Source organism: Podarcis filfolensis, assembly GCF_964270895.1.
Source record: "Podarcis filfolensis genome assembly, chromosome: 2".
In the NCBI taxonomy this organism is placed as follows: domain Eukaryota; kingdom Metazoa; phylum Chordata; class Lepidosauria; order Squamata; family Lacertidae; genus Podarcis; species Podarcis filfolensis.
In genome coordinates this window covers 122,364,060-122,435,077 of record NC_139605.1, presented here as the reverse complement: position 1 = coordinate 122,435,077, position 71,018 = coordinate 122,364,060, and the positions used below count along the sequence as shown (strand labels likewise).

Below are 71,018 nucleotides of genomic sequence, written 5' to 3'. Positions count from 1 at the left end.
AGAAGGTAAAGACCACTCCTCTGGATTGTGCTTTTTAGTGGTATTGGATGCTGCCCTTAAATTTTTCTCATTTTGTTGTTCTCTAGCGCTGGACAATTTTGTATGTTTTGATGCTGTTGTGATTATTATTCTTGCTCTGTTTTCTTGATTGGCTGGGCTTTATTTTTGTGCATTACTAGGGGTTGTTGCCCCTGCTTGCTCTGTTTGCCAACTCTGACAACCCCTCCCCACTCCTCCCCCCCCCCCAGCCACCCACTCCGACTGGAGTGCAAGTCCACACCCAGGCACACACAAAATTAAGGCCCCATTCACAAACCCTCGTTTCAGCTCTAGTCCCTTTCTATGGGGCACACCCTCAAGGTGAGTTCTCCCATCTAGTATGTCATAACTGATAAGCTTATCAGCTTCTGCTTCCTGTGCTGGTTCTCATGGTTGAGCACCTTATGCAATATAGAGCCGTGCTGTGCTCACTCTCTAAAAGGAGAGGCAAAGGTCTAAAATGTGGAGGCAAGGAAGGGGTAGTTCACTATTGGCCCTCCAAATGATGTTGGACAAAAAATTCCATCGACTCCAGCCAGGGAAGACTGGGGCTGTGCCTCAGCCTAAACTACCTTGCAAGGTTGTTGTGAGGAGAAGATGGGGAGGAGGAGAAGCATGTACACTAAGGTTACCAGATTTTATTCAATGAATCCGGGGACATTTTTCAACTTCAATGGATTTTGTATGGGGACTGGTTTGTAAATCCGGGGACTGTCCCCGGGAAACAGGGACTTCTGGTAACCTTAATGTACACCACCTTGAACTCCTTAGAGGAAAGGTGGGATTCAAATGCAATAATAAATGAAGATAAGTAAATAAATGTATGAAAACGTCTCTGATGACTTGATGGTGAGGGGAAAGCATTCTGCACACACTCAGGTGTTAACTTTTCTTCCTTATTGCTTCATGTGTCTGAGTTCTTGCGTCCCAAAGCAGAAAACCAGTTCTACCCCAGCCAGGTCACCTTGCACAGGGCTTAGCAAATCCGAGGGGTTTTTGTTTGCTTGCTTGCTTGCTTATTATCGTTGTCAAGTGAGCTCAGTGCAGATTACAACAATAAATACTCAAAAAGAATCAGAAAATTGTGAAACTACAATATCGTCAGTCAGTTGCCTATCACAGGGCAATCTCTGAGTGACTTGCAACCCAGTCAAAAAACTTCCAAAAAACTTACAACCAATAAAAATGAGAACAATCAAATCTATACATAAAACACCAGCCTCCACATTACAACAATGGTTTTGCTGCCAATTCCTGTCCTTCTCCTGAGTAGCACATCCTCACCCCAGCCCAAGACATTTTGGCACCCAAACTGAGAAATCTAATGCCTGCCCACTTTGTGTTAAGAAGATGAAGATAATGATACTGTTACAAGCAAGCTAATATCTAACGGGACCTCAGGAGTTCCAATGCATATCCTGGGTTGGTTCCCTTTGAATGCGATCACTGGTGACTTATGGCATTTGAGTGATATGCTAATTAAATTTATACTCCACCCTTCCTCCCAAAGGAGCCCAGGGTGTTCCCCACCTCTGGTGTATATACACCAGGGGTGGGGAACCTGTCAGCCTTCAGATGTTGCTGGACTTCATCTCCCATCATCGCTAACCATTGGCCAAGCTGGCCAAGGCTAATGGGAGCTGGGGTCCACCAAGACCTGAAGGACCACAGATGCCTCACTCCTGATTTACACATATATACAGGCTGAGCATAAGATGGGGGTCCACAGTATTCACTCCAAAAGATATTGCTCCCCTGGTTGCCTTCCCTGCTAATCTGACATTCAACTGCCCATGGCTCCTAGAGGGCAATGAGCTAATTTGGTTTCATTTTTTCTTCCTTTTCTTTTAATTAAAAGTCCATATTCCACACATGCCTTGGGAGTCCCTCGATTATGCAAGAAAAAACCCTACTTTGCCTGGGAGTCGCCCTGTTTGAAGGCTCAGCATAAGGCCTCAAGGTTTGCTGTTTATGGGAGGACATGGTAAATAAATACTGCTGCAAAAGCTGGAGGTGATGCTTCTGCCTGTCATTTTGAACTGATGGACCTAATACCTCCTCCACAGAAGAGATCAAAGAGACAGCTAAGGAGGTAACCAACCCCTGGAGCAGGAATGGGCTGGAGTTTGCAATCAGCCCAGAAGTGCCTTGTAAAGTGACCTCTCCGTGCACCCACAATGATCCCTGAAGATGAGACCTGAGTGGCTCACCCCTGCATGCAAGGACCTGGGTGTATTGGCCTGTGACCTTTTGTACTCCAGGGACAATTGGCAGTGTTGTCCCTACAAAAGGTGAACAGAGCACTGTGTGGGTGGGCGGGGGGGGGGAGATGTGGGTGTCTTGGTGTAGGGCCATGCCTCTCCATCTGATGCCTTTGTGATAAACCAGGAATGTGGTGGGCCCCATGGCAGACAAAAGGTGTGGGCTTCCTGCTGAACTGGAGGGCCAGCAGGATTGTACGTGCGCACAGCACAGCCTCCTGCTTATCAGCATGTTGCTCCTCAGGGCAGGACAGAGGGTGGGACCACACCGCTTGGAGCGCTTCCTTCCTTCAAACAGCTACATTCCGCAGGTGGGGTGTGGCAGCCCACAGAAGTCAGGAAAAAGATGCGCCAAGTGAGCAAGGCTCCCTCGACAGCAGGGATGGGGAACATCTGTGGCCCCGCAGGTGCCGCTGGACCCCAACGCCCATTGCCCCTGACCATTGACCATGCTCTGTGGGGCTGATAGGAGTTGGAGCCCAACAACTTCTAGAGGGCCACAGATCTCCATCCCTGCTCTAGAGAAAGATACTTGGGACTCACTCTCTCACTGACACCTGACAGCAAAACTGCAAAGGCATTAGTGGTACCTCAGGGGAACCTGCAACTCAGAGTCTGTGTGTGGCCCTTAGCTTAATTTCATGTGGCCCTCAAATTTATTTTCAAGGGGGTGGAGGGAGCCAGAGGGAGAGGCCAAAGGCACAGGGGAAAGAAAGGGAGAACCTGGGGGGGAGCCAAAACATATGGAAGGCTAGCAGGAGGAAGAAGCCCCCTGCGAGCAATCAGATGAGATTTCTTAGAAGAATGATCTGTCCATCCCCCAGCAACATAGGGAGGCAAGAGGGGAGACAGAAAAAAAGTGGGAGAAAGCAAGAAAAAGACCCGCTATTGGCTCTGGTTCCACCCAATGATGTTATATATCACCATTTTGATACACATGAAATTTAACACAGGGTTGGCCTACATTATGCAGATCCAACATACACACCGAACATTTAACAGGCTTGGCTTTCCCCAAAGAATCCTGGGAACTGTAGTTTACTCCTTCTCACAGAACTTCAGTTCCCAGCACCCTTAACAAACTACTGTTCCCAGGATTCTTGAGGGAAAGTCATGCGCTTTAAATGTATGGCGGCTGCTCCATGCAGTAGGCAAGGTGGGCAAGGAGCAACTGTGAGGTGTTGGAAGGCAGAGCTGTGTCTGCCCCATGGCCTGCCCTCTGTCCCTCAAGCTTGCCAGATACCCTCAGGTGTGGTGGAGGATGCTATTCCATCACCAGCATTGAAGGAAGATTTTACTGCTGTCCCAGTCAGATTTTATTCATGGATTGGGAGGGGGCAGGGCTTTGTGTTTGGCTTCAGGCCCCTGTAAATACTAGAAACATCCAAAAATGTGCCTCTTGCTAGGAGCTTTGAGAGAAGTTGTACCTGCCTGATACTGACTCAGGCCCATGTTCTCTCCAGCCCAGCCCTGAAGTCTTAGATCTTTTGTCTGAAGATGCCAGAGATTAAACCAAGGATGTAAAAAGGTGTGCTCTGTCCCTGAGCTGTGGGGCACAGTTCTTGAGAAAAGTTAAGTATTGGCCACAGCATTGCTCAACAGGTCTCCTTTTCACAAAGGTAGATTCAGCTAAACAGGCAAGTTGGTGAAGGCTCCACATATACTTTGGCAGGACTAGGGATTTTGTTTACATTTTAATGAGCAACCATCTAAATTGCACTTCACGAAGTGAAACAGGTATCTTTTGAAATTCACACTTCTCCAAATTTTACAATGTAGTTCTCAGTCCAAATGCTATGTACAAAATGCATACATATGAGGTGGGGAAACATGCCTAAAAACACAAATATATTCATGAAAATAACATACAAAAAAGTATTCTATTAGGGGAAACTAATGTATCTGTTGGACAAAGCTGCATATGACTACATGCTTATTAGGAGGAATCTGCACTAAAATGCTGATGAAAAATCATGAGGATTTTTGGAGAACTGAATTTAATAATGGGGGGAAATGAGAAAGACAGAGAACTGGAATGGACAGATTGGCCCATTCTCCGTGACAACTAATCCACATGCCACCACTTGGGGGGGGGTAGCCTTGAGAAGCCAGCTACAGGGGTCCTCGTTGCCAACATCTGACACAATCAGTTAACTTCCCTGCTGTTAACCAATTTTATGGCTATGGCCTTTATTTAATGACGGTATGGGGTTCCCCAGATTAAAAGACACCAGTAGAGTTATCTATTGTTTGGGGAATCCTCTTAAACACACTGAATCAACTATTCACTACAATGTTATCAGAAGAGGATACATTTCCACTAGGGATCAGCTGGTAAGTGGATCCCCCCCCCTCCCATCTCAATCTTTGACTAATGAATTTTCTACATTGTTTAAAACTCTCAGGCCTCATTTGTAGGGAAATTATTTCCCCACTGTGGAGCCACATCACTGATTTAGAATGGATTTGCTGAGAGCTTGGCTGAGGTCAGCACTGAAATGACAACCTTATCTGTATGTCAAGTAAATCTCACAATGGGTTACAAGAACATTAAGAGCTGCAGCAAACGGAAGGTTAATAATCCATCCTGTTTCTACCCTTCTCAGAATGAGGACAGGGTTTCGTGTTTCTCCATCTTCAAGGTTTGTGCTCAACCACTTTCTTCTTTTTGGATATACCTTGCTGTCTTCCAGAGGGGTGATCAGAGAGGTCAGATAGCATGTGGAACATTTTCCTCATGAAGCAAGACTTGCAAGGTTGCAACTAGTAGTTTTGAGTAGGCATGATAAAGGTTTGTAAAATTACTAGTCACCTGCACTTAACAAGTTGGCTAGTAAAAAATATACAATGGTACCTCGGGTTAAGAACTTAATTCGTTCCGGAGGTCTGTTCTTAACCTGAAACTGTTCTTAACCTGAGGTACCACTTTAGCTAATGGGGCCTCCTGCTGCTGCCACGCCACCGGAGCACGATTTCTGTTCTCATCCTGAAGCGTCTGTAACCCGAGGTACCACTGTACCTCTCACATACCTCTCACAATATCCTGCCCACTTATGCCTAGCTACCTATTTGGCACACCTTGTGAGAATCTTCCTTCCCAATTTCTCTTCCAATTGCACAACAAAAATGGCCAGCAAGTGTTGAAGCCAAGAGGCAGGATCAACCACCCTCCTATTGGTCACCCATAGTCATCATTGGCCTAACATTTGGGTCAGCTATTAAGACCTACTAATAGTTAAACTTGTCTTGTCTACCCTAGTAGCTTCCCAGGGATAGAGAACTAGTGGCGCTGATGTTATCAGACTACAGTTCCCATGATCCTGGACCACATGCTGGCTTGGGCTTTAGGGAGTTGGAGTCCAAGGACATCTCGAGAGACTCAGGTTGCCAATGGGTAGTAGTGACCAATGCATAGTAGTAAAGTAGTTCTTTATTAAGGGACTGCAAACCAACATTGCTTCTGGCCTCTCCGTTAATACTGATACCATTCGAAAAAGAGACTTGCGCGTATGATGCTGCTTAAACAGAGTCAGGCCACTGAGTCATCTGCTCTCCTCCAAGAGCTTAGGTAAGGGTCTTTCCTTATTTTGTTGTTGTTGTTTAGTCGTTTAGTCGTGTCCGACTCTTCGTGACCCCATGGACCAGAGCATGCCAGGCACTTCTGTCTTCCACTGCCTCCCGTAGTTTGGTCAGACTCATGCTGGTAGCTTCGAGAAACTATCCAACCATCTTCCTTATTTTAACTTTACTTAAATATTCCTTATTTTAAATATTCCTTATTTTAACTTTACTTAAATAAATATTCAAAGCTTTAAATAATTTAAATTCCCTTGGCGCCTTCAATCCCTCCTTTCCGCTGGTTGCACAGAACCTTCTTTTCTTACAATGCCCAAAGAATAACATTTTTTTCCTATTTGATAAGGAATCAGCAACAGCAGTCCTTGGGGCAAATCTGGTCCACAGGTTCTTTACCTCTCTCCACCCACATCCCAATTACCAAGAGTAGGATGTGGGGGAGGAATTACATTTATATGAATGGGACCTGACAGCAGGCCATTTTAAAGAAGCATATGATTGGAGTCTTTTCTCAAATACGGTTGCCAACTGACCAGGAAAAAAGATGGACTACCCTGCTCCTGTGCCTTTAAGAACAGCCTGAGCTACAGTAATTGGCAGCTGAAGCTTTTTGCAACATGGAGATACATCTATTGCCTGCAGGTGAAGCTGTTTGTTAATGCACAGGTGTAGAAGGGACAGTTAAAAATAGCCCATGGCAAAAAGAATTCCTATCCAGAGCATTAGGTGCACCCAGTGGCGTAGCGTGGGGGGTGCAGGGGGGCCGGCCGCACCGGGCGCAACATCTGGGGGTTAGGGTTAGGGGGCACAAATCCACGGGTTAGGGGGCGCAAATTACTTGCCTTGCCCCGGGTGCTGACAACCCACGCTACGCCACTGGGTGCACCCACAGGTTGACATGCATTAAGAACTAGAAGCAAAACACACACACAAAAAAACCTAGAGGACACAGACAATATAATCCTGTGTGATGCTGAGTATATGTAATGGTTCTGGTAGGTAACAAGAGCATTTCATAGCCAAAAGCATGAAAACAGGTTTGTTACACAAGAAAATACTGAACTGGGTACGAAGCAGAAAATTAAGACAATTCACTGGCTTAACAAAGACAGGTATGTTGTCAATGGCCCATTTAAGATCATTAGTTGTGATGTGTTATGGCTTTGTGCAGTGCCATAAATTCAGGAGCAATTATAAGGCCTCTCTCAATCTGTACATTCAGTCCTCATTGGAATCTATAAACAGTGGGCAGCTGAAGTTTCCAGTCAGAGAAACTCCCCATTCAGGTTCTCATAGGCTGACATGCCACAATGGAAGAGCCAATGAGAAAGTTCCACAAGGCAAAAAGAGTCAGGGAGTTTAGGGGGGGGTAGGGAGAAAATGGCAACCTACCATCAAAATGGCACTCAGCTGTCTCCTCTTTCTGGGACAGTGCTTGCCCCAGTGGCTGCCCATGTATGCAGATATCTGGCTATAGGCACCTCCAGATTATCAGCATTTTGCAGAAGGGATTCAATCACATACCGGGAAATTTAATTAGTGCAATTAAAGTGGATTAAAGTGCTCTGCCACCCTAGCATGACAAGTGCACTTTCTTGGAAAAAGGGACTCCCAACATAGTCTCCCAACAAACGGACCGGAAGAAATGCTCGACAAAGGCCAGATATAATCTAACCTCCACGTAAACTTTGTACAAGCAAGTGGGGAAGAATGCACAATAAATCTGTCCTCTGGACGGGCCCCTTGACTGCTGGATGGAATCCCCACATTCAGAGGCAGCACACCTTTGAACATCCGGTGATGGGGACAATGATGGGGCAGCGAGATGCTCTCCTACTGCGCTCACAGGCTTCCCAGAAGCATTTGGCTAGCTGCCACTGGACCAGAAACAAGTAAACTTGAACCAACCAATCCATAGCTTAAAAAGGAGGTGGAAAGAACCACCGGGAGAGCATTGTAGAAGACCAGTTTGTTGTTGGGGGCGGGGGAGAATGACCTTAAGTCCTTTGAACTGTATAGTTCCTTCTTAAGGGTACTATAATAGAAGCAAACAACTGTACACATTATAAATAATAATAATACTGGCATCTCCTAATCATAGGCAGTGCTAAGGGATAGTACTTCTCCACGCGCATATCGTTAAACTATGGAACTCCCTCCCACAGGAGGCAGTGAGGGCCACCAACTTAGAGGGCTTTAAAAGAAGACTAGACAAATTCATGGCTCCCAGCCACGATGGCTCTGCTCTGCCCCCACAGCTGGAGGCAGCAATTCTTCTGAGTACCAGTCACTGGAAACCACAGGAGGGGGGAGGGCTCTGGTGCTCGGATCCTGCTTGTAGGTTTCCCACTGGCATCTGGTTGGCCAGGGTGAGAGCAGGATGCTGGCCTGGAGGGGCCACTGGCCTGATCCAGCAGGCTCCTCTCATGTCTTTGTTCTTAGCTTTGCCAGCCCAGCATTCTCCAGCTGCTTCAGATTACAACTCGCATCAGCCCCAAGTACGCTGCCTGGAGTACCCCCTGCTGCCCCGTCCATCTCCTCCTCTCCCTCTGCCCTAAGCTACCATGAGCTTAGGTGGCCTTGGGCTCCTTCTGGAGAAAGGGCAGTATTGAAAATGTAATAAATGGGAATAATGCTTTACATATGGCAGTGTTTGAAGGGCAATCTGATCCAAGACCGGTTCAAAAATAAAGAAACCTGTAAAGATCAAGGGAAAGATCAGATGTGTGGCATTTGCACTTGCCCATCAACAGCTAGCATTGCACCTGGAGAGAAGGCTGAGCAGGCCTATAATAATAATAATAATAATAATAATAATAATAATAATAATAATAATAATTTATTTATACCCCATCCATCTAGCTGGGTTTCCCCAGCCACTCTGGGCGGCTTCCAACAAAAGATTAAAAATACAATTAAAGTGTCTTCTAAACATCAGATAGTTGTTTATTTCCTTGACATCTGCTGGGAGGGCATTCCACAGGGCGGGCGCCACCACCGAGAAGGCCCTCTGCCTGGTTCCCTGTAATTTCACTTCTTGCAGTGAGGGAACCACCAGAAGACCCCCGGAGCTGGACCTCAGTGTCCGGGCTGAATGATGGGGGTGGAGACGCTCCTTCAGGAATACTGGGCTGAGGCTGTTTAGGGCTTTAAAGGTCAGCACCAACACTTTGAATTGTGCTCGGAAACGGCCTACACATCATCTAGCCACAGTCTTCCCAATGATAATTTTACTTAATTATAGTAATTGTTCCTAAAAAAGTTTCATCAATCTGTACCTTCTTTGGTCCTCCTTTTTGGAGATACCCAGGTGAAAGTCCCACCATGGGTGGGCAGAGTGAATGCGGGCTTGAGGGGTCTACTTACGGTATCCTGCTCACAGGTCCACAAAAGCCTGAAGCCCTCCTTGGGAAAAGCACTCTGCGTGTGCTCAAAGGAATTAGTTCACATTCTTTTTCTGTATTAACTGAGCTGCAGTATAGAATGCAGGATTTGTCCTCAAAATTAGGTGCTGGGAGATGTTTCTGAGTGATCCAGTGAATCTGGAGATGAGAGTTGAATCAAAATGGGAAATACAGTGGTACCTCTACTTACGAGCAACTCTGGTTATGTATCCTTCAGGATACGCACGCGGCAAACCTGGTAGTATTTTCCTGGGTTTCGTCGTGCACGCATGCGCAGAAGTGCTCTACCGCACCGTGCGCATGTGCAGAACAAGCACCTCTGGTTGCAAAAACCTCAGGATCCGACTGGAGCTCCAGAACGGATCCCGTCTGCAACCGGAGGCACCACTGTAACTGTTTTGAGTTACATAAACTCTATGGAGAGATTTGGAGGAGGCTTGAAGATGTGTGACCTCAGCCTTCACAACTGAATTTGCTGTACTAACAAGAGGGGGGAAATCTTGCTTCACCACCAATCAGGTCTGCTGATGGAGAATCTACAACAGCTTCCTCCAACCTGGTGCCCTCCAGAGGTTCTGGGCAGCAACTACCTTCCATCACAGCCAGCATGGTCCATGGTTGGGGATGATGGGAGATGTCATAATAATAATAATAATAATACTTTTTATTTATACCCCGCCCTCCCCAGCCAAGGCCGGGCTCAGGGCGGCTAACAAGCAATAATAAAAACAAGTTGAATGAATGCAACTTAAAAACAAGATTAAAATACAACAATTAAAATATTGAAACATTAAAATATTAAAATGCAGCCTCATTGCAGGAGGAGAAAGGAAAAGAAAAAAGAAAGGTGGGGGGAATCAAATTGGCTCCAAGCCAAAGGCCAGGCAGAACAACTCTGTCTTACAGGCCCTGCGGAAAGAAATCAGATCCTGCAGAGCCCTGGTCTCATGAGGCAGAGCGTTCCACCAGGCCGGAGCTAGAGTTGAAAAGGCCCTGGCTCTGGTTGAGGCCAATCTAACTTCCTTAGGGCCCGGGACCACTAGGGTGTTGCTATTTATGGACCTTGAGGCTCTCCGTGGGGCATACCGGGAGAGGCAGTCCCGTAGGTACGAGGGTCCTAGGCCGTGAAGGGCTTTAAAGGTCAAAAGCAGCACCTTAAATCTGACCCTGTACTCCACCGGGAGCACTGGGTGAATATGCTCCCATGGCAGAGACCCCATGAGGAGCCTCGCTGCAGCATTTTGCACCCACTGGAGTTTCTGGGACAGCTTCAAGGGCAGCCCCGCGTAGAGCGAATTACAGTAGTCAAGCCTGGAGGTGACCGTTGCATGGATCACTGTTGTAGAACAAACAGCTGAAGACCACTCAGTGAGAAAGCCTTTGGGAGGACACCAGGTGGCAGGTCTGGTGGTTTAATGCTAAAGAAACCAACACAAGAGAGCACAGGGTGTTTCTGGGCAGAAACGCCCTTACAAAGTCCAACGTAGCTTTAGGGTTATGAAATCCGTGCTGCCTCGTGGGGCTCTGATAACGCTGGAGGAAGGAGCCAGATCTAGCCCCACCCTCACCTGCAGCAAAGGCTTTTACAGGATTGTGAAATGTTGCCACAATGTACCAACACAGATCCTTCCAAACAGCAATTCCTCCCTTTAAGGGTCATGGATCAGCAGTAGAGCACCTGTCTTGTGTGCAGAAGGCCCCTGGTTCAAGCCCCAGGTGGGGCTGGGGGTGACCTGGGGGTGAAACCCTGGAGAGCTGCTGCCTGTCAGTGCAGATAGTACTAAGCTAGATAGACCAATGGTCTAATAAGCTATAAAGGAGCTTTTTTTTTGTATGGCTTAGTTGAGATTCCTGCCTTGCAGGGGGTTGGACTAGATGACCCTCAGGGTCCCTTCCCATTGTATGATCCTATGTTCCTTCCATCCTTCTTTCCTTCCATGCCCACCCTGATGTGGCCCAAAGGAAAGCAGAGCGAGATGTTTGGCACCAGCTTGGCAGAAGGAGCTGCTGGAAAGAGGTGGACAAGGTGCCTTCCAACCGCCTTAGGGACTCCACTCTGGATTCGGGTAGGGTTTACTCCTTAGCTGCAGATACCTAACCAGGTCTACTCAGAAGCATGTCCTACTGCATTTAGTGAGGCTTACTCCCCGGTAAGCAAGGCTAAACCAGGCGCTGAATCTGAGGAGACACATTCGGACCACCAAATAAATGCAGCTCCATTAACTATGAACCCTGAACTTTGGGACCCCCTCCAAACCTTTTCTAGGGCAAATCCCATGTTTTGTGGGGCTCCCCATATGGGTAATTGACACTCAGACTGGGGGTCATAGGTATCCCCCAGAAACCCAACATTGTCCTATTCACTCCAAACTTGTGTCAAAGTTTTGTAGCAAAAACCCTGCACTCTGCAGATCGGAGCCAACTTCTGGGGCTGAGGGGTCTTCAGTCCCCCAGTAAAACATTTGAGGGGGCACTGGCCCCAAAAGTTGATGGGCATTACCATTCAAATGGTGTGCGTGCAGCGTGTCACGCGATATGCCCCCCTCCAATATTTTATTCAGGTTGGCACCCGTTGTAGATCCTCCCCCCCAAAAAACCCCTGAGTAATTGATACTACGACCCCCGGTGTGATGTATCAATTATTCAGTTGGTGGTCCTACAAAACGCGGGGTTCGCCCCACAAAAGGTTTGGAGGGTGTCCCAAATTTCGGGGTTCGTAAGTTTTGGAGAGGGAGTAAGGAGGCGGAGGAGTAAGGGGCGCTTCTTAACACCTTGCAAAACGCATTCGGCTTGCGGCGAGAAGCCCTTGGATGCGATGGCCGAAGCCTTTCGAAGGCGCGGACACGCCTCGGTTCCTTCCTGCGAAAACCGGAGTGGACGCGCCGTCGCTCCTTCTTGGAAGCGAATTGGGGGCGTCGGTTCCCGGCCGCCCCTTCCGCGCAGCGCCCGGCGGAGGTGGGGCGTGTGGGCGCCGGCCAGGCCCGCCCTCGCGCCCGCCGGCACTATAAAGCGCGAGGGGAGGCGGGCGCCGCCGTTCGCCCCTCGCAGCCCGCAGCGCAGTCGGCCTCCTCTTGCCCCGTCGCCGCCATGAGTTACTCCAAGTCCAGCGTCTACTCCAGCTCGTACCGGCCCGTCGGGGGCTCGGTGCGATTCGGGCCGGTGGCCAGCGCGGCCAGCGTCTACGCCGGGGCCGGCGGCTCGGGCTCGAGGATCTCCGTCTCGCGGTCGTCCAGCCTGGGCTCCAGCTACGTCGGGGGCGGCGGCGGCGGCGGCTATGGAGGCAGCGGCTTCTCGCTCTCCCTCTCGGGCTCCGGCGCGGTCCACAACGAGAAGGAGACCATGCAGGACCTGAACGACCGCCTGGCCAGCTACCTGGAGAAGGTGCGCAGCCTGGAGGCCGAGAACCGCCGGCTGGAGATCCAGATCCGAGAGCACCTGGAGAAGAAAGGGCCCAGCACCCGCGACTGGAGCCGCTACTTCGAGCTCATCGAGGACCTGAAGAATCAGGTGAGCGGGGGGGGGGGCGCCGAGAGCAGCCTGCCTCCGCTACCGGAGAGGCCGGGGGCGCCGAGTACATGCAGGCTGAGAACCCCTCGCCGCCCTTAATCCCCGCCAAGGCCGCAGCCCGTGAGCCAAGTTTACGGCGAGGAGGTTTGCAAAACTAAAAGATGCAAGCTTAGTAGCTCAGTAGAAAACAACAATCAAGGAGTAGTTAAAAGTAGCTGGAACTGTTCCGGGGGTGAAAGGCACCTGGCACATGCCCCGATGCACTTTCTTCTCCGTACATAACATAACTTTATATGTTCCAGAGCTGAGCTCCAACCTTGAAAAGAATGTAGGGTTTAAACCCAGTCGGTGTCAGGTTCAGAGAAGGTAAAGGAGACTAAGTCAGTGCCTCTCCAGAAGTGACATGGTTTGATCCCCATTAGAATTTGCCCTTTGCACATGCATCTTCCCGGCGGCCGGTACAAGAATGGATCTTTGCTCCATGCAATATAGAAGCCCAGCTTTGTCTGATGTGGCCAGAGGCCATTAGCTTTCAGCTTCAGCTTCCTCCCACTAGCTTACTGTGTTTTCTTTAGACAGCCACTAAGAGGCCGCCTAGTGTTAACCACAAACTGTGTTGCCAGATTTTCAAACCATCCCTGAAACTCAGCTTTTAACAGTGGTTTGAATATACCGAGAGAGAGCAAACCATAGAGGGAAACCATATCCGCTGCTAATTCGTGCATATCAAGCCACTGTTAAAGGCATAGCTACAGAAACTATTTGAAAGGTTGGCAACCCAAACTGCAAAAAACCCCCCCACATTGGCACAAATTGATGGTGGAGAAGAGAGAATGCCTGGAACTTAGCCGATAGTTTTGAAATGATAATCACTAATTTTCTTCCATTCATGAGGTCAGCAGTGCTATTCAGGATTTCATAAGCATCCACCAAAGTATTTATTTTCTGCTAATTCAGCTGGTAGCTTCCCTTCAAACGTCTCTGTAACCCAAGCCCCCCCTTCTTGTTCATATGCCAGGTATGCTAGGTGCAAAAACAGTTAACCATTTTGGGTTTTTTCTTTAAAAAAAAATTGAGGATATTATTGTATGGAATGTATAGGGAAACTATTGTATGTATCAGTCTTGATATGAACCGGAGCTCAGCAGCCCTTGAAACCAGGCTTTCATAAAAGCGGAAAGGGTGCTTTGGGGCATGTGAGGATTGCCCTTCTCGCCCCCAAGTATGCTCAGTCAATACGTGTAGGTCTTTGGATAGGATTTAAGATCCCAATAACTTAAGAGTGTGGTACCATGGAAGTGTGAGTTCCAGTGATTTTAATTTTTGAAATTAATCCTTGGATAGGAGAACACACCTCTACATCAGGAGAGCACTCCATTCCCAGTGGTATCCTGTTACGGGTCTAGATTTGCTGCTCTTGTATTCTGTTTAACTGCTTCCTGACAGTTCAACAGGTGAAGTGTTTCCAATAATGTAGCTTCACGTTTTGAATTTCTGCACAGGACCCATGTGGAAGCAGGAGGTCGGGGGAAGGTAGCAGACAACCCATACAAAGAGGCAGAAAACCACTCCACTTGCTCCTATCATAAACCTAGCTCTTGTTCCTTCCTAAGAGTTTCATGACCAGGAGTGATTCCTGGTTCAGTAGCTGCATGTGCACACACAGGTCAATCATGAACCAGACTATGGGCTAATCATTGCCACGTTAGCAATTGCAGGCAGCTGCAGCGCGTCCTTTCCAAAAAGGTTGTGTGTGCGGGATTCACTCTCGCCCCCCTAATTCATTCCTGTAAACCCCATTGTCTTTCTGTCTGTGGGGCTAGAGTTATCCACTTCTTTTCCTCTGCCTATACTCCCTTGCACTGAGATCAGTTGTGCACTACATAGAAAGCAACTGAAGCTTTTCTTCTAACATGGATAAGCAAGAACAGAGGGACAGGGGAAGTCTGCAAAAATCCAGGCAGTTGTGCATCTGTAAAGGCACAAAAAGCTTATTAAGGAGGGACGAAAGAAGCAGGTAACCAATAGTAAGAGTCAGTCTGGCTTACTCAGTAGGGAGGAAAAGACACTCTAACCTCCCACCCACCCCAATACAAGTCAAATAATTTATATTTAGTCATAGGTCATAACAAGGAAGCACTATGCTGCCAGAGAAGATGGCTCAACAAAAAATACCAGGGGAGGGGAACTTGTGACCCTCCAGCTGTGGCCAGAATACAGATCCCATCATCGCTTGCCATTGGCCATGCTGGCTGGGAGTCCAGCAACAGCATCCGGAGGAGACAGTGCTGTACAAAGTGAACAAGTAATTAATATCTCATGTTTTACTGCCACTGCGAGAAAAGGCATCGAATCATAGAATGGTAGAGTTGGAAAGGGACCATGAGGGTCATCTAGTCCAACCTCCTGCAATGCAGGAACCTTTTTGCCCAACCTGGGGCTGGAACCCACAACCCTGAAATTAAGAGTCTCATGCTTGACTGACTAAGCTACCAAGGTCGATATTTTTCAAACACAAAACAGGTTTAGGGTCTAAGGCTCTAGTTAAAACTGCCCTGGTTCTAGTTAAAACTGAGAGTTGAGGCTCCACTCCAAAACTGAGAACTTGAATGTGACACGGACAAGAAGCCACCTCCGTCGGTTTCTGTGCCTTTTACAGGGGTGGCCAAATGCAATAGAGGACAGAGCTCCTGTGCCTTTTAAAACACCAGTTAGAAGAAGGAATGTAAGACTACCTATGCCCCATATAGTTAAAGCATGTTGTTTCCCCCAGAGAATCCTTCACAGAGTTACGATTCCCAGCCCCCTTAAGCTACAATTCCCAGGATTTTTTTGGGGGGGGAGCTTTAAATGCATGGTGTATACACAGCCTTAGTAGGTGTAGTTTGTCATGCAAGCAATACAACATCTGAAATTCCCATTTTAAACTACAGTTTGGGAGCAGTTTACTTGCCCACCCTCCCCATATGCCTGCCTTGCCTCTTCAGTGTGCAAAGCATGCCCTCCTGCAAGTACCACGCATACGATATACACTCCAAATCTGTGGGGAGTGGCACTTTCAGTGTGGCGGCACCTGTTTGTGCTGTGTTGTCTAGCACTTGGGGATCCTTTGAATAAGCAGTTTATAGATAAGGGGAGCACTGAAATGTACAGATCTTGTTCTGGTCCCCACTGCCGCATGAACATGCAAAATCCACATGCAAAGCTTCATCCTAACATGCACACATAGCAGTGGGTGAAAAGGCTTCTGAACCTTCCATTTCCATCATGCCCTGTGACTTCTGGGACACTGGAACCTTGTGAGGCGGGAAACCAACACCCAGAGGCTATAGCAGTTGGGTTCAAAGGACAATTGTGTGCTGGGAAGAATGACTGAGGGTAGATTAATTATAAAAAAGTATGTTTGTTCTCGTGAGTCATGTATAGTCAATCAGCAAACAAAGTGTGCACACAAAAGGATAACAGTGGAAACGACTTTAGCACCTGGTGAGAGCAGGTGAATGGAACAAAAGGGAAAGGGGCTGGGTTAGAGGCCACAGCTGCAGGTGCAGAAGATGAAAGAGGTGCAGGGAAGGTCTCCTGGGAACGCGCATGGGGGAGGGATGCATTTCCAGAAGCAATGCCCCTTCCCCAAAACACAAGGAGAGAGAAAGTTCCCTTAAAAAAACAAACTCAAAACCAGGCTTCTATGCCAGGCATGGTCCGCATTTGCTTTTGTGAGGCCACCATGGGACACTTGCAGCCTTACATGTTCTCCAGGCAGCTGCCGACAGGATGGTGGTGAAACCAGAGCACATTTAAGTCCCTCATAGTTTACACCTCAAGGTTGTAAACCTTGCCTGGAGCACACCCAATGGCCAGAGAGCTTATCCTCACAACCTTCCCTGTTACCTGTTCCTGCTAAGAACAAAGGGCTTCTTTAAACAAGCAGGATTTCCTACAGAGAAGAAGCAGGGCCATTTTCACATGAGAGGCAGAGAGGGAAAGGCCAAGAGTCACTGAATTTAAAGAATCAGTCACAGAACTGCAGTGAAGTAGAATCTATGCTTTGGGGATGCATCAACATCCGAGATTACAGGTGGGCTAGGATGCATCATGTTGGGAAGGCAAGGAAACCATTTTGTCCTTGTGCTTCTACTTGCAAAGGAAAGAAGGTGGTTGTCTCACCCACTTTCTTAAATGGAGAGGTGTCCCTTTAAGAATCTCTCCTCCTCTTGTTGCCTTGGGAACTGGGAAGGTGAATTGCACCTGTGTTGGCTTAAGCAAACAATGGGATTTGTGTAGGCTGGCAGGAAATCAGTAGATTCAGGTTGCATTAGCCTTCACTAGACCAGAAACAAAGAGGAAGTTGGCAGTCCTTGGCATAAGGCTGGGAAAATAATTTTTGAGTGACACCAACTTACTCCAAGATCAGTTGGCTTAAGGATGAGGGTTGCCAACTTTTATTTCAGTCCCTGCTCCTCTTCCTTTGAACAGCACCCCAGTTTGCAGATGTTAGCAGGTGATGTTTGCCTTGATGATGAAACTTGAAAGTTTATTCGGCTCAAGCTGCTGTTGGAGAAGCAATGACTGGTTGTGCCCTTTTTTCCGGACAGTTGACAACTCTTCTAAAGGCTGGTATATGTCTTTCACACACTACATTAATTACTAAGTTTTGTGCTTCCTTTCTGTCCTCAGATCTTTGACCAGACAGTGGATAACGCTCGCATTGTTCTGCAGATTGACAATGCCAGGTTGGCTGCTGATGACTTCCGTGTAAAGTGAGTGGATTTTCTTCTTGTTGGTCCTGTTTGGTCCTGGGATCCCTCCAGAGGCCCGTCTCTGGAGAACATGAGACTCGGGGTTATGGGTTCGAGTCCCACATTGGGCAAAATATTGCTGCATTGCAGGGAGTTGGACTAAATGACCCCCATGTTCCCTTCCAACTCTGATTCTATTATTTTATCGCTTTGGGACCTTAGAGCAGTCTTTCCCAACACCTTTCCCCAGATGTTGTTGGTCTACAACTTTCATCATCCAAATTCAGTAAGGTCAATGGTCAGGGAAAAGGTGAATTGTGGTCCCTCATCTGGGGACACAAGGTTGAGAAAGACTGCCTTGGGGTGTAAAGTATCACTATCTCTATATGTGTGTCATTTCATATTTTTATGTTGTAAACTGCCCTGTGATCTTTGGATGAAGGGCAGTATATTAATTTAATTAATGATGATGATATCTGTAGTTAGAGCAAAAGCAGCAGCCACCTCTAACTCTTCTTTTTCCATGGGGCGGTAGGCATGTATAAAGCCTACAGATATCAGAAAGGGAGGAACACAAAGGCCAGTGGGTCTCCTCCATCCCTGCCTATGTGATGTTGTGCAGGACTCTGGTTTGCTTCCAGAGCACCTTGCATTCAATCTCAATGAGTCCCGGTTCCAGTGGTAATTTCTGTCTCCAGTGGAATGAGGCCATTTGAGTAGCGAGCAATATCAGGCAGATGGGGGTCACCTGCTAGGCCCTTTCTATGCATTCCCTCTTAACAGTCCATAGCTGCCAAAAAACAGAGTGGAGGGCATTTAAGTGGGGAAATCATTGGATGACACTGGGGTTTTAATGGATAGCCATGCATCTGTCCAGACAAAGGAAGGCATAGACTCATTCACTGGGCTGAGAAGACTTTGGGTAATCCTGTAAAGTCCGGGTTTAAAGGAACCAGGCACTGAGTGAGTGGGAGAACTGTTGTTGGACTCCCAGCCCACCAGCCCCCAAAAGCATGACCAATGTTCTCGATGGGCGCTGTAATCCAGCAATATCTGGAAGGCCCCACTCCTGACCACAAGTATTCCAGAGTGCTTTTTAAAAAAAAATCTGTAAATTTTGTGCCAAGAAAAGATTAATCCCCCAACCTGCATAGATTATGCATATTCAACAAATTTGCACAATTTCTCTGAATTCTGCAAAATTTGTACACTATTTTATTTAGCATTTTGCATGCATGAATTTATTCTGGTTTTGCTAATCCCAGAAGAGGGACAAGGAGCGGTATAAAGCACCAAATATCCACCCTTAACCAGTGGAGATCTTACCCAGCAACCTCTTTGGCCTCTAAACTGTCAGCAGGCATTACATGTTTTCAAGCATATATTTAGAGTCAATAAGGGCTAGAAACTTCAAAATAAAAATCAAGAAGCCGAATTCTTCATTCACCTGCACTTTTTGTGCATTTACCTAGGATCATTCACGGCATGTGCACACCCCTGCTTCTTACACTCTGAATTAATCCCCCCATCACCAGTGTGCACATCTGTTTGCAAACTGATTATTGTGAAGACCTCATTCCTTCTTCCCTGTCACCCAGGTTTGAGGCTGAGCTGGCCATTCGTCAGTCTGTGGAGAGTGACATTAATGGCCTCCGCAAAGTCATTGATGATACCAATATGAGCCGCCTTCAGCTGGAAGGTGACATTGAGGCCCTCAAAGAAGAACTGATCTTCCTGAAGAAGAACCACCAAGATGTAAGTCTCTACTGTGGTCACTGGGCAAAGACAAGATGGAGGTGGCAATAGTTTGATGGGAGATACTGACTGGGGCCTGTCATGAATGGAATCAATGGCTTTGCACATTTGGGACACACAGCAGCTTCAGAGTCTGTGCTCATTTTATGCCTCCTCTTCCCTTGCTAGGAAGTCAATGCGCTACAGTCCCAGATTGCCAACTCAGGACTGACAGTAGAAGTAGATGCTCCCAAGTCACAGGATCTGGGCAAGATAATGGCTGAAATCCGGGCACAGTATGACACCTTGGCTCAGAAGAACCTTGAGGATTTGGACAAGTACTGGAGCCAGCAGGTGAGCAGAATAACTTTTGCAGCTTGATCCTGACATGCCCCCATAGCATTTCAGGGTTTTTACAACAAGAGAGAGGTTACTGTCCCCAGAACTATAACCCTGACTGTCCTCATGAAGAATAATATTTCTTCCCACCTTTCCATTAGATCACTGAGAGCACCGTCATGATCACCCAGAATACCAAGGAGATTGAGACCGGCCGTGCTACTGTCACTGAGTTGCGCCGCAACGTCCAAACACTGGAAATTGAGCTGGAGTCTCTGCGCAACCTGGTACGATCTTCACCTATCATTCCAAATATTGCAGGGGTGGGGAGCCTCAGTCCAGGGAGCTATGTGGCCCTTTGGAGCTCTCTGCCTGGCTCTTGGGAATCTGCCCAGACCAAGCCCCCTCACCTTGCCCTCCTCTAGGGATATTTACCAGGCTGGAATGTGTGATAATAGCTGTTCCTTGCCTGGATGGCAGTGGGGGTGGGTGTCTGGCCAAACCCCCAGATGTGACCACCTTGGAAGGTTGCCCAGAAAGGAATAGGGCCTTTGGGCTGAAAGGGGCCCCCGTTCCTGAGCATAGTAATATAGTAATGTAGCGCTTGCTTGTTTGTGGTGCCTTGTTAGTGTTTTAAGTTCTGTATTGAGAGAGAGGCACTCTGCATGGAATTATTTCGTAAAGCAAAGGTGCCGCCTGTTCCTGAAACGGAGGCAATATATGGAGTGTATGGGATGGAAATACCACCTAAGAACAATCAAAGTGTTGTTGGCTTAGCAAGCAATGACCCTGATCCCCAATCCTGTCCCCTTTTTTATTCTCTCTACAGAAAGCCAATCTGGAAGGAAACCTTCTTGAAGTGGAGAGCCGCTACGGCATGCAGATGGAGCACCTCAATGGGCTATTGCTGCGGACCGAGGCCGAACTGGCACAGATGCGGAGCGATGTCCAGCGCCAGGCAGAGGAATATCAGGCTCTGCTGAACATCAAAGACAAGCTGGAGGCTGAGATCAATACCTACAGAACCCTGCTGGAGGGCGGAGATGAGTTCAAGTGAGCTTTTCATTCTTTCATCTTTCTGGGGCAAAAACACAGGACTGGTCATCTGGGCTCTCCCAAGCTAGACACAGATGTTCTATAGATCACCATAGCTCTGGTGTATGTGGCCCTTTCCCTGCTCTTTCTCTGTAAGCTCTGGAACATCATTTCCCAATCTTGGAGGGGAAACTGCTTCTAGTCACAATGGCTATATGCTACCTTCGGGATCAGAAACACACACCCCTCGATGCCTCCAGCTGCCAAGCATGGGGGAACAATGGCAGGAGAGGGCTATTGTACTGTCTTGCTTTTGGGCTTCCTGTAGGTACCTGGTTGGCCAATGAGGATGAGAAAGGATGCTGGACTTGATAAGCCTTGGGTCTGCTTCAGCAGGGCTCTTAATGTTCTTTTAAAGTGTGTGTCTTGACTGAATTAGGATAGAAGGTGTGATGCTCACTAATGCCAGAGGAGATTTACTTTTACAGTACTTAAGAGTAGACCTGTTAAGTGGAAGCCACAGGTCAGTCTTAGCAACTTGAGATGAACCTTGTGCACAGTTCTATTCTTAAGTTCTAGGACATCCTTTCATGATAGACAAATTCTAGACTCCCAAGTACACTTGCCAAAATGGATTGTCACTGGTCCTGGCCTTGCGACCCCTAGGCCCATGAGGCTTCAGGTTGGGCTGCTTAAACCACCTTAAATTGGCTTAAGATGACTGGATTTCCCCAGGAGGTAACAAGGAAGTGGCAGCAGTGTCTCATGTTCATTGTCGGTGTCTTCTGTCTCTCTTCAGCCTGAAAGATGCATTACTGGAAAGCACCATGCAAACTACTCAGAAGATCCACACCACCAAGATCATCGATGGCAAAGTGGTGTCGGAGACGAGCGAAAGCAAAGTGATGAAGCGTTGATCCCACCTGCTGTGTGGCAAGGATTGCCACCCGGTGCAGCTAACGTTGCGCACCTTTTGTTCCAGAGCTGGAGGGTTCCGGGGAGGGACTGGGGTGGGTCTTAATGGAATTCAATAAAGAAATGTTATTAAAAGAAGTGGTGTGGTTTGTATGCCTATTCGTCTATTTTGCAGAGCCCCCTCCCTCCCTCGGTCCTGACCCTGGGAATCCTCCTGCAAGTGGTTTCCGTATTCAGTGGCTTTGCACATTGTGTGCCTTGGAACAGGACACCCCTGTGCCTTGCAGTGGATACTGAGGCATGTTCTAAGATGCTCACTCTGGTGCCTGTTGGGCTTTTTGCCACTTGTGAGACAGAAAATGCATCTTCACACAAATGGATTTTCTAGAATAAGGGGAAATCTGGTTTAAATGTTTAAAGAATGACCATGACAATGCATGGATGCACGCCATGAGTTTCTGCAGCCCATAAAAGCTTATGCTGTAATAAGCAATCTACGGCAGCCGCATTAAGTGACCCTTGGTTGCCAGCACGCCCAGGAAGGCAGCGTCAGGCCCTCTGATGAATGGAATATCAGTTTACTTACTGGGAGAAAAACACTCCTTTGCAAATATTTGTTTGCAGGGAGAGGGCCATTTCCAGGAAAGGGATCCAGCCATAAAAGATTGCACAACTTGCCTGCCAAGCCCCTACCATGAATGACCTTTGAGGCTGGCTATGTATGTTGCCACACCCAAGGAAGCTGAAGTGTTACCCACCCCTGCTCATTACTAGGGGATTTCTATAGCAAGAGAGACGGGGTCCCAAGTCCTGGGTCTTGTGCTGAACCTTGGCTCTCCTGTCCTTCATCCCTTAAAAAAAACCCAACCACTATATAGTGAAGTGTTGTGAAGTGAAGTGTTGAGACTCCAGACAACCACCATTTTAATTTATTCCCAAACCTATGTTTTAAGAAACTCTTTCATGTCACAGGCCTGTGTCCCAAGTGCTTTAAGTACTGTTAGGAATTTGTGGGCTGGGGGGGGGAGTCCTGGGCACCAGAGACCACTTAGCAGTGTAAAAATGCAGGCTGAATTGGCTCCCTGGCAAGGAACTGCTTGGGGAGAAGAACCACCATGTAGTACAAAGGAAGGTAATGGCCCATTGGCACAAACAGTACCTCCTCCAATGAGGGGATGGTGAGCAGAGACAAAGGCCAGGTTTAGGCTTTCTGTGTTCCATAATGGAAGCTGGGAGGAGGAGGGTGCCCAGGTTACAGGGGGTGTGATGTCACACAGGAAAAAGGTGTCCTTTTAAAACTGAAGTTTGGAGGAAAGTGCAGAGCTGCCTGGGAGAGGCTGCATGCAGAGACCGGGGAGCATGGCTGGCTTCTGGTCTGGACCCAAGCTTGCTGAAGTTCAGGGAGAAGCAACAAGAGACACTCTGGGTGTAATGTTCTGCACTTCCACCATCAAAAATCAGATGTAAATCAACCATATTTCTTAAAGACACTGCAGACTCTGCCATGCCTCATTCCAAAGGAATACAAACCCAGCTGGTAGCACCCTTATTTCTTTATTCTATGTATTATGACATTATATCCCACTTTTCCTCCAAGGAGCTCAAGGAGGCATACATGGATTCTCCCTCCCCCCATTTTATCCCCACAACAACCCTGTGAGGTAGGTTAGGGATGAGAGATAGTGACTGGCCCAAGGGCACCCAGTGAGCTTCATGGCTGAGTGGAGTTTTGAACCCTGGTCTCCCAGATAATCCTTCAACACGCAAACCACTATACCAACACTGGCTCCTGGGTGTGTCATCTTCAGTCTTGGAAGAAATGGTACTTCACAAGTTCTCAGGTATTGGATTCTTACAGAAATCTATAATCTATAGGCAATCAATACCCCAAGGCATAGAGCTGAATCATTTGCTAGGAATGGACAATATTGCTGTTAGTCAGCCCCTCTGACATTACCCTTGTATTCCTCAGCATCAAGGGCAATAGCTTTTCCTGCATGAGTTCACTGTATGGAATGTTTTTGAAACAAGGTGGACTTTAAATTTTATTGTCGGGAATGGAGGGACTATCTGGAGAAATGTGTATGTTGGCAGAGTGTCCGATTACTGCGAAATGTGCAAGGCTCAGGCAGACTCTTGCCAAATAGGGAATTGGGTGCCCCAAGCTTCCAAGGTAGAGGGAGGAGCTTGGAGCCAGTTGGACAGAACAGAGATCACCCTACAGCTATGTGTGTGTGACAACAAAAGAAAATCACCTGGGAGATAGCCTTGAGTAGAGAAGATTAGTAACTCAGATTACCATGGAAAATGCATATATAAGCAAAAGCCCCTTGTTGCTGCCTTATCTTTAAATACAAGCCTGGGGCTGTTTGCAACCCAGACACAGATAAGAGGAAGTCTGTGTGGAGAAATGAATTAACTCCCACCCCTTGGATGTCTTTGGGTAACTTGTTAGTTCATCTCACTACAAAAAACAGCCCAACCCAGAGATCTGAACCTGCAGCAGTGAAGCACATTGTGCAACTGTGCTTGCTTGGAGACCCAACAGATGGCTAGCACTATCAGTGTGGCTTCACAAGTCACCTATTTTGTGACATGTTCTCCCTCTGCCCTCCAAGAGGTGACTGATGCTTACAGCATCTCACTGGTGCTGCATGTCCAGTCCTGATTCAGTGATAAAAAGCTCAAAAAAAACCTCATATAGTTTTGGCAAGTTAGGGAAACAAAGTGAAGTTAGTTCAGGAAAGCTAATAATAATAATAATAATAATAATAATAATAATAATAATAATAATAATAATAATTCATACCCCGCCCTCCCCCGCCAGGGCTGGGGAGCCTGTGGCCCTCCAGATACTGTTGGACTCTCATCAGCCCAACCAGCATGGCCAGTGGTTAGGGATGGTGGGAGTTGGACTCTGGCAACTGCTAGAGGGCCACAGCTTCCCCACAACTGGCTTTCGCCATAATAAATGTGTTCCATAGCACTCTAATCATTTTATCTTGTTCTGTAACAGACTAGGGGCTCACCCACACTTCCACTTGCCTTATGCTTTCTAGGTGTGGGTCCAAAAAGTTTTGCCTTTGCTCCACTGCTTTCTCCTAGAAAAGCAACTTTTTAGCACTAAATTGGAGCAAACATCAATCCAAAGAAAATGCAATTGACGTTTGCTCCAACTCAGGCATAAAGGTCGGGTTCTCTGGGGGAAAGCAACGGGACAAACGGAAGTGAGGAACAGACCTAATATTGCCCACCCTACACTGAAAAATAATATTTGTTTGACTTAATGGCTTCTCCATGCTACAAAAGACATAAAGATCATTGCATCTGAGTGTGGGGGAAAATTATTGCCCTGGGAGCCCCCTAAATAATTTAACCCGGCTCTCTTGATGCCTTCCTTCTGAGTTCTGCATTTTTGGGAGGATAAATTTTGTAGAAGGGGCTGCTACCAGGCATACACATGCCAAGGGCCAAAGGATTACTTAAACAAAGCAATCTTTGTGGAGATACAACTAATATCCCTTAGATAAAGTTTCACTGCTCTTCACTGGCTCCAGGAACCTTTAGCAGTGCACATTCTGGACACTATTTGGAGATTAGAATGACCCTGGAGGATAATGACACAACCCTTTAACAACCAACTCATACTTGGGGCCCATTCAGACTCTGGCTTTGTGCAGACCCAGGGCCAGCCCAGGGGCTTCGGGGAGCTAAGTAGTAGACCCTGGAAGCTTCAACAACTCATACCCACATGCTTCTTTTTCTCTGAAAAAATATGTCAATATTTAAAAGGACGGGTCTACCATTATCACATATAACAGGGATGGGGAACCTGTGGCACTTCAGATGTTGTTGGACTACAACTACCATCATCCAGTGCCAGATTTAGGGTGGTGCAGGCACTAACCCCACACAGGGCACTGAACCAAGGAGGCAGAAAACTGAGAAGATCCATAATTGAGAAGATCCATTTGGAAGTGCCAAATTTTGGCCTCGCACAGGTGCCATGGTCATCCCTGGCCACTTGCCATGCTGGCTGCAGCTGATGGGAATGGAATTCAACAACATGTGGTGCCATATACCTTGGGCCCAAGCCTTTCTTATGAGCTATCTGACACATACATGAATGGCTGCAATACAGATTTAACAAGGCGGAAAATTAAGGCCCATGGAGGAAGATAGATTTGCAATTCTACTTCAATGGACATGCACTTTTTCTGTCACCTGTGTGTTCTGTTTAAAGAACAACATTGTTTGGTTCTGCGTTGCCACAGGGTCTTGTATTCCTTACATTTGGCACACTGGAAAAAGTACAGTTGGTACCTCCCTGAGCAGTAGCTTTAGAAGGGGTCGCTGCACTATTGGGTCAGGTTAGTAAGCCCAACCCGATAGCCCAGCAACACCCTCCTGAAATTAATCTCTGCCACATCACCTGGAGAGGAGCAACCAACTCTCAATTCTATGACTCTTCCTGACCTTCACAGCAGCATAAGCCTCACTTTTGGAGAGAGTTAATGCTAATCAGCTGAGCCAGATGACTGTCACAAATATGCCGAATGTAATTAACACAATTTCCAAGGGATGCCTGTGTGCCCTTGGGCTGGCCGAGAGGGAAGGGGAGAGCGCTGCTGCCACCCCCACCCCATCAGCCTTTCCGTTGGGCTCAGGAGAACAAGGGAGCTGCAGAGGCAGCTTTCTTGGCAGCAACCCAGCACCGCGCTGCCGGAGCTTCACTCCTGAGCCAAGCCTGACCTGGGGTGGGAGAGGAGAAGTGGCGGCAGCATCGCCCTACCAATCAGCCCAATGGGACTGAACGGAAGGGCGTTTGCCTGCCCTGCTGCATCTTGCTCACGTCGCCTTCTGTGCCTGCCCACCTGCGGCGCCAGGGAGACACACTCCACTGCTGTTGCCAGCACAGCTGAGAGTGCCGGAGAGAGCATGCTTGTTTGTTTTTTAAGGGAAACCTGGGGCAGGTGTCATTTGCAGGCTCTGCTATAGTGCTGGTGCCCTAACAGCACTATAGCACCACATGAGCAGCTTGCAAATGAACACTGCTATGCCTCTGTATATGGTTATATATGGTTATAGGATCTGGGTGCCAGAGAACCCAAAATTCTTGGATTTAGTAAGTTAGAATTAATCACGATTGGACTAAACTGGGCCAGACATGGAAACCCCTGCATTTAGTTTATGGATAGGGGTCATGGAAGAACAAAGGTGACCCACCATTAACCTTTTAAGTACCGTATTTTTTGCACCATAACACTCACTTTTTTCCTCCTAGAAAGTAAGGGGAAAAGTCTGTGCGTGTTATGGAGCGAATGCCTGTGGGTGGCGGCGGGGGGGGATCTGCTGCAGTCATGAGCAGAGGATCCATGGTTCCCCTTCCTTCCCTCCTCCGTGGTTACAAAGCATGGATCCACATGGATCCTCAGGATTTTTGCATTGGGCTACTCCAAACTCACTGTCAGATCACATGTCTGTGGCCACAGCATGAACCACAAAAATCATATATCCACTATTTCGTTTAGAATATTTTTTTTCTTGTTTTCCTCCTCTAAAACTTATGTGCGTGTTATGGTCTGGTGCGTGTTATGGAGCAAAAAATACAGTAGGCCATTGACAGAGACTTTTTGGGCTCACAGAAAATGGGAAGAGCCCCACCCTGTGGTGGGAGATCGTGGAGACACAAGGCCAGAATTTAATTTCAGGAGGGACAGAATGGAAGTGGCTGATGTGGTAAGCAAGCAGGAAAAAAGTGTCACTTTTGCAAGCTGGAGAGGGGGGCCCAGAGGAGGAGGCAGGCAGTCTGTTTTATGCTGCAGAGAGGATCAGACATATTTGGGTTTTCTTGGAATCTAAGGCTGCAGCAATGGGAGACACAGGACACTCTTGGGATCTGAATGCCCTCTCCACCCAGACACAGGTTGTATATACAGTATGTGTAAGTAAATCATATAGGGACACGGGTGGCACTGTGGTATAAACCACTGAGCCTAGGGCTTGCCGATCAGAAGGTTGGCGGTTTGAATCCCTGCGACGGGGTGAGCTCCCGTTGTTTGGTCCCAGCTCCTGCCCACCTAGCAGTTTGAAAGCATGTCAAGTGCAAGTAGATAAATAGGTACCGCTCCGGGGGGAAGGTAAACGGTGTTTCCGTGCGCTGCTCTGGTTCGCCAGAGGCGGCTTAGTCATGTTGGTCACATGACCCAGAAGCTGTCTGCAGACAAACGCCGGCTCCCTCGGCCTATAGAGTGAGATGAGCGCCGCAACCCCAGAGTCATCCGTGACTGGACCAAATGGTCAGGGGTACCTTTACCTTTTAAGCAAATCATATACCATAAAGACAACACGGACTCCGCTGTGTTTCATTGTCCCAAAAGAGAACACACCTGGAAAGCATGCCTACAACTCATGGAATCTTGCACTGCCTGTGGAGATTGGGGTGGCGTGTAACAATATGGTGATAAGGATCTCACCCCTCTGCTCAGGGAAGGGCACAGTGGTGGCGTATGTGCTTTGCACACAGAAGGTCCCAGGTTCAATCCCTGGCATCTGCAGGAAGGTCTCTGTCTGAAACCCTGGAGGGTCATAACCAGTCAATGTAGACTTTGCTGAGCTAGATGGACCAATGGTCTAGTTTAGTATAAGGCATCTTCCTATGTTCCTAAAGATGCTTGACATTTGCAGAAGCTACAGAGTGTGTATGTAGATGGGAGTTCTTAAAAATGGGAGCGAGAACTGCAAATGTAATCCAACAGGGCAAAACTGGCAAAGGCAACCAGACAGGAACAGCAATATCTGCCCTCTTGTGTCAGATTAAGATCAAGCACTGCAGTGGCCATTTCAGAACCAGGTGAGCACACAGACTTCTCTATAGTCACTTTCTCCAGTTAGGAAAAGAGACCTGTCTGTGTCTCCTCTTAGTGCTAAAAGTACTGCTAGATTCAGCAGGGCTAGCACTATATTCTGCGCTAGACAATTGCCTAGGGTGGGGAGAAGGAAGCTTTGGCACAGGAGCAGAAGCAGGGCCAACCGACCCATAGGGCAAAGTGAGGCAACTGCCTCAGACGGCAGGATCTGCAGGGGCAGAAGATCTCAATGTAGATTTTCCCTGGTGCCATTTTGGGGTCCGCCTGAGGTGTCAAAATGTCTTGGGCCAGCCCTGTGCAGGAGGATCTCTTTGCCATCGTGCCTTCTCCACCATGACAGCTATTGTGTACTCCTGTGTTGCAACGTTCTGGAAGAGAGAATGCAATCCTCTCCTTTGCTTCAGCTTTGTCACTGTCACCCCCTGATGCATGGCATTGTGGACAGGTCCAGAGTGACTCAGTAGGAAATGCCCAAACTGTGGAACAGCTCAGGATTAATCTGAAGTGAAATTCCAAGCAGCTGCAAGACCCACTGCAGGTTCTAAACTTCAGTGGGTAGACAGAGCATGACCAAATCTAACACTCTGTTTGTTTGACCAATACATCTTCCTGACCCGTAAAGAACCATTTCACAATAGTCTGGAGACTGAAGCACCGAGAGTTCCTATTGTTTTACACTGCTTCAATGTCAAAGTGACAGGATGACCTCAGATTGCAAAGCTATAAGCAGCCTCTGGGTGCAGCAGCTGGATCATGAAGTATGTGCTCTATTTATTTATTATTTTCCAGCATAGTGCCCCACTCCCCATCTCATAAAAACACTAACAATCTAAAAGCAGCGGCACAGATATGTAAAAGCACAATCCACTTTAAATAAATGAAACAAATTAGAAATGCTGTCCACTCAGGAATAAGGGCTGTATCCAATGCTACTCCTACTCAGAGTAGGACCCACTGAAAGTCCAGAAAACAAACAAAGTGAGTTTCCCTGGGAATATAATTCAACAACAGTATTAAATATAAATATAATATCTAAATAAGACAATACACAATGGAGGCCAAACATAAACAGGATATTTTTCAATGCTACTGTTTCCTAATTTGTTAGATAGATAATAATATGCTCACAATAAAATTAAAAACAGGCATAATATTTTCTGTATTACTTTCCAGGTATTCAACACATTATTATATACATGGTTTTCAAATGCAATGCTAGACAGAGCTACAGAGTTCACAGCTTTATTTGGGTCCAGAAAACTGCCTTCAACAAGTTGGGTTTGTGTCTCTAACTTGTATTACACTGCTTATTCCTCAAGTATTTCAGAGCTGTAGGATGATGGACCCCTGCCTTCTTTTCCTGTTTGAACACAAAATGAATTTGTGCCATGTGACCAAGGTGCTGTTTCTACATTGTCCTTTTATTAATTAATTTATTGCATCTATTCTCATGAAAATCCCGAAGCGGCTTAACAACAGAGACATATATAAAAATCAACTTCAAATCCAATACAGTTACAGATTGGGATAAAACTCTCCACTTAAAAGGCTTGTTGAAAAAGGAAGGTCTTCAATAGGCACTGAAAAGACAATTGAGACAGTACCTGTCTTCAAAGAATAGGTACCACCACACAAACAGCCCAACTGGTATCTTCAGTAAACTGTCTCCGGCAGAGTAGTGTGACCTGTAGAGTATATAAGAAGTGAGAGGATCTTTTCTGTGTGATCTTTTAGGTTAGCTCCTTTTAAACCCAGTTATGGTAATTGTTTAGATATAGGAATTTTGGTATGAACCCTATTAGCTCTTTACTTTTAAGTTCTTAGTTTTGTTTTTTGTATTAATTTGGCATCGTATTTTTCTACTTCTTGAAAATTGCTTCTCAAAATAAAATTACTGTTGGATATGTCCATCCTATAAACCACTGAGCCTTTGGGGCTTGCCGATCAGAAGTTCGGCGGTTCAAATCCCCGCGATGGGGTGAGCTCCCATTGCTCTGTCCCAACTCTTGCCAACCTAGCAGTTCGAAAGCATGCCAGTGCAAGTAGCTAAATAGGTACTGCTACGACGGGAAGGTAAACAGTGTTTCTGTGCACTCTGGCTTCCATCACGGTGTCCTGTTGCACCAAAAGCGGTTTAGTCATGCTGGCCACATGACCCCATAGTCGCCTTAACTGTTCAGGGGTCCTTTACCTTTACCTTACTAAGCACCTTTATCGGTGCAGCTTCTCCAGAAGAAAGGGGGTTGAGTTCCATTTATATAGGGTAAGTTAACTGCTGTGTTATATCATCAGCAAACAAATTTTATTGAATTATTTCCACCTGTAGGAGGTTTTTCATACTTCATGTGATATTGCATGTATTCATATCAATGTTCACATTTAAGATCAGAATCTCATACATTTTTGTTGTGCCCACCTCCTAATCTATATTTCATGTAATTTTGATGTTTCTCCTTCATATGTATTTGTTTCTTCTGTTATTATTTGCTGAAATAATGTCAGCTGCCTATTTGCCTGAACTCTGCTTTCTAAGCCCATGTACCAATTTTTTTCTCTAAGGGCAGACAATCACATCAGAAGGCAATGATTTCTATGGATGTATCACTTTCAGAAGCGTATGTCCATTTCATTCATGCATTGATTAAACTATGATTTTTCTCCCCTCCACATGTATAATAATTTCCTAAAGAATAAGAAAGACTCCCATCAGACATGCATAGCTTTGCCAGCTGCCCCGTAAGTGGAGTATAGGATTGCTCTACCCATTTAGGGACAATTGGCTTGTATTATGCTCAGCTCCAATTTAGAGGCTTTTCTGGAAGGCTGAACAGACTTCTATAGTTGTTGGCTTGTGATGAAGATAGTTGTGCTAGTTATGAATTTTATGCCTAGTGTTACATTGTTAGTACATAAACCCTGCTCCAAGAACTGTGGGTGTCATTGCTGACACAGTTCCTGATTGGTGGGCTATGGCAGTGCTTCCAAAGGCACAGAGCAGGGTGTATGTGCCATTTTCACAGCATATTTTTATTTTCTGACTGTTTCCCCCCGCCCTTCCCAGGCTGAGCACTTACTGAATTCAGCATCCGTTCAGTGGCGTATCTCTAGCCCCAGTATAATGTCAATATTGGATTGCTTTTATCCTTGATCTGTTTTCTTATCACCTTGTTTTATATAGGATTGTTTTATGTTGTATTTCATCTTTCTGTTGTGTTTTATATTGTATTTTAACCACTTTAAATACCACTGTATAGAAAGATGGCATAAAAATTAAATAATGCAACATTTTCCAGGAAGGGTTCATGTTTTCTAGCTAGCACCTGTAAAACATTGTCCCATTACTGCTTTTGGGGGAGATTTTATGTTTCTAGAAGTGATCTTAAGACTTTGCTGGCAGAGAGCTGGAGCAGATCTTGATGAGGCAGAGGTGAAGCACAGTCGCCTCTTGCAGGGGGAAAGAGGCTGACATGCTGACTATTTATCTGGGTGGACCCTAATAATACATGAGTATTATCCCTTGCCTTTGGACACCAACCTTAAGATCATTCAAATTCATTATTTCCAACCTAGTGCCTTTCAAGTATTCTATACTACAATTCTCATTGGCCCCAGTCCATACATTGCTTGAGAGAAGGTTCCTCTTCCCCTCCAGGTCTGTGGAGGCTGCTCTGTTTTTTTATCACTGGTAACACAGGAACGACCATCTTTTCCCCACCACATAGCTAATCTATTTAGCAGTTTTCATGCTGTTGATTAAAGCTGAAAGAACTGAGATAGTTGTGGTTCCTGCATTGCAGGGGGTTGGACTAGATGACCGTTGATGTCCCTTCCAACCCTACAATCGTAGGATTCTATGCAATTTATGTGGCACAAAATATGAAGTGGACAACACAGATTACATAAAACAACATAAAATTCAACATTTCCTCCACTTTTAAAAATAACTTTTCCAAATATGGCAGGGGAGGCTTGAGTTTTCAGCAAGAGCCCTGAAACTTAACAGAGAACTTTACAGAACATTTAAAACAAATTAAAAACCTCCCACTGGCACTGAATACAAAATCAGCACATCATCAGCGAGAAAGTCCCCCCCCCCCGCCTGCTAGCTTTCTCCTTGCAGGGTGCCACTGCTACTTCCCTCATCTTGAATGTGGAAATTGCGAGGGTCTGGGGGGTCACCAGCTCCAACGAAGCATATCCTTTGAAATGTGTTTGTGGGAGGGGAGGGCTGTTATGTACTTTGTTGTTTGTATGTTGTGAGCTGCTCTGAGATCTTTCGGTGAAAGGTGCTATACAAATTTAACAATAATAACAATAATAATAATTCAACAAGTAAAACAAACTAGATACTGGGATCCCAGAGGACCCCGAGGGTCGAGTCCGACCCCCTGCCATGGTCGGGAGGCGTAGAAGGGAAGGTCCGCCGGTGTGACTCAGCGGGCCAGTGAAGCCAATCTGAAACTGGCCGAACTCGGGCCGCCCCCCGCCCCCTGCTGCGCGACAGCCCCCCCCCAACTCAAGGCGCCGCCTCGCCTCCGCTCGACGGGACTCCGCTTTCCCTCGCGCTTGCGCCCGACCGCGCCGCCTCTCCGGCCTGAGAACCGCGGCGCCAACCCGCCCCCCCCCCCGCCGGCTTCCCGCTCCCTCCGCTTCCCTTTTTCGGACCCGCCCCCCTCGGAAGGAGGAGGCGCCTCTCTCGCTATAATCACGTGACGGCCGCATCCGGGCCCTTTCGCCTTCTCTCCCTCTTCCCAACATGGCGGCCTCAGGTGAGCGGCGGTCGCGGGGCGCGTGGGCCTCCGGGTCCAGGCAGGCCGGTCGGCCGGCGGCGCCGGGCTCGGCCTCCCTCCAGAGCCGGGAGCGGGGCGGCGGGAGCCGGGAGCGCGTCCCCCCACAAGGCGGCTCTCGCCCTCCAGCACCCCAAGACCTGAGCGGGCGCGCGGCTTCGAACCAGGCGGCCTGGCGCGGCTCCCGCTCCGGCCTGTGGGGGGGCGAGGGGGCGCGGGCGGCACTCGGCGCTCCGTCAGGGCGGGGGCGGGGGGCGGCAGATGGCACCTTCTTGGGCCGCGTCCCAGTGCGCAGGCGCGGGCGAGGTGGGGCCGGGCGGACCTGGGCGGCGCCCACGTGGGTGCTGCTTGGCTGACTCGCCGCCGCCCGGGCTGGCTGGCGGGGCGGGGCGGGGCGGGCGGAGGCTGCGGGGAGCTCGTCGGCCGGCGCTTGCCCGCCCCGCTCCGCCTCCCTCGCCGCCGCCCCCCCCCCCGGCCGCGGGCGGCGTTCAGGGACCCACCTTCCCCACGCACCCGCCGCCTGCCTGCCTTCTCCCCCACCCCGGGAAGGAATGAGCAAAGCCGAGAGGTCAATCCGGAAGCCCTCCTGGACCCCGAGCTCGCAGGATGGCCTGGGCGGGTGGGGGAAGGACTGTCGTCTCCCTCTCGGCCCTGCTTTGTAATACGGGGAGGGGGCTGAGAAAACCAGCCCACCTCGGAGGGCTGCTGGAGCGGTTGCTGAGACTCCTGTGTACGTGCAAAGGGCTGCGCTCTCTCCACGAGGGAGAGAAGTTTCCATGCACGTTCACGGCCCCTGATCTTACTTGCCTAGTATGGTTGCCTTCTGGCCTCCTACTTTTCTGTTATCTGGCTTCTCTGGAGGCTGTGTTCTTGCTCTGTCCCAAGATGGCCTTCCTATTTACGCCATTGCAGGATACTAGGGAAGTGTCCAGGCTGTTCTTTGTTATATCTCTTATAACACCTGGTGTATTGGGCTGTGTACGTTTTGTGTGGGTTTGGGCCAGTCATTTTGCCACTTGGTTTCCTAGTTCCCTTCCTTCACACACCACCAGTCTTGAAAAGATTGACTTTGTCTATAGGTGCAGCAGGATGAGGTGGTAGAATGACCTTCATAATGGAAAGGGGATCATATAAAATTCCCCTCTATAAACAACACCCCCATGAAAATGAGCACAGTGCAAAATCAGGCTGGACTAGAAACACCGACTGATATGCTAGTATCTTCCTTACATGGGGGGAAGATTCAGAAATGGCTTTCCTTGCCTGCAGTCTGGAGTGTTGCAGCCCAGTCTACCATTTAATTCTCCTGCATGTATGCTGTGAGTTGCAGGCTATTTCTCAAATATAAAATTTACCCATCAAATGTCTGGAATGCTGGGTCTGTTGCGGCCTGACTCCTGCTGCTTGCATAGCTTTGTCTTTGCTGGAAGAAACATAGGAAGAGTTGGGTCTACAGGGTACTACTTACCATGCTTTCTGTATGCATTTCTGCTTTAACATAAAATGAGGCTTCTCTTGTTCTTTGCACACTACTTCCCTATTTTGATGGGGACATAGCACATTGCCATCTGTGTAGAAGATGCTTGTGTCTTCCTGTTGGAGAGTTAATTTTATTTCTGTGTGTTGATAGCACAATAGTCTGCCAAGCTCTAGTGTAACACTTCCATTTGTGTCTTGGATAATGGAAAATACATCTGCCTAAGATCAACCTCAGGATGAAGTTGATGGGCTTTGGATAGGTTATTTATTTGACTCTGAAAGGCACCTCTTTGTTCCCTCCATTGCCAGGTAACAGGATTGCTGTTTGTGCTTTTCATAAGGTCCAACTCTTCCATCTAAGGGATATGTGGTGACACTGATAGCTGTGTTCCATGGAACTGTGTTCTGCAGGCAAATCTCTCACCTGTACTATATTCCCTACATTTGCACATTAAAAAAGATTGTTTTCGGTTACATTTAGTAAGTCCTTACAAGATGACAATGAAGCTGATTTTTAAATATATAATTTTATTTCTAAATTTCAAAGTTTACAAATTGATACATACTTTCCAAATATTATTGAGAATATTAGATTGTTCTGCCCCCAGACTGGAATTTGAAAAACAGAGTAGCTCTCAGTAATACAGAAACTGGGCATCATTCATTCCGCAGTATCCTGTCCCAAGAGTTCCCTAGCAGACAACATCCAGAGGGCAACAGGTTCCCCATCCTTGGTGTTTAGGTTCTCATTACATGTTGAGCTTACCTCCCACACTACACTTTTTGCAGCCCAGTTGCTTGGCTTTGGCGGGGGGGGGGGGCATAGAGTATCCCTTGTTTACTTTATTCCAACATTCCACTTTCTTAGCTCCTGGAGTGGTTTCCGCTGCTGAAAATGGAAGCTCGAGGACTGCTCAAGGTGAGGAGGATTTTAGTATTTCATGCTTTTCTTCTGACCTGCCAAGATAATGTGGCATATTTTTAATCTCTGAATATGGTTCACAATAACAGTACAAGGGATCCCTAAGAATTAGGGAGGAGCACTGCAGCATCTTCCATACAAAACAAAGTGTGAATGTTTCTTGTGTAAGTGTTCTTTGTGTCTGTCTGCTTGGGTGATAAGTTCTTTGTGTCTGTTTAGGTGTTGTGGGTCGATCTCTGCCAGGCATGACTTTTTCCCAGTGGTTTAGTATGGTGGCTGACTTCCATATGCCTTTGAAATGCACCAGACTGCACCAAATAGCTGCACTAAAAATACTAAAGTGAAAAATGGGAGGGCACACCTTCTGTATCTTGTTAGCTGGATACTATAGTATTGCAGTTAACCAGACATAATTCCATTACAATTCTACAGTTTACTTTGAGATATTTGCTGCCAGAAATGAAACACCTCTGTCATAATGGATGGTCTTTGCAGAGATCAGGCATTCTGCTGTTTGACTCCTAATGGTAGGACAAACCATTGCAAATGCTTTGAGAAGCACATCTTAAATACTTGAGGGGTTTTTTCCCGTGGGCCGGATTCAGCAAACCTGGTGCACTTGTGAAAGCCAGCACTAGTGTAATGAGCTTGCCCCCCACCCTGCTTGCCCCAAATCTGCTGGAGGGTTGGGAGAACTCCCAGAACAGCATGCAATGGGAAAGGAGGGGAGATCGTTCAGCCTGGCAAGCAAAAATGCTTGTATGAGCACGGCATTGAATTCTATTCTCTCCAGAAGTCTGAGTCCACTGTAAAACTGATTGGGGATTTTAGCACCTAGGGGACTTAAAAGGGGTTGAACCACATACACAAATTTTTTAAGTCTTAGTTGGAATGATGGCTTTAAATAATTTACCTTCTTGCCAAAGTTTTGAAACTACTGTTTACACAACTGTGAATCTTTTGCATCTTGCGTAGACACAGTGGGCTGTGCAAGAAAACACAGCAGAGCTTGAAACCTGGTTGCATTTCTTTTTCATAGGTCAGTGCAGTGTATATTATTCAATCTAGTAAGTTTGGCAAGCTTCCTTCACTTGCAGTCTTAATTGAAAAGAGAGCTAACCCATTTCCTCTTTTTTTAAAAAAGGTAGATATTCTTTTGTCATACTGCATTGGCATAGTGCATTTATTCATTAGATTTTTTAAAGTTTATATTTATTGTCAGGCCTTTGTATTAGGGTTGATTATATATCCTTGTGTTAGCCTTTGAACAAACCTGCAAATTGGGTTAGGCTGAGAAATGGTGACTTGCTCAAAGAATCCTTATGAGCATATATTTTGTGCCTCAGATGATAAACTTGATAAGCAGTTCCATAAAGCTGTGTTATGATAGGACAGGAAGATTGTATTTCAACAGCAGTTTCTCTGTGGCTGCTGCTGCCGCCTCAGCTAAGTTACAGGAATTGTATGTATTCTTGACAGTAGCTTTTAGGTCTTAATTTCTGACCCAGTTCTTTAGAACAAGAGATGCCATGAAAACAGCCTTGCAGGTTTGAAGAATATGGGCATAATGGGGTCTGTTTGGCAAAATGGGGGGGCTGTAATATAGGCAGGGACTGGTGTTGGGTTATGGATACCCTATACCAGCAAGAAGAACTGTTTTCAGCCATGTGGGGGTTATTCAGTATTTTTCTTGATCTTTGACAGGGTTGGTGATGTAAGATCAAGCAACACTGTGTATCTTTGCAGTGTGACTTTGCTGTACTGCTTGCTCTCTCTGAGTTGTCAGCCATTTGATGCAAACTGAGCCTTCAGGTTTTGAGTCCAGTGCTTGCTTGTTAGCATTGCATTTGTTGTCACTGAGAAAGTGATACAGATAGCCACTTTTAAGAGTGCCATGCCATGGGGGACAAAAGAAAGTGGAAATGGCTGCATGTGAAGGACCTAGTTTGTTAAAAATGCAGTTAGTAGGTTGCCTGCTTCTGACCAACTAAATTTTTAAATAATTCCTAAGCTGATTGATAGTTCAGTACTCTCTCTGTGTGTTTGTCCTTACCAGCCTGAACTTCAACCCTCCAAAAGGGCTTACTCTAATATTTTGTTAAGGAAACTGGTGGGTTGTTGGGTTTTTTAAATGGCATTTTCATTGCATTCAGTTTTGTAAGTGACTGAGCATCTAAGGCTGCTAATTTTATATTTGAAATAGTCATACCAAAAAAATACAACGCTAAAAGGTTTGCAGCCTCATCATCTGTCCTCTGAGTTGCAAAGCAAGGAGTCACCTTAAACCAGAATATGTGCAACATGGATTGTTAACCGATAGTATTAACTGGAACCACACCACAGTTTGAAACATTATGAACTGGGCAAGTGTCTTAGTTGTATTTTGGATGTGCAAGAGTCAAAGTGAGCTGCTGACACAGATGGTAGTGACATTTATCTAGGACAAAGGCTTCATATCTTATGCCCAGTAAACTTTATATGTTTGATCTTTGTAAGAACGTAATCATTACACTTCAATTTATGTTTTTAAATTATTGTACTGATATCATTAAGCTGCTGCAGGAGCCTGTGGGCATTGTTGGATAGAAATTTGAGTCAATAAAAACAAGCTGCTACTGATGCCCCATGACAGTTTACAGCAGGCATAGGCAAACTCGGCCCTCCAGATGTTTTGGGACTACAACTCCCATCATCCCCGACCACTGGTCCTGTTAGCTAGGGGTGATGGGAGTTGTACAGTAGGCGCTCGGGTTGTGAACGTGATCCGTGCGGGATGCATATCTGCAACCCACAGCGGCACTTCTGCGCACACGCAACTGCCAAAACCCAGTAGTAACCCTTTCCGGTACTTCCGGGTTTCGGAAGTCCACAATCCGAAAAAACGCAACATGAAGCGTCTGTAACCCAAGGTATGACTGTAGTCCCAAAACATCTGGAGGGCCGAGTTTGCATATGCCTGGTTTACAGGTTGGGCTTTGAGATTATTACTGTGCAGTATGATGAGCAAAGCACAGTGGAAGGTCTTTCCTGCCTTTCACTGAAATAGATCTTGTCTGATCACATCATTTGGGGAGTGCCCCTAGGGCCCATGCAGCAGTTCTGTATCCTATTTAAACTTGATTTATCTGCAGTGGATATGACAGTGCTTTATGTTAATTAGGGTAGGAGGAGAGTTGTGGGTGTGAAGGTTTTGTGGTTTAAATGTTAAAAAGACTGGGAAATAAAGCCAAGAGAAAGGTGTGCTGTTAACAAGATCAAGTTGGGGTCCTGTATGTAATTCCTTTTACATTGGCCTTTGGGGTTCCAGTCTCAAAAGAGCCTGCAGAAGATACTCTTATGAACACCGTGAACTGAAAGGACCACAGTTGTATTTTTGAATATTCCTATCCCAAAGGTGGTGTGGAGGAGCTATATGTTGGAGCCTTTGGACAGCAATGCAGAAAGTCCTGTTTTTATTGCATGCTACAAAGAGGTTTCCTAAGCTACACGGTTGACAGTACAGTGGTGCTTGTGTAGAAAAGTGACCAAGACTACATCATGAACTAGGATGGCCTATTGCCTTTCTATGAGCAAGCAAATAATTTTGACCCTCACCTACCCCCTCCCTACCCCACCAGTTTTTGGAAAAATAGGAACATGCTTTACAAGATTGTTGTAAGGATGTGCTGTATTTGAACACTAAATGCATTTGTGTATAAATATTGTGTATTAAATTGGAGTCCAGTTTTAGTATATAGGTGTACAAATCTGTTATACTGGGCACGGATAATCTCCTTGTCCAGTACTTACTTGAAGGGTTAGCAACTTTCTAGGCTCTCCTGAAGTCTTTCCCAGCCCTGCCGTTTGTGGTACTTGATGACTGTGATTAAAACAGGAGCCTCGCATATGCACAGAGATGCATGCAGCTTTTCCTCTTTCTAATGGGACCCTTTACAATGAGGTTTCCACTCACAGGCATGTTGATCTCATTGGAATACCAGTCTCTTCTAGTCACTGGGAAATGGAGAGTCTGTTTGGGAAGCTCAAAAAACATACTTCTCCAAAGCACAACGATGATGAGACTGTGATTCCCTCACTGTAAGTAGGCAAAGCAGCCTATGTTTGAAGGGTACTTTTCATATATTCTGACAACCTTGCCATGAAGTCACAATGTGATGACATAATTGAAATTATCACAATGTGGAGGCAGATAAACATGACCCTGTAACTTTACTGTAGGATTTGCACTCTTAATAAGAGAGGGGAGGGAGCAAATATTTTAAAACCATGCCGTTTATCTTTGGTCAAGTATTGGCCAATTACTATGCAGGTTGCAGAAGAAAGTAAGTAAATTAAATGGGTGTCCGTAGCTCAAAAGCATTAGGTGTTTCCAGTCCATAGCACTGGGTCCATTTCCCATACCCATGCCCTTACACAGGGAGTAGGATTCTCTGTTTGCTGGTGGTGTAGGAGACAGGATCCAGCCCTAGTCGAATCTGTAGTCTTCTTGAAACAGCATTGAATGTGGTATATAATGAATCACCCTATCAGCAGTGAATCATAATGCTTCAATGTTGCTTCTTCACCAATTACTGTTGGTAATTGCAGTGGAAATATCCAGCTTGTTGGTCATCATGGCTGCAGCTTTAACGTAACCATAAATGCAGAGTTGAAGCTGCTTGTTTTCGTTCTCCATAATTCTTTCAAAGATAGACTGTTTCTGACGGGGGGGGGGAGTTCATGAGTGCTATATAGACACACTTGTTTTACTCCAGGACAAAGGTTTAAGGAATGCAGAGCAGTCAGTGATAAGTTGCCAAGATGTGAGTAGTAAGTGGCTGTTCAGAACATCACTTGGCATTAGTATGAGTGAGGATAGACATCATCATAAGTCATGGAAATTCATATGCCAGGTTATGTCCTACCAATTTTTTTTTCAAATTATTCAGTATTATTTTGTTTTTATGGCTGATAAGTTTTAACAATATGTTCATTATTGTAAGCCACCCAGAGAACTTTGTTTTTGGACAGTATATAAATGTAAGTAAAAGAAAGGACAGCAAAAATTGATGAATCAAGAGTTGTGCAAAATTTGCTTACATTGGTGCAACAGTAGCTGATAAAATAGAGCTGCTGTGTAAATATTAGGAGAGTTGTTTCAGTCTTCTGTTATTCATCCCCTCTCTCTCCTGCTAGCAGCCTGGGAATGTTATTGGGACATGGTCCGATACAGCCTGCTGGAGCTTCTCAATTCGTTCTTGCTGGGACTGTTAAAGGTCTCCCCCCACAAGAGCTCCATATAGAACTGCCTGTATATAGACAATGATAGTAAAATTTAAAAGGCCTAAAGTTAGATGATCCACAAAACACAAGTGCGGTCTCTGGAGAAGTGCTTTTGCTGGTGGGTCAGCTCCATGTAATAAACAAAATGTTGGGCTTGTTTATTAGAGACCCAAGTTCAAAACTTTACTCCTCAGTAAATATTGTGGCTGTTGCACACATTATTTTTTTGGGTAAATAACTGTGGTGTGAATGTTACTGATAGCTGATGAAAAGACTGCAGTTTATAAATGTGACATTGCCCTCTAGTTTTCCTGCAGTGGAGGAGAGGTAGGAAGATCATGTGAGTGGGCCATGCAGTCTCTCCCCACTTTACTTCCCACCCAGCTCCATAGCAGATTGCTTCTTTTTGCAAACTGTAGGGGACTTTCCAACCTGGTCTACCCTTATTCTACCCTTATTCTGAATAGAGTCCCTGCCCTTCTCTAGTGCTGGGAGACAAATAGAAGCAGTGTACAAGGTCAGAGAGAACGTATGGCAGAGCCTTGTCTCCACCAGCATCGCCACCTACCTAGGAAAGGCAGGTAGGGGCTTGCTGTTGCAGTAGTACTAAGCTCCAGGTGTACTTGGAGCATAAGATCACAGGCAAGAATCCCCCCTTTGGGGTGGGTAGGAAAGGCTTCTGGCAAGCAAGGGTTGTTGCATGGCCACCAAGGCCAGCTAAAGCTGGCAAATCCTTGCTTATAAAGAATTAAACTGACTTTGCCCACCGTTCCTCCCTCTCCCCCAATTTTAGCTCCTTACTCTTTCCCCCTCTCGGTATGTTTTATCCTCCAGCCAAGGACAGCATAATCCTACTACGGCCCAGTTAGTCACCTGTTCTAAGGGGGAGTTTGTGCTTCTAAGGAACAGAAAGTGCATTACTCTTCCGAGAAGTAGGAAACACTGTGTGCCCGTTTTACATTGGAAAGGATGTTCCCTAAAGACATTTCTGTGGCCTCAATAGTATCAGTTATTCCAGGTCCTCCTTTCTTCTAGAGGCTGTTCCTCTGCTTACAAGTGTGCTTTCTAGCAGCACTGTATGGGCCAACAACTTTGGTATGTAATATTTAACAGCATTTCAGATAGGATAATCAAGCTCAAAAACAAGACTTTCTTCCCTAATAATAATAATTTTTAAAAGCATTTAGGGTAGCATTCTTCTCTGTTTCAAATTCTGACAGCTCATAGCAAATACCCTCCCATTCTGTCTGTCTGACACATAAGATGAAGGGCAGACTTCCAAGAATAAAGAATTGTGTGCTTCTAGGATAGAAGGTTATCTGCTCTGTGTGTAGGCTGTTTTCTACCATTGTTAGGAAGCGCTGGTTCCTTTGCCAGGGCTTTAAGGTTTCCACCTAAGATCTAGAAATAGGTTGAATTTTTGTGTTCCTTTTTGACATGGTAAAAGCCCAAAGGCATTCTGCAGAATTTTAGTTTTTATTAGTCTTCATGACATTTCAAAACTGGGATTTTCTGTGGAGCACATTTGACACAAATAGTGTGATAGATGTGATAGATGTTGACTCATGGTGATTTTTCCGCATATAAAAATTGGTGTGGCCATCCAATCTGAGAAATGAGATTTTTATTCATCTATGAAAGTACATGATAAAACTCTTGTGTTACACTTCCTTACCTTTAACAGGAAGGGTTTGCTTAATGCTACATTTAAGGTCCATTTAAACCACGTAGGTTGGATAGCAAGCTTCTAAGGGTTCCTACTGTTTTTTAAACCCTCAGCTGGCATCTTTGAATGTTAATTCCAGCATTCTGTGTATTGAGTAGACGACTTTCGCTAGATTCCCTTGTAAGCAAAACCACAATGTAATTTTTGCTGTGCCATCAAAATATATAACAATTAAGGTGAACAAAGTGGCAGTTGTGTTCTTTGTGTTTAGGATTTTAACATTTGGTGTTGACTGTTTTTCTATTGTAAGTTATGCAGCATTCTTTATCATTGGGGATCCCCAGTAACTAGGGCGGTTCTCTTGAGTTTTACTGGAGGCAGAAGCTCCCCCAGTGTGGAATAAGAGACCTCCCACAAGTTAAGTACAATTGACAGAGAACTATGAAGAGGAGTCTTATATAGAGCTCTGAGTATTATCACTAGCCAACAGTTCTCTTCTCTGGTTTGTGGGTTCGTGGAGGCTTGTTGGGTATACAGAGTTCTCCCTGATGTTTACCTCATTTGTAAAGCCCATTGTGTGACTTGGCTTAAGCTGAGTAGGGAGTGAGCTTCTGGCTCAGCAGGTCATCTGGACCCAAGATGACTTCTCTCTGTCCTGATCCCATTTCTGGGCCATGCTGCTAGCTTCTTTCCTTTGTTAAATTTTGCTCCTCTGAACCCCAAAAAGGAAGCAGTGGTGTCCTGCCTATGAAATTCTCTCCTAATGAAATGCCTCTCTGCAAACACTTTCGTTTTTTACAATGCAGAATACCAATATTTTCTTGGCTTACGAAGAACTCATTACAAACTGCTATCTATGGGTGGGATAACTTAGAACACTGTCACAACAGGAAAATGATGGGGAATGAAGCTGTACAACACTTTATTTTCTACTGATTTTGAAATTGAATCTGTTTGAATTCAAGTGTATGTTTTGGTTGTGCTGAAATGTGTGATTGGGTGTTGCTGTGGAAAAGTGGGTTTGTAACACAATGTCTTCCTGTCTTAATGGCAGTTCCTACTGTCTTTTGAGATCGGTTGGTTTGGTTGCTTGTGTTCAAATCAGTAGTAGTAGACTGATCGGCATTCTGTATGCAAGTGAACAGTAAAGGACAGCAGTTTCCAACATTTTGAAGCGGCTTTTGTATCACTTTTCCTACTTCTTACAGCTAAGAAGAAGAACAAGAAGGGGAAGACCCTGACTCTGACAGACTTTCTAGCAGAGGATGGCGGTGGTGCTCCCACCTTTGTTCCAAAACCAGTTAGCTGGGCAGATGAGACAGACGATCTGGAAGGAGATGGTAAGATAAAACATAATAATGGTGTTTGGTTCGGGGGGGGGGGGTTGCTTTGCTTCTGCTGAATAGTTTCTAGGTGTCGGTGAGAAAACATCCTGGAGTTTCTTCTAATCTTGACTTTTCAGCTATTATCTCTTTCCTCCAAACTGATGTCATACATTTGTTGTTGGACTGCAGTCAGTCCCAGTCAGCAGTGTTAATAGTCAAGGATGACGGTGGGTTGCAGTCCTATATCTGAAGGGCACCCTATTGGGGAAGGCCAATACTAGCAGTTTCTTGTTCTCTGCTGCATTTTTATAATGAATTTTGGGTAAGTAGTGTTTTTTTTATTAGAGAAAACAAAATAACTGTCAACTAGGACAGCTATGGAAATCTCCAGCCATGGTAAGAAGCCAAAATTTATGTCCAAAGGGTGGGGTCTTATCTCTGCTGTCATGCTTAGCTTTGGGGGTGCTTGGAGCACAATGAAGCTAATACAATTTCAGAGCTAAGGTACCATATTCCTCCCCAGTACTGAGTCCTTCTGAAGCCATCACAAGCCCCTCCCCATTTCTAATTTGGTGGGCTTTTGGTGTGTATGCAATGACATTAAGCAGTGTATCTTCCTAAGAAATACAGCCCATGGAATCTTTATGAGCATGCAGGACTGTCACTTGGCTTCAGTCACACAGAGAGTGGCATTCAGGGTGGGCCCTGTATTATGTAGCCTAAGGTTGCAAAAGACTGAAGTGTTGCTGCAGCATCTTTCCCTGCACATGGAGGCACTGGTTCATTTAGAATACCTCTTTGTGTTCACCTCTCCAAGGTGTTGGAGAGTCATCACAGCCCTCAGCTACACACCTTGAAGTGAGCATTTGTCAGCAGTCATTGCAAGTGCTGCTAATATGGAGTTGTTCTTTAGGACAGTTGGCTGCTTTTTTGCCCTTGTAGCAACAACCATTTCCCCTACATTCTCTTTGAGCGGATGGTTTGGAACCAACTGCTTGTGTTTCTGTGAGTTAGAATGTGGGAAATTGCTTATGAAGTGGCATGGCATTTTTAATAGGCTGTTGTTTGCTTGCAAAAAGAATCCCATTTGGGGCGGTTTGTGGAGGTGGTGCTCTTGTCTAATAGTGACCAGTCCCTATAAGTCTCCAATACTTTCCTCGCTGCCCACAAGTCATACGGAGGCTGAACATTCTTTGCTGTTCCTTGTAAATGCTCTGTGTGTTTGCTAATGTGTAACGCTTTTCCCTCCTAGTTTCTACCACCTGGCATAGCAACGATGACGATGTGTACCGAGCCCCTCCAATTGACCGTTCCATCCTGCCTACTGCACCTCGGGCAGCTCGGGAGCCCAATATTGACAGAAGCCGTCTCCCAAAGTCACCCCCCTACACTGCCTTTCTGGGAAACCTGCCCTATGATGTATCAGAAGAGTCCATCAAGGACTTCTTCAGAGGGCTTAATGTGAGTATTTCACGGGTAGCTTTAAGGTTCACGGTCTGGTAGTGCCACATGGAATCCAGCAGAAAGCATTCAATAAGAATCCAGGTATTTTTTGTGTCACCTTGAGAGGATAGCAGCATTATCTTAAGCTGTGTGAAAATGGTAATGTCAAGAGAAATTCCGCATATGCCTTGTCTTTAAAGATGATGTTTCTGGTATGAAACTCCACAGGAGTTTCCCTAGCAGCTGGTAGAAATCCCAGGCCTCTTTGATGAAGTGAAGAGCGCTTTATAAAGTGAGAAGAATGATCTGGATTTTTATATTGTTTCTAGCTTCTCAATACCTTACAGTTTGGAAGGCAGCAACAGACCCAACTCTACTATTTTCAAATAGCTTTATGCTACATAAACCTCTCAATTGTAAAGAGTAGTTTTCTGCTTCTGGTTAGCCCAAAGCAGGCAGCCACCCCTTAAAATAGTGGTGTTTCATGCAGTTTGCTGATTGGGTGATTGGTCAGGGGTCTTGTGTCCAAATATCTGGCAGGTACAGGCATAGATCAGAAATATAGTGGATTTGGTTCCAGGCCACCACAATAAAGCAAGTCACACAATTTTTGGGATATCCCAGTACATATCAAAGTTATGTTTATACTGTAGTCTATTAAGCCACCCCACCCCACTTGCAGGGGCAGGAGGAGAAAAAACCTGTCTCCAGCCTGCTCCACTCCCATGGCTAGAAGAGGAGGGGGGGTGGAGCCAGCACTGGGGGGTTTCCTTCCCCTGGAAGTGGCCAGGCTTCCTGCAGCTGCACCCACATTCTTGTAAGGAGCAATATCTGCAAAGTGCAATAAAGCAAAGGCATGCCTGTCTAAACCACAGAGCCTAGGGCTTGCTGATCAGAAGGTTGGCGGTTTGAGTCCCTGTGATGGGGTGAGCTCCTGTTGTTCGGTCCCAGCTCCTGCCCACCTAGCAGTTTGAAAGCACATGAAAGTGCAAGTAGATAAATAGGTACCGCTCCGGCAGGAAGGTAAACGGCATTTCCGTGCGCTGCTCTGGTTCGCCAGAAGCGGCTTAGTCATGCTGGCCACATGACCCAGAAGCTGTCTGCAGACAAACGCCGGCTCCCTTGGCCTACAGAGCGAGATGAGCACCTCAACCCCAGAGTCGTCCACGACTGGACCTAATGGTCAGGGGTACCTTTACCCTTTATACCTGTAATGCCTCCTTTAAAAAAATTATGGAGATAGATATCATGTGTGCACCTGAGGATGTACCAGCAAGAACCACTCTACCTTCAAGGAACTTAGACTTTGTGTGTTTATTTTTCTGTCCTGATGCCAGAGTAGTAGTGACACTGTGCTTCAAGAGTCTGGTTCTCCTCTCTCTCCCGCTTGAACAGAATTAGATTGGAAGGAGGCAAGGCCAGAACAGTAAATTGCGAAGAGATGCAACAGGCAGCTCTTATGAGATGTGCTCGGGACTCATATGAACTGCTATTTCACACAGCACATGAGGGTTTCTCTTGTCTCATGGTTTGGGAATTGTACCTCTAATGATTTAGCATGCTGGAAGGACAGATCACAATTCCCAGCAGACAAGCCTCTTGTTTTGAAATGCTGTACATAGCTTGGGGCTTAGAAAGAAACAAGACAGGTGTGTTGAAACTGCATTTGATGTTGGAAGGAACTTCCTGTACAATAAAGGAAGGCATCATTGATCTTCTTTGTTGTTGCACCTATCTTGAGTCAAGCTCCAAGAAAGATCTAACTGTCCTGTGGTGGTCAAAAACTGAAGAAGATTCTTCCCTGCTAGCCATTAGTCTAAATATATATTTGGTAGCTTTGATAGCAATGAATGTGCAGTGTAAATAGAAATGTATTAGCTTCAAGTGATCTGCTGGTTGATTCCAATCTACCTTCTGAGTACTCCTGACCTAGAATAAAGTTAGCATCTTTTTAAGCAGTCTTTATTGAAATCAGGATGGTTAAGACTGCAGTCCTATATACACTTAGCTGGGGTTAAGGCCCATTTAACTTGATGGGAGGAGCCTGAGTAGGCATGCATAATAGTGTGCTGTAAAAGGTGTGTTCCTCCAGTGGTTCAGTGCCATCTTATAAGCAGAAAGAATAATTGGTGTTAGTGATGCGTGTGTAGAATCAAAGAGCTAGGATAATCGTTCTGTTGGTGTGAAACACCAGAGTATATTATGTGGTCTGATTTAAGGAGTGAAAATCTATCACCTGCGTCCACTCCTGCCTTTCTCTTTTCAAGTGCCCTTATTGCTATTACTAATTTTTTAAAGGTTTTTTCTAACTGCTTTGAGGGGTTTTTCTTACTATAAACAGTATATAAGTTTTATGAAATAACATTATTTGTTTGTGTTTTTCCTGTATTTACAAGCACCATATAGTGGAAAGGTAGGATACACATTTAACAAACAAATGAGTAAAGCCCAAGGACATTTATCCTGGATTTCAATTGCTTGCGAGTTATGCAAGTTTGTATTTTATAAAGGCCACCCTAAGGGTGAAGGGTGGCATGAAAATGTATTTAAATAAGTGCAGTGGGTGGAGCACGGCACCTGGAGACAACCACTGCACCTTCTTTGTAGGAAGATGGTTACTTAAAATATTTCCCCCTCTCACTCAACTGCAGATAAGTGCTGTTCGTTTACCACGGGAGCCTAGTAATCCAGAGAGGTTGAAAGGATTTGGATATGCTGAGTTTGAAGACCTGGACTCCATGCTCCGTGCTTTGAGCCTCAATGAAGAGGTGAGTTGAAATCTGCCAAGAAATGTAGTCATATCCCTTGGCTTGATGTAGCCCAGCCTCTGGGGTGGAGAGAAAATTCAAAGGAGCAAAACTCTTGAAAACTTGATTGAAGTAATGATGCATAGAAAGTACTTCACTTTGCAGGTATATCTATGTCTGGATTAGAGAGGAAAGAATCATTGAAAGAGATAACCTGTAACAGGATCTGGTGCATTTCTGTCAGCTGATGTGAAACTCTCAGGGCACAAAAGGCAGTATGTTTCTAAAAATAACCAGAGGATGAAGGCAGATTATGCAGGCTGCCCAACCATGTTGCTGCTTGCAAACCTATCCACATACAATTAAGTACGCTTCCAGTGTGTTTCCAAGCACAATTCAGAGTGTTGGTGCTGACCTTTAAAGTTCAGTATACCTGGAGGAGCGTCTCCACCTGCATTGCTCAGCCCAGACACTGAGGTCCCCATCCGAGAGTCTTCTGCTGTTGTTTGATCATTAAACGCAATAATTTGAGCTAAAAGACTGTTTTCAGGGGATTAACCCTTTGCAGGAGTTGGCAAGGATCTGGATTGCCAGAGTAAGGTTTCTTAAGGCTCTACAGTTGCACTCCCTAGAAATTTTATTTTCCTAATAATGTTTGCAGACTGTAAGTTTAAGGGCAGGAAACCTGTTCATCTTAGGCAAGTCCCAGTTACTCAGGATTTCTGCAGGATGCACAGAGGATTCCAACGTGTTTATGGAACAATGCATGCTTTATTTGGAAGCAGTGCTGGAAATAAGGTATCTTAATAGGGAGGCACCTTAGGGACACGGCTGGCCCTGTGGTCTAAACCACTGAGCCCCTTGGGCTTGCCGATTGAAAGGTTGGGGGTTTGAATTCGCACAACAGTGGTGAGCTCCTGTTGCTCTGTCCCAGCTTCTGCCAACCTAGCAGATCAAAAACATACCAGTGCAAGCAGATAAATAGGCACCGCTGTGGCGGGAAGGGTAAACGGCATTTCCATGCGCCCTGGCTTCCATCATGGTGTTCTGTTGTGCCAGAAGCTGTTTAGTCATGCTGGCCACATGATCCAGAAAGCTGTCTGTGGACAAATGCTGGCTCCCTTGGCCTGAAGCGAGATGAGTGCCACAACCCCATAGCCTTTGACTGGACTCTACCATCCATGGGTCCTTTACCTTACCTTACTCTACCTCATGTATTATTATATATTTATTTTGGTAAAAATTGACTGCTTCAGAAGATGCATTGTGTACATCTGAAATGGACTGCCTTTTATTATCTCCAATTGGCTTCTGAGAAGTTGGATGCAGCCAAATGCAGCCACATTGATTCTGAACACATTGATTCAAGCAGTTCAAGTTAGGCACTTTTAGAGTAGTAACCTTTCATATTTTTAGAAGCTGGGACAGTGCCTGTTAACCTCAGTCTCCAACAATGGGCTCAGTAATTCCCCCCCCCCTTCTATCACAGTGCAATGAATCACAGTGCAATGAATGGAAGCAAAATCAGATAAAATTAGCCACGTTTTAGAAGTTGGGGTCCCCCCCCAGTTTTGTATCTTCAGGGCAGTCTGTTGAAGTACAGCAGTAATCTGTCCTGTTCTGATTGGCATGTCTCAAGTCTCAAGCAACTTGGGTCAAGAAATTGGACTCAGTTTTCTCAGACAAGCCAGATAAAAAGTGTTAACTATCGTGCAGCAATAAGCATTTTCAGATGGTTGTTCTCCTGCCTTAGCTATTTTAAGTAGATTATTCTGGCCATCTCATACTTGGCAAGTGATCCTGCCGCTGAAGTCTAGACAATGCCACCTGAAGGCATCCAAACCGTTTTTCTGCCTCAAGAAATTTTTTTGCAAAGGACAAAGCTATAATAGGTACAGGAAAGTAAATCTGTAAACTGTTAAGGGAGTTTGAGACAGCTTGGAAGCTTAAAATAAGCAATTATATTTGTTGCTGCAGATATTGAGGGTGCAGTGGGGAGGGTGGAAGAGGAAGTTGCACTGTACAAGCAGAAGCACCGGGTACACTCTTGGATGAAGAAGCTTTTGATACCCTGTGTCAACCTATTTCCAAGACTGGAGACTTTTTGTGGGCCATAATCTTCTCTAGTCATGTGAAAGACAGAGTGAAAGATCCGGGCCTTGGTTTGATTGAGTTTAACTCCATCAGGCATCTTAAAACTCCATGATCCTTCACATTAGAGAGAACACATGAACAATGTTATTCTTAGGTGCACCCTGTTTCCATGTTGATTCCCAGTGCATTGGCACAAGTGAAGTTCTACAATTGTACATCGGGAACCTGAGTGATAAGAGTCCAGCGGGCATTGGTTTTTTATTTGCCACCCTTTTGTGGAATGCTCTCCCCAGGAAGGCATCCCTGCTTCCATCATTACATACCTGGGGATGCCAGGCAAAAACATCTCTTTTCTGCCAGGTCTTTGGCTTTTAGTAATCTGTGGGCTTTTAGTGGGTGGGGTGTTTTAATCTTACCTTTTAAAAATATGAATGTCTCAGAAGTTTCTTTTTTATGCTAAGTCACTTTTAGTCAGTTTAATAACAATTCTGCTAGCATCCTTTTTTCCGTGGGTTAAAGTGATAAGTGCATCCATTTACAAAGCAATTCTACATGCGTTGGTCAGATATAACCTTGAACTTGCTGTACATCTTCTAAAAAAATGGGCTTTAAAATGCTAATGTTCCACTGTATGTTCAGTCTCTAGGGAACAGGAGAATACGAGTGGATATTGCTGATCAAGCTCAGGATAAAGGTAAGTGCTGTGGCTTTGTGAAAAGAGGTCATCTTGTACCAGTTAAATTTTATACACAAAGGCTGGAAAATAAAGCTGTGAAACTACCAAGTTTCCCCCACTTACTAGCAAGTCTTTTCTGTGTAAGGATGAAATTGACGAGGAGAGCTAAAGGCCTTATGCGCTTTACCTGCTTTTGACTTGAGCTTGTTGGGTTCAACAGTGCAAATTGCAAAAGGTGCCTAGTAAATTCAGAATTAGCACTGTGGGTTTCCATTTCCTTAAAAGTGCCTCTCCAGCCCAGTACAGTACAGGAGGTGTGAGCTACACGATTCCACAGAGCGCATTGAACCAGCATCCTGCTCCCTCTTACCTACACACTGTGATCTTGCCAGAGGTCACGTTTATTGCTCCGGCAGAGAAATTATTAGTGTATCTTTTTGTTCTTTAACAAAATTTATATGCCACTTGGTTGTAATAAAACCTCAAAGTGGTTGACAAAAAAATCTCATTACAATTACCCATAAAAGACAGTTAAAAAACAGGTATTTTAAAACATTTTAAAACTAAAATCAACAATAAACTAAAAACAGATTAAAACACATGTAACTTCTAGGTGTCTGGAGAGGCTTGCCTAAGCAAAAATGTTTTAAGGAGGTGCTGGAAAGAATACAGCAAAGGCACCTGCCTGATATCAGTAAGGGAGTTCCAAAGTGTAGGTGCTTTTACTTTCCTCTGTGCAGACGTCTGAATCCATGAAACTGGATGTGCCATTTAACTGTTGGATTGCTTTTCCTTTCTTTTGCAGATAGGGATGATCGCTCTTTTGGTAGAGATCGTGATCGCAACCGGGATTCAGAGAGATTTGAAACTGACTGGAGGGCCCGTCCTGCTACGGATAGCTTTGATGACCCCCCTCCCCGCAGGGGCGAGGATAGCTTTGGAGACAGTGAGTTCATCACCAGTTGCCTGCTGTGCTAACTACCATTTTCCTTGCCCTCTTCAAATTTCCCTGCATGCTCCTGAGTTGCTGAAGCCCTTCCTTTATATTCTGTTCTTACAAGAGTAGCTTTCCTCCCTGTGCTCCCTACACATGATTCTAGATTGAATACTAGCCAGTTACTACAAAAAGCTAGGGAATTACGCACACTGAGGAAGGACTGCGGCTCTAGGGCAAAGCCTTTGCTTTCCACGCAGAAGGTCCCAGGTTCATTCCCTTGGATCTCTAGGTAGTGCTGGCTGTGTCCCGAGTCGGAAGCCTTGGGAGAGCCACTACCAGTCAGGCAGACAATACTGAGCTGGATGGACCAGTGGTTTGACAGTGTAAGCAGCTTCCTGTGTTCTGGGCTTCTGGAGTCTTATCCCGTCCCTATGTTCCCATCGATGCCAAACAGTGGCGTAGCGTGGGTTGTCAGCACCCGGGGCAAGGCAAGTAATTTGCGCCCCCTAACCCATGGATTTGCGCCCCCTAACCCGTGGATTTGCACCCCCTAACCCTAACCCCCAGATGTTGCGCCCGGTGCGGCCGGCACCCCCTGCACCCCCCACGCTACGCCACTGATGCCAAATACACAACGGAAGATTTCTAGCAGTTATTTCATTGTACAGTGGTACCTTGCTTCTCAAACTCAATCCGTTCCGGAAGTCTGTTTCAAAACCAAAGTGTTCCAAAACCAAGGCACGCTTTCCCATAGAAAGTAATGCAGAACGGATTAATCCGTTCCAGACTTTTAAAAACAACCCCCAAAACAGCAATTTAACATGAATTTAACTATCTTAACGAGACCATTGATCTATAAAATGAAAGCAATAATCAATAAAATAAATAAGACAGTATTGTAGATTATTTTTTTAAAAAAATTCTTACCTGCACTGATGATAGTCATTGTTTGGATGGGGGGCTTTTATCCACTTCTGCAGTCACACACACAATCAGTCAGTCAGTCAGTCAGTAGCTGAACTGGGTTCCACACAGCCACAAAAACAACCAAAAAAGCCTCGAAAACAAAAACGCAAAATAAATAGCAAAAACAAATGCATCAAACTTAATCCATTCTGGAAGTCCATTTGACTTCCGAAATGTTTGGAAACCAAGGCGCAGCTTCTGATTGGTGCAGGCGCCCCGGAAACAATAGCTGACTGCCACATCAGACATTTGGTTTCCGAAAAATGTTCGAAAACTGGAACACCAAAGAAAACCGGCTGCGCTGAAAACAATGGAAGGACGGGGGCAGGGCAGCCAGAGACGAGCTCAGGTGCTGAAATTATGGAATTTTCGTACCAATGGAAAAGAGAATTTATGGACAGTATGGCTAAGATATCAGAGACCATCAGTACCAGATTGGATCACTTTAAGAACACGGCGGAAGAACCAGAAACAAGAAGAATAGATGCAGGGGAGACCCTCTGGCAACGACAGGAGGGAACATTTGTAAGCCCGGGGGGGGGGGGGCTAACTGAAAATCCAGAAGGAAAGACAGGGGAATATGAAGGGCAGCATACACAGAAAATATTTGAGGAAGTACTGTATTGGTAAAATCACCAGTGTTAAGACAGGAGGAGCTGAAACTGGAAATGGCCTTAATTGGTAGCAGCTTCTTGAGGAGCTTTAAATATGAGTACAGACAGGAATTAGAGCAATTTGGGTGAAATCACAACTGTGGAGACAGAGAGAAATTTGGAAGGAAGGAGGGCTGAAATGGGGAATTGTCCTAATGGGAAGCCTCTTTCAGAGGAGATTTAAATCTGCCAAAGTAAGGAAAAAAAGAATGGGTAACAGTCTGGATAATGGTTTTTATTTAGGGGTCAGCAGTTGTAAATAAATTGGGACATCAGCAGGCATGGATTAAATCAGGCATAGGCAAACTCTGGCCCTCCAGATGTTAGGGACTACAATTCCCATCATCCCTGACCACTGGTCCTGTTAGCTAGGGATGATGGGAATTGTAGTCTCAAACATCTGGAGGGCCGGAGTTTGCCTGTGCCTTGATTAAATGCTTGCAAAAAGCAACAGTTAGGATAATTTTAAAAGGGGAAATAGCATGAAAGTATAAGTGTGTAATGTATAAAGTGGTTTTAATGTTTAAAGTATCTGTGCTGTATACCACAAGTTTAATTGTTTAGTAGTTGGAAATTTGGGTAAAGGAATCTGGAATGTAACATGATTTGGTTTATTTGAAGACCCAGAAGAGGGGGTGGAGGAAAGTCTGGGGATTTGGGGGGCGGGGTAAAAATGTGTTCTTTTAAATTATTTTTAAATGTTAATGAGAAATGTGTGGGGTAATCTGGTATTGATACAATGTGGCATATATTCGATTTTTAAAAATTGAAAACTAATAAAAATTATTATTATTATTATTATTATTATTATTACTACTACTACTACTACTATTATTATTAAAAAGAAAACCGGAACATTTACTTCGGGCTTTTTGGCGTTTGGGAACCAAGGTACCACTGTACATGTCTCGTGTCAGTCAACCAAGCTGGCTTGGTACTCAAAATGCAGTCATTTGTTGCTCCAAATGTTGCATGATTTCTGTTCATGTTTTTACAGCATAACAGAGACTGTAAAATGGAGTCCTAGCTGCACAAGTGCATTGAAGGCTAATCCCTGTTTTCCTTGTTCTCTTTCAGACTGAAATGCGGAAGACCCATTTCAGTCTGAAATGGGGATGAACTCAGCAGGTTCATATCATGAGCTGAAGACATGGAGGCATGTCAGACATTTATGCTTCATGACTGTAAAGCATGCATTCTACAGGCTACTTTTTTGAGAAAGGAATGCCTTAATCAGAAGACATATACATCTGAAATCTTCTTGTCTAACAGTCTGGAGAATTAGAGTATGGCAGCTGTGAAATTGCAATCAGTGTTTTCACTGCTGTTTTTTTGAAGCAAAAAACTTGAGTTATATGTAATTGCGTGATTGCCTAACCTCATGTATACCTAGGAGGTAGCTTTATAAACAGTTCGCTTATAGTTCAGAAGATACATAGTTCATGTATGTTGAGATTCCTGCATTTCAGGGGGTTAGACTAGAGGACCCTTGGGTTCCTTTCCAGCTCTACAGTTCTATGATTTCCTGTGAATTGCCCGCCTCCTTTTGAGAAAAGCACATTTCCTCTACTGTTCTCTTGCTTAGAACAAAGACTTTTTATGATGGTGATGATAATTTTCTAGGGGTACTTCAATACCTGCTTTTTCATCACATTTTCTACTGTGAACCTTCTGGGTGCAGTGGAATATATATGTAAATACTTCTTTACAGTACAAGGCAATAAAATGTTTCAATAATAAATAGTTCTGTGACCAAGCACTATGGTAGTCACGTGCTGGAAGATGCCTAAAGCCTGCCCCCTGAATCTCCCCCAGCTGTGTCAAACCTTTTCTGAAAGTCATTGCTCTGTGTCTATCTTGTACATGCTATAGCCTTTTCCCCCTGCTTTAGGGTATCGAGACCGTGATCGTTACGATTCGGATCGGTACCGTGATGGTCCCCGAAGAGAGATGGATCGGTTTGGGGGCAGAGATCGTTACGATGACCGTAGAGACTACGATAGAGGAGGTACTGTGGGTCACAGACTTCGTTGTGGGTCTGGGGTTTGAGATGCTTACAGGAGGCATCGCTTAATATAAACATTTGCTTACATTGCAGCATTGGCTAGGTAATACAACTCCCACATTCTCCTGCTATCGATGCAACATTTTAGGCACACAATCTATTTTATGTATAGTCATTGTGGCCTGAATGGCTCTTCTCTCTTGAAGGTGAAAATACTTGGAAGTTGGGATATGGAATATAGAGCACTGCTGCAGTTTCTTTTCTCAAAGGCTTAAAAAGATTTTGCTTTTGTGTTTCAATATTCAGTGATTGCTCTAGTGGAAAGACATTTTGAGTGTCCTCCCTGCTAGGTCTACAAATACCTCTTGCATCTTGCACACACCTTGATACCTGCAGCACTCTTATTATTTGTGCAGTTTTTAACTATTATATTGGTTGTGGAGATGTAGTAAATGAGATGAAGTTACAGTTTTGGGTTCCTTTCCAACCAGTCATTCTTCTCTGGTTTCTTTTGCTGCTGTGGTCTGTTTTCCTTCCAGGCTGAGTGATCTTGTAATTAGGAGTGGTGCTTTTGTACAATTGTGCATGACTTGAGTCCCTTCTAGTTAGCATTTTCCAGCTGTGTTAATTAAGCATTTTTTGGCCATGTTTTGAACTGAAGTGGGAGGTATTTTCTTCAGATGCCGAATAGGACTTCAGAGTGTGCCCTTGAAACTGTACATGAAATCTTCCTGAAACTGGCTTGATCTAACATTGTGTGCCATGTTTGGATACTGCTTGATCAGGGACTGTGTGCCTCTGTATATGTAACCTCAGGGAAACATTTTAATAGCTGCACATGTTGGAGGGGTATAGGGGTGTGTGAATGTACATACAGACTCTGAGATCTGCTCTCTTTTCTGACTCGCCTGTGAGCACTCTGGGGTGCTGTCCTCAGAAATAATGGTCTTCATGTTGTGCAAGATTAAACCACTGAACTTCCTTTTCCTGTAGGTTTCGACTCTAGGTCAGGCAGTGGTAGAAGAGCCTTTGGCAGCGGATACCGTCGGGACGATGATTATAGGGGTGGTGGTGACCGCTATGAGGACCGTTACGAGAGGCGAGATGATCGAATGGATAGGTGGAGCAGCTCACGGGATGACTATAGCAGGGATGACAGCCGGCGGGATGATAGAGGTATGCTCGGTGTTTGCTCAGAAGCAAAGAAATGAGGAACTGTTGGCTTTGCTGTCATTGTTTGTTGTGTATTGCTGCAGATTATTCTGTTCTCCCTTATTCCTTGTGGTATTCTGAATTTGACCCTAGGCCATGGCGATGTTTGCCTCTTGCCCTACCCAGTGTATATGGTATGTTGCCAGATCCATCAGACACGGTTAAGAAAGATTTATTATGTAGCCTAGCCATTTCTGAGAACTGGGTGACCCACCCTTTGTAGGAGGTTTGTCTAATGATTCATTGTCCCCTGTTGGGCATGGGTCCTTTTCTGACTCTTCCTTGTTTCCAAGATCTCCTTATGTGGCCTAAATGCCACATACCATTCAGCCTTTGATCCCCACCTCCTTATCTAAATAAGACAACCATATGAATTTTTCACAATTCTCCTGCTTCTTGGCTTTTGCCTAATCCTGAATCCAGTGGCTTTGCTTTTTTCATTTTGCTTTTTCTGAACGGTTCTGCTTTTTTCAACCTCCTGTTCTTTTTCTCTTAGGTCCCACTCAGAGGCCTAAACTGAACCTGAAGCCTCGGAGTGCACCCAAGGAGGAAGATACATCTGTAGCTCCTGCTACCCAGTCTAGCCGTGCAGCCTCCATCTTTGGGGGGGCCAAGCCTGTGGACACAGCTGCAAGAGAGCGTGAAGTAGAAGAGAGGCTACAGAAGGAGCAAGAGAAGCTGCAGCGCCAGCTGGAAGATGATAAGCCCAGGCTAGAGCGACGGCCCCGGGAGCGGTAAGTGACAGAGAAGGAGCATGAGCTGCACACAGTCCAGTAGAGAAACTGCTTGGGTTAATCTGCAAAACACCACTTGATGTGTCACAGGCTCAAGCTGGTGACGTGCAAAAGGTCCCATAGATATGTCTGCAGCTCCTCTGATGCTGCAGAACACCCCTAGAGGTGCTTCATGCTGAAGATGGTGAAGGGTGACATTCCATTAGCTGCCTTGGTTGTTCATGGCATTACAGAGCACTTTTTTGGGGCTAGCTATCTGTGTAAGCCCAGAGAATGAATGCTAGGCTAGCACCTGGCTTGCCCGAGCTGCTGTATCCCAAACCGTGTCACTGCCGCAGGACAAGCAGCCACACTAGCCTAATGGCAGGTGGCTGCAAGGCCAAATCACATTACATATAATCCCCTAGCAAAAAAAAAAGTCTTAAGTTACACATATAATTTGAGCAGTTAAGAAACATCTCTAACTGCTTCTGAGCTTTGTTTCAAACCTGAACATAGGAATGCATCATGTTGAGGGTTGCTTCCTATTCCCATTGTCCAGAACCTTTTCACTTCCGGGGTCTAGGGAGTGAAACTGGGCCTCCACATGCAAAGCCTTGCACTCTGTAGTTGTCATAGCTCGGTTGTAAAGTCTCTTCCCTGTGGACAGTGTGATCCAATGCTCCACTTCTCCAAAGAGTCCCTTTTCTTCTCCCCAAAATGAGTTCCTTTAGGAATCTTCCTCTGAAAGGATATCTCTTTGAAATTTTTTTTAATTTTTTTTAAAGTAATATTTATTAAAATTTTGAAGAATTACAAAAATAAGAAAAAATAATAAAACAAAAAAATACAAAATACTGAAAAATTAAAACAATTAAAAACAGATCAATTTTTCCATATCTTATCTTTCATTTACTTTTTTCCTTGACCTCCTCACACCTTCCTTTTTTGTATTCCAGTTCAGTTAGTTAATTCAGCAAATCCTTTCCATCTTAGTTTTTATCTTAATATATTGTAACTTTACATTCTCACCTGTTAACAACCCATTTTTACATACTCCTTTATAACATTACTGCTAAAACCACGTAAGTTCATTCCAACATCATTCTAACATTCATTAATTTTGCAGTATTTCTGTAAATAGTCTTTAAATTTCTTCCAATCTTCTTCCACCGACTCTTCTCCCTGGTCTCAGATTCTGCCAGTCATTTCCGCCAGTTCCATATAGTCCATCACCTTCATCTGCCATTCTTCCAGGGTGGGTAGATCTTGTGTCTTCCAATACTTTGCAGTAAGTATTCTTGCTGCTGTTGTAGCATACATAAAGAAAGTTCTATCCTTCTTTGGCACCAATTGGCCGACCATGCCCAGGAGAAAGGCCTCTGGTTTCTTCAGAAAGGTATAGTTAAATACCTTTTTCATTTCATTATAGATCATCTCCCAGAAAGCCTTAATCCTTGGGCACGTCCACCAAAGGTGAAAGAATGTACCTTCAGTTTCTTTACATTTCCAACATTTATTATCGGGCAAATGATAAATTTTTGCAAGCTTGACTGGTGTCATGTACCACCTGTATATCATTTTCATAATATTCTCTCCTAAGGCATTACATGCCGTGAACTACTTCTTTTTTTTTAATAAATATTTATTAGATTTTCCAATTTTATACAAACACAAAAAGAAAAAAGTAAAAAAAGAAAAATATTAAAAACAAGTCAATTTCAATAACAATTTTTCAATAACATGTTTCTTTGACTTCCTCATACCTCCCCTTCTTGTTTTCTAGTTCAATTTGTTAATCCAGCAAATCCTAATCTCTTAACATTCCTTTTAAAGTAACGCCTTATTTTCCACTCAACTTTTTAAATTTAATGACTTAAACAATTTTAATCCCTATTATCTTTATCATAACAGCTAGAGACCACAAAAGTTCAATCCAACATCTTTTCAGAGTTCATTAATTTTGTAGTATTTCTGTAAATAGTCCTTAAATTTCTTCCAATCTTCTTCTGCCGACTCTTCTCCCTGGTCGCGGATTCTGCCAGTCATTTCTGCCAGTCCCATACAGTCAATCAACTTCATCTGCCATTCTTCCAGAGTGGGTAGATCTTGAGTCTTCCAGTGCTTTGCTATAAGTATTCTTGCTGCCGTTGTAGCATACATAAAAAAAGTTCTGTCCTTCTTTGGCACCAAATACATGCCGTGAACTTCATACCTGTGGTCCATAACTGTTCCCAGTCAGCCATCATAATATTATGTCCAACATCTTGTGCCCATTTAGTCATAGCAGATTTCACCGTTTCATCCTGAGTATTCCATTTCAACAGCAAGTTATACATCCTTGACAGAGTCTTAGTTTTGGGATCTAACAGTTCTGTTTCCAATTTTGATTTTTCCACCTGGAAGCCAATTTTCTTGTCCAAATTGTATGCCTCCATTATTTGATAATAATGAAGCCAATCTCGCACTTTGTTTTTTTAGTTTTTCAAAGCTCTGCAATTTCAATTTATCTCCCTCTTGTTCCAAAATTTCCCAATATTTTGGCCATTTGGCCTCCATATTGAGCTTTTTCTGAGCCTTTGCTTCCATCGGTGACAACCACCTTGGGGTTTTATTTTCAGGTAGGTCCTTATATCTTGTCCAGACATTAAACAATGCTTTCCTGACAATAAGGTTTTTAAATGCTTTATGTGCTTTGACCTTATCACACCACAGATATGCATGCCACCCAAATACATTGTTGAAACCTTCTAAGTCCAAAATGTCTGTGTTTTCAAGAAGCAGCCATTCTCTCAGCCAGCAAAATTGTGAAATTGTGATGTATTCCATCTCAGAAAACTTGAGGAAGGTATCTTCCTGTGGTCTTTCATCTGGGCATTGATCAACTCTACATTTGCTTAAGTTCTGCAGTACTGCAGCGTCAGCTGCTCCCTGACCAGTGGCTGAATCAGTAAGCTCAACATAAGAAGACTCAAACCCCAGACAAACTTAGCAGACCCACCCTACCTGGTCTCCACTAAAGGGCTGACTTGAGCAGTACTATGGATTGAAAGGTGCTAAAGGCACAGTTGTCTCAGTTTGATTTAACCACCTTGTTTTTATTTATTTTTTGTAGAGTTGTGCATACTTGTTTTTTATCCAGTGCCCCACATTTACAGTTAGTGAGCCTTGCTTCTCTGTATATGTTCTAGACACCCCAGCTGGCGTAGCGAAGATAACCAAGAGCGGTCACGGACAGGGAGTGAGTCTTCACAGACTGGCAGTACAACTCCTTCTGTGGGGACAGGCCCAACAGGAAGAAGTAAGTTGTCTTTGGCGTATCGTTCGCTTAGCCCTGAAGTGCATTGTCCTATTTCTGGAAAGCCCCATAGCTTTCCTGGATTATAGCATGTATTTCAGTTGGGAAGCTTCAGTTGAGTCACATGGCAAGCCTATGTGTATAGATTTGAGAATATGGGGTTGCTTAGTTCTTCCTAAGTACCAACAGATCCACTAAATAGCCGACCAGCAGGGAAGCTAGCAGCTTAAGTAGCTGTCGATCAGTGGTGGTACCATATTGGCCCGAATATAAGCCACACATGCAAAATTTGGGGGGGGGGCAGAGACAATACCCCAATATAAGCCACTCCCTTCAAATTCCGCAGGCACTCACACCCATTCCGTTTTACCATATGTCTCTTTCAGCAGTGCTATCATAAAAGCCAATTTTTGTAAGGTCGCGAATTTAAGCCACACTTAAAATTTGGAAAAAAGTGAGGCTTATATTCAGGCCAATATGGTATTTACAAGTTAGTACTGTACAGTCTCTGTTGGGACAAATGTTTGCCCCTCTGGTTATTGGCAAGCAGTTGGATTTCATGTGGTTGGTGTTGCTAGTCATGTAAATTGCCTGTTACCAATAGGTAGAGTTTATACAATAGACTTCCTAACAGAGTCTACAATGACTGGGTGGAAGGGGCTGGCAGGGAGTGGGCTAGCTTGGACACGGCTGCTTGACTGTGTCTCCAGGATGCAGGCTTGGGCTCCACTGTGCAGCAGCACTTGGAATGCCCTCACAGCTGTGCGTACATTCACCCTGCCGGCAGCAGTGTGAGCAGCAGGGGACCGTTGGATTTCACAGCTGCCAAACAATCCCCAACCGCCCTCTCAGCTTTGGAGATGGTCGGGATCACTGCACAACTGAGAGCAATCCCTGCCCACCTCTGCAGTTGGGAGTGATGCTCATCGTTATCATGCCATTTGGAAGGCAGCGCCACCATTTGCACAGAGAGATTTGTTGAAGCCAACTTTTTAGGTTTTGGTTTGTTGTTGGAGTTTTTAAAAAAAGAACCTTAGATGCTCACTACCCAGATTCCTGTTTGGCAGGAATTTTCATTCAACTCTTTGCTAAGGGAAAACACAATGCTTCTAGTTTCATGTACAATTGACAAATGCTGGCTTTGGTCTGAGCCTATGGGCCAAGTTGACTATTTTGGGCTCTGCTGTAAACTGAGATGTATTTTAACAATTTTTTGTTTTCCTAGCCAAAGCAGCCATCAAACAGTGTTGACAGTGTTGGGGGAGTTGCATGTTAAAAACCTTGAGGCCCAAACTAAACATGTTTTTGTAAGGGTAGCACAGTTGTGGGTGGGTGGGTGAGAGAGAGCTCGATCATAGCAGTGGTGCTGGGGGAAGATGATTAACTCATTCCCATGAAACATTTTTCACTATCAGAATCACTTCCCTGCTTGCTTTCTCTTATGTAGGCAAAACAAGGAGGATTTCAGCTGGTGGGAGGGGTGCTGTGTGTGTGTGTGTGTATGTGTAGGGGAGAGAGAGAGAGAGATTCCTCAACCTGCATATAGACTGGACATAGCAACACTGGACTAAACTGAAAGATTGTCATGCCTCACGCACACACCTCATGCATGCCCACGTGCACTCACACACGATAGAGCATAAACCTTTAATTGGGCAATAGCACATCCACCCCCAATCAGTTACATTAGAAACCTGGATGTTTCTGTAGCTTTCTATGAGCAATTGATCACTTCTGCCCCAGGAAAGACAAAAAGACTGACATGCAAACCAACCAGGAAGTCTCTTCATCAAACAATGGAATTGTCAGCCCAGATCCTTTTCACAGGTCTGTGACTGTATTGTGGGTTAAACACACGGCCCAGTTTAGGCTTGTTCTGCTCTGTAAACTCACTGGGTGTTTTTGGTGGTTTGTATTGGTAAAGCAGGCCAACTAGCCCAGAATCACTGGGGAATGGTTCAGGAAAAGTGCTTTCCATCATACAGCCGGGTTGTGTGTGCATATCTTCTTAGCCCATGTTGTATTGTATTCCAGCCTCACGAAGGAGGGAGAGTGAGAAATCATTGGAAAATGAAAGCAGCAGCAAAGAGGATGAAGGTCTGTCTCCCACTTCCAAGACTCCCAGGGAAGAGAAGCTTCCTCTGAAGGTGATGCCAGCGCCTCCGCCAAAAGAAAATGCCTGGGTGAAGCGCAGCAGCAACTCTCACCCGGCCCGCTCACAGAGCTCCGACTCAGACCAGCATTCCCCTACAAGGTGAGGGCCTCTGGCAGGGCTGCCCTTTTCAGCCAAGGACTTAATCTGCGGGAGGGATGGGAAGCATGTAGGCTGCATGGTACGACGCTAAGGCGTAATAGAATCCCAAATTATGTTGTTTTAAAATGCATAAAACGTGACAGCAAAATGTTAGGGATTGTGGGCAAGGTGGGTGCAATGGAAACCAAAGTAAGCTTTGGTTCACTAGGGTAGGTTTTATTCGGAACTCATGATTTTGAAGTGGGGATTTATTTTCTTTCATATTGTGTTGCTGGGGGTTGAAAGAGCTGTGGTTCTGTAACGCTGGATAGCGGGTGGCCCTGCTCACCTGTCAGGATTAAGGGAGATGAATATCTGGTCCTCTAGCCAGACAAGGCCCCCCACCCCACCCCAGCTTAAAAGCTAGCTTCACTATAGATAAGAAACATTAAAATGCAGCAATGCTAAATAAATAAGTAAAATTACTAAATAATATAGCTGCAACTTCTTGGCAATCATTTTTAATGATTACTATGCAATTTCACACACATTTTACTTACCAAGCAAAACTAAATTATATTAATTTAAACAAAATACCTTTTGAATTCCCAAGTCATGTTACAACTTTTTGGCACCCCTCATTTTAAGGAATTTGAAAGTTGAAAAATTCAACACACCTGAATGTGACGTGGCGTTACAGTAGCAACTTCCATGAAGTGTACAGTACGCACAAAGCATCAACGCTGCTTTTCTCTGTTCTTTGTTGCAGCGGCAGCCAGGCTATGCCACCCCTGCCTTCAGAAGATGGAGTGCCCTCCAAGAACGCCCCAAGGAAAGGTAAGGCTCGGGTGCGGAAACTTACCTGTGGCCCTTTGGGGCAAAGAGAGAGAGCCCTGGGGATTGAGGATTGGTTGTGTGCAGCTATTGTGCCTGGCAATACACATGCGTTCTTTGTTACTTCCTCTCTGTTGGGTGTACGCTGCTTTGAGGAAATGGCTCTTGTGGCTGGCAGCTGCTTTTTATTATTATTTATCTGCTTTATTTCATTTATTTTTTAATAAATTCATTTATTTATTAATCTCTTCCCGGGAATCATCTCAAAACAGTTTCACGATACAAAAAAAAAATCCATATCCAAAAAACAATTTCAGATAATTGCAGATACTGAGCAGGGTTCAAAATTCAAAATATCTACTTCATAGCTATTCCAAGAAAAAGACATCTCTGCTCCCTGTTCACTAAGAAGTCGTGAAAGTTCCCAGTGTCGTGGCTTATTGCTTGCAGGTGTAGTTCGTAGGTTTATTTTCTAGCTTGCCAGGAGAGGGCAGCAGAGTCCAGTGAGGAGACACCTTAAATTCAGTCTGGGGAAATTCTCTGTCTGGATCCTGGTTTCAGGAATCTGCCACATGTTCAGTTGTTGATGGTTTGACTGGTGAATGACAAGCGGCATCTTCCCACTTGACTTCTCCTGCCCAATGTAATAGAAACTTGTAATACAGTCCTTAGGTGTGTTTACTTGGAAGTAAGTCCCGCTGTGTTCAGTGGGGCTTACATGCAGGTAAATGTGTATTTATTCCCTTCTTGCTGAAGGCAAGGTAGGTTCTGTGGTCAGGATGATCACAAGTTGATAAGAAAATTGGCACAGTATACTTGGAAGTTCAACTTAATAATGGAGTAATACAGAAAACTATGATGACCCTAAAATTCAGGGAGGCAACCCAAGTCAAGAGGACTCACCTTTCCTAATTACAAAGTAGGGAAATCCACACAATCTTCCACATTTTTAGGAGAAGAAAAAATGAAGAGCAAGAGGGTGGAAAACAAACATCAAGGCTGGTTGCAAGCAGTAGTAAATTTCATTGAAATGAAACTTGCTTAGTGTTAGGTAGGGCTGGGCGAGATCTGGTTTTCAACATCACAATATGTTGATATATCACAATGTCTGAAATAAGGCTGGAGCTAATGCAGAGGAGAAGCGCGGTAATGTCCTGGCAATTCCTAATACTTAAGGGTCTTACTCTAAAACCAATAATTTTTTACTTACCTTTAACTTATTGTTAAAACAGTTATGAAATTCTACTTCTTGATAGCATGCTTCAATGAAACCATTTAAGATTTTTGGAGACTATATTACTGCAGTTTTGTGGGCATATTTAAAATTTATGGAAGTGGTAGATCATCTGATTCCTTACTCAGATGTCCCAGTGGAATTCTAGGCATGTGTAAGCCCCATTGAATTCAGTAGAGCTTGCTTGTAAGTAGACACACATTTGCTTGCACTGCTTACCAACAACACCCTCCCCATCATTCTCACCCCACACAACAACTACCCAATCTCCCATTTCAGCATAAGGAGGCCACGGATAAATCTTTCCCCCCTGTTTCCCACAGAAGGGCCCCCCAAAAGCCCCCACCCACCCCCACCTCCGAGAACCTCATGGCATCTGAGAAAATGCACACGAAGCAGGGGCCCCCCCGGCTTTGCTGTTTCAGAGAATACGGGAAAGTGAAGTTTTAAGCTTCCCTGGCAGGAGACTTCACACAGAATACTTGCATCACCTGTAGGATGATCACAGAATTGGAAGGGACCTCTGAGGGCCAGCCATCCTCTCCCATAGGAGAGCATAAGGCAGCAGAGGCCTCATGTCTGTGAGCTACTACGACAGGCAACATGTAGCTCACAGACAGAGAAGGAAGGAAAGAGCTGGGGCTGGCTTTAAGGGCATGGCTATGCGCTTTTTTTTAATTCTTGAGCTAGAACCTCATGACTCAGAAAAGCAAGGGAAGGCATCATCGCACGCACCTTGACACACACACATTGAGGTGGGGAACGGGACAGGGCACGATTCCCCCCCCCCTACTCTGAAGTAAATAACCCCCGTTAATGGGAGAAAGGAACTCAGTGCAAGAAGCCACCTACCAGCCTGGCACCTTTTATTACACACTTTTAGCAAGAGCCGCATAGCATCTGAGGAGCTTGCTGCTTTGCAGGCTGTTCAGTGCTGCCTGCTCTTGCGATTGGCTGTGGCTACAGGATTAGGGGAAGAGCTGAAGCAGAGACTGTTTTGCACAGCGGAGCTGAGGCAGAGACAGTTCTGCAGGGATTGTGATATTTGCATTAGCCAGCCAGCCGCCTGCTCTTGTGGTTGGCTGTGGCTGCAGGAGGTAGGGGAGAATTAAGGAGGGCTCTGCAGAGGAGCATGCAACGCAGTGTTTTAAAATCACAGGCAGGCAGGTCCTTCCCAGCGATTGCCCCTCACAGTGGCTTGGCTGTGGAGTGATGATGTGGGCAGGTGGAGCAACCAGGAGGAAGGGAGGAGGGAGGCAGCCCATCTGCAAAGGAAGCAAGGCCCAAGCAGGCAGGTGAGCACCTTATCAGGCTTCCTCTGGCACTAGTGCAGGCTCAAAAATGCTACTGCAATAAGCTCTTCAAACCATTTTCAATTATTTATTGATGTATCACACAGCCCTAGTGCTAGGGTACTAGTAACCTGGGTGGGCTAACTTGATATCTCATTGCTGAAATTATTTCAAGATGGAATAACAGGAGATTTGTCTCAACTTACTTTAGGTGATGAAAACCGACCTGATGAAGGGAAGGAGAGTGTTCCAAAGGGCCGAAGTGGAAATTCTGGGTGTGGTCCTGGAGATGGAGGCAGCAGAGACCATTGGCAAGACTCAGATAGGTATAGTTGTCTTCACATCCTCATGCTCTGACTCTGGAAACCTTGTGCCAGGGGGCAGGCAGTGAGCAGCTAAGGGAATGCTGGAGATCCACTATAAGCTGATATAAAACAGCTGGAGGCTGGAACAGCCGACTGCAGTTTGCTGTCTGTGGCACACAGTGCTCTGGGTTGTCCAGACTCATCTGCATAGGGCTGGAGTGTGGGTTGCACGTGATGGGTTGAGTATGGAGCAAATGGCTCTCACTGCCATTATTCTATGTGTGTAAACCTTGTACTTTGGTCACGTTATTAATGTGGTAGCAGTTTTCTTTTTCAGGAAAGAGAGTAGTGAGCTTGACTCAAGACCTGCATCTGAGCCAAAGAAATTCGAAGAGAACCCTACCCCCGTAAGTGCTGAAGATGTTGATTTTTGAGCAGTGATTGTCAAATGCTGGTGTAATTAGGCAGCAGCTCTCTGTCATTCAATGTGCCAGAATGTATCGGGATTCCCTCAGGACTTTACTCAGTTAATTGTGGATTCAACTAACTGATTATAATTCTGTAACTAAAATATCCTTGTGCTACATTCAGACTTTTGGCTGAGAAGCTTTTACATCACTGGTACCCACAGTTACTTCCTATTACTAGCTCTGAAAAGTGGGGAGAAGGGAATATAGGCTTCACCAATTGATAGAGGATATTCTGCTGATAGAACAGGATGCACACAAATGTCACAGAAAGCCAAGCATCTGTTTTCTGAATCCTCAGCTAGAAGTAGAAGTGCCAAAATCCCAAGTTTGTACTCTTATAAAGCAGATTGTTGTGTTTTGTTTATATTCTCAAACTGTGCTCATTGGTTATTGAATTCTTGGTTTTTGTTTGTTAATTGGAGGATGGACTAATAATAAAAAATAAAGTTTGCCACAGGCAGAACAAAGACCAGATCAAGAAATTTCCCCTGGAAGTGCATGCAAAGAATCTTGGCCACAAAGCCCACTTCACAGGGGGAGCATGGAGCTTGTTTTTCCTTTTTCCTTCATTGCAACCTTGAGAAACAGCGATCAGCCCAAAGGTTGCCCAGTGTGGTTTCAAATTCAGGTCCCCCAGTCTGCCATTTTTATCCGCCATGCCAGGGTGGTACACCTCTAGGTTGTGGGCTGAATTTAGCCAGTGAGGCTGTTTCCTCAAACCCCACCCACCTGGCTGATCCAGCTGATTCTGCAACCTGATCCCTGCAGAGAGTAGGAACGAACTCTTCGTGCATTGGCTGATTTCATTCCTGATTGGTCACTGTGTTCTCCCACCCTGACAGCCCAGCTTTGACAGGTGGGCAGTCTCATCTACCTGCAAAAGCTGGCTCTCAAGGTGGGGGAAATAAAGATCTGGGCCAAAAAGATTTCCCACCCTGCATTCTGCCTTTTATCTGCCCAGGATGCTGCCATCCCACCCTTCTCTAATGTCTGTGTTACACCATCCCAGGAACACCTGATACCCACAGCCCTATGTATAGAACTTGTCACAGGATGGCTTTCAGTGTCCAGTTTTGAATGCTGTTTTAACACCCACTTCCCTACCTCTCTTGCAGAAATTTAGCTGTGCTAGCAAGTATGCTGCTTTGTCAGTGGATGGTGACGATGAAGCAGAGGGGGATGAGTACGCTGATTAAATTCTCCAGCCCCTCCATGCCGTCTCCTTACCGGTTGCCACCCAGGAATATTCGGCAAGCAAAACCAAACCTTTATTCAGACAAGACAGAAAAATAAAAGCCTACAAGTCAACATCTCCTTGGAGAGACCTTTCTTAAACCTTTCTTTAAAAAAATATATGAAAAAGTGATACAGTTTCTCTTGCATGCTGCTGCAGCCTTTAAAGTATTGAACTAACTGGAGAAATCCCTGCAAAAAAAAAGTATAGCAAGAGAGAAAATGGCAGGTGTCTTTTTAAAAAAAGGAATAGGCCCAGTGTGTGTCTTGAGTGTGACTTCATGCAGCTTCCAATCACGTCCAGAGCCCCAGGTCCTTCCCATTAAAAGAGAGGCTAGCACTTGAGCAGGCCAGGTGCGTATTAGTAGAGCACAGTGGGGACATGGACAGCTAAGATCTGTCTCCTTCTTTTGCCAGGTTGGTTGACTTCTGCAGCGTAAGCTTCAAGCGAATTTGAAAGCATTTTAGTGCATTGGGAAAAGGAGGAGAGCAGTCTTGCCTTGATGGCTGGGGGAAGAGATGAGATGGCTTTTCAAGGCAGAGAGTTGGCATCTCTACGCAAGTAATCCCTGAGGTTTAAGTTAGAAACCTCGCCCTGGTGGTGGTGGTGGTGTCCCCCTCTGAAATCCATCAGGTTTGGGGAAGCCCCAGGCAACACTAAGGCCGAGTAGCAAACCTTTGCGCTACCAAAGGAATCTTCTCAGAAGCCTCAGAGCTGATCCTGGCGTTGTACCCTTGCCTGTCCCCAACAGTAAAGGCTGCTGACAGTTGGCTTCTATGTTGAAAGCCACTTTCCACACAGTTTGGCCAAATGGTGCAAAGACACTCTGTGCTAGTGGTCACCAGGACCATGCAGTGCTGATGTGGAAAGTGTGTTCTGCATATGAACCATGCAGAAAGTAACTTTTTGTATGTCAAGGTGCTCCACCATATGGAATCAGTTTTTGGTAACCTCCATGAAGGAGGTTGCAATATATATGAAGGAGCCATTGGATTTATGGGAATCATTAGTTGGAAGAGCAATTTCTGGAGACTATAAAGTTTTCTTGAATTCCCCCCTTCCTATCCCTTCCTCTTCTGCCCCCTTTTTAATCACGGAGGTACCACCACAACCGCTCTCACAAATTTAAATAGCACCTGTTTTAAACTTGGGCACTGTTTAAAGGTAGCAAGAGTCATTGAAAGTTTGACTGAGCATCATGTGACTGTTCCAAGTTCCTTCCTCACTTTTGGGCAAGTAGGTACACAACATGACTGGCAAACTTCCTTCAGCCTTTACAAAAAGGGTTTATTTTTAGTCCCCTAAATTTCTTTTTAAAGCTTCCTTCGCCAACACCCAGCACCATCAGACACAGAGACAAGCAATCTCTTCCATTTCTTCCAGTAGTCTTGGTCCTTTCATTCTTCTTCCTTGAACTAATTAATGGGTAGGGCAAGTGGGAATTCAATCCACACAGTGGAACTGAAGCAGCACAAGGTTTTACTAGCCAACTCTCAGCAGCCTGATTTACATGATGGCTGCAGAGGAGAATCTGGCTAGCTTTTGGGAGGTGTGCACATGCTCACCAGGGAGCTGCCAGTTTTTACCTAGTTGGGGAGGAGAACAGTGTGATTTTCCTCTTGAAGCAATTCTGGCTGAGTCAAATACAGGATTTGGCGTGTTGTAAAGCCTGCCGTGGTTGGTGTCTTGTTTCAGTAAATTTTAGCTACAATTTAAACCAGTCCTTTGAAATACAGAGTAGTGGCACATCCTATGGGCAGGATATAAAGGAATGAGAGGGGAGACCCTGCTGAGTGCAGATAATTGATTTGAAATGCAATATTGCTTTGACTGTGTGAAATGCTGGGGGGAGGGGCTATATTTGAGGTAAAGTGCTAATTTGCATACCCCAGAAGCATTTTCTACCCTCCCTTCTCTCTCTCTCTCGTATTCTCTCTCTTTATCTCTCTCTGCGCTATCAGGACAGGTTCACGAATGGATTGAGGTGCATTTTACACATTCTGAAGACATGTAAAATTTGTACAAAATATCTTCTATGAAAATGATTTGTAATCTGTGTGGACTTACTGGGAGATGTCTTTTATTATGTAAAATTTTCCCTCCTCCCCCCTTCTTGGTTTTTTGTTTTTCTCCAAATAAAACTAATCTTTAAAATAATGCTTCAGCACTAGATTACTTTGCCAGTGGTGTCTCTTCTCCATCAGGACATGGATGTTGCTCTCAAATATATAGAACTAGTAGGGAGTGCCATCTTGATTCAAAATGGTGGACACCAACGTGCCCCCAGAATTTGCTCTGGAGGACCCCTCAATCTTCTGGAGCACACAGGGGGCTTCAGGGGAGCAAAGCCCCACTGAAGGCTGGTAGTACGTTCTGTCTGCACACACAGGATTTGACACAACCCAGAGACTTGCTGATGCAAAGAGATGTAATTGTAGATTTCATAAGTTATGTCACTGATTCTCCTTGTAAGATCTCTAGAGGGTAGGCTATATCCTTTCATAAATACAATACAAATAATTTGGGAAGGGTGAGTGAAGCCAAGGCCTGTGATCTCTGCAACCCTGAAAAGTGGCCCCTGTTGAGATCTAATTGCTGCCCACATTTCTGGCTACAGAAAACTGGATCTGTCAAGATTCAAGTTCTCTGGCTTCCCAAGTCCTTTGGTTTGGACTAAAAGCAATTGACTTGTTCACTTATTTGACAGGAGGGCTGGGGAGGGGGAGAGGAACTGAGCCTTGGTTCTTTTCCGTCTATTTCTGAAATAAAAATTATCTTTCTTCGCTTGCACAATTGCGTCTCTGTGCCTGCTT

At 45.3% G+C, this 71,018-nt stretch overlaps 2 protein-coding genes and 1 long non-coding RNA gene across 4 annotated transcripts in view; all 3 read left to right on the top strand.

Annotated features, from left to right (window-relative positions):
* Positions 1-2,051, top strand: part of LOC310753612 — a 2,901-nt gene extending 850 nt beyond the window's left edge. Inside the window, exons 2-3 of the long non-coding RNA XR_014543381.1 lie at positions 1-5; positions 1,898-2,051. The exon at positions 1-5 is cut by the window's left edge and continues 119 nt beyond it. This is a non-coding gene — a long non-coding RNA (uncharacterized lncRNA). The remainder of the gene's footprint in view (positions 6-1,897) is intronic.
* A 9,230-nt stretch (positions 2,052-11,281) lies between these two features.
* KRT18 (keratin 18) lies at positions 11,282-21,687 on the top strand. Its single transcript, XM_083599797.1, has 7 exons — positions 11,282-12,787; positions 17,465-17,547; positions 19,125-19,281; positions 19,450-19,614; positions 19,761-19,886; positions 20,429-20,652; positions 21,434-21,687. The coding sequence occupies exons 1-7, from the start codon at positions 12,368-12,370 to the stop codon at positions 21,549-21,551; spliced, it is 1,293 nt and encodes a 430-aa protein (XP_083455923.1). The 5' UTR covers positions 11,282-12,367; the 3' UTR covers positions 21,552-21,687.
* Positions 21,688-33,017: 11,330 nt separating this feature from the next.
* EIF4B (eukaryotic translation initiation factor 4B) lies at positions 33,018-70,362 on the top strand. 2 transcript variants are annotated; one of them, XM_083599762.1, is made up of 16 exons: positions 33,018-33,187; positions 35,553-35,603; positions 43,743-43,874; positions 45,112-45,320; positions 47,954-48,070; positions 50,783-50,837; positions 51,625-51,765; positions 55,267-55,383; positions 56,374-56,556; positions 57,089-57,326; positions 60,497-60,606; positions 62,638-62,857; positions 63,606-63,673; positions 66,408-66,522; positions 66,839-66,908; positions 68,087-70,362. In XM_083599762.1, the coding sequence occupies exons 1-16, from the start codon at positions 33,175-33,177 to the stop codon at positions 68,165-68,167; spliced, it is 1,920 nt and encodes a 639-aa protein (XP_083455888.1). In that variant the 5' UTR covers positions 33,018-33,174; the 3' UTR covers positions 68,168-70,362. The 2 variants fall into 2 exon arrangements, with proteins under 2 accessions (XP_083455888.1, XP_083455889.1); XM_083599763.1 differs by lacking the exons at positions 33,018-33,187; positions 35,553-35,603 and adding an exon at positions 39,788-39,928.
* Positions 70,363-71,018: the final 656 nt, after the last annotated feature.

Coding starts and splice junctions, on each gene's coding strand:
- KRT18 (XM_083599797.1), top strand. CDS start 12,368: ATGAGTTACTCCAAGTCCAGCGTCTACTCCAGCTCGTACCGGCCCGTC. Junction 17,548..19,124: donor GCTGATGACTTCCGTGTAAA/GTGAGTGGATTT, acceptor CCTGTCACCCAG/GTTTGAGGCTGAGCTGGCCA. Junction 20,653..21,433: donor GAGGGCGGAGATGAGTTCAA/GTGAGCTTTTCA, acceptor GTCTCTCTTCAG/CCTGAAAGATGCATTACTGG.
- EIF4B (XM_083599762.1), top strand. Junction 56,557..57,088: donor CAGCCGGCGGGATGATAGAG/GTATGCTCGGTG, acceptor TTTTTCTCTTAG/GTCCCACTCAGAGGCCTAAA. Junction 60,607..62,637: donor GACAGGCCCAACAGGAAGAA/GTAAGTTGTCTT, acceptor ATTGTATTCCAG/CCTCACGAAGGAGGGAGAGT.